The sequence below is a fragment of the Prionailurus viverrinus genome, chromosome C1 (genome assembly GCF_022837055.1).
Source record: "Prionailurus viverrinus isolate Anna chromosome C1, UM_Priviv_1.0, whole genome shotgun sequence".
NCBI classification, from domain to species: Eukaryota; Metazoa; Chordata; class Mammalia; order Carnivora; family Felidae; genus Prionailurus; species Prionailurus viverrinus.
This window is the reverse complement of record NC_062568.1, coordinates 40256331-40328419: the sequence shown is the minus strand read 5'-3', so window position 1 is coordinate 40328419 and position 72089 is coordinate 40256331. Positions and strand designations below refer to the sequence as shown.

General features: G+C 38.4%; 1 protein-coding gene across 1 annotated transcript; it reads right to left on the bottom strand.

The window, feature by feature from the left end:
* Positions 1 to 18764: 18764 nt before the first annotated feature.
* Positions 18765 to 41691, bottom strand: SLC40A1 (solute carrier family 40 member 1). Its single transcript, XM_047871434.1, has 8 exons — positions 41411 to 41691; positions 40852 to 40919; positions 34600 to 34759; positions 32284 to 32399; positions 31125 to 31251; positions 23580 to 23825; positions 22102 to 22758; positions 18765 to 20372 (listed from the first exon to the last, which is right to left on the bottom strand). Exons 1-8 carry the CDS (start codon positions 41451 to 41453, stop codon positions 20059 to 20061), a joined length of 1731 nt encoding a protein of 576 aa, XP_047727390.1. The 5' UTR covers positions 41454 to 41691; the 3' UTR covers positions 18765 to 20058.
* Between the last annotated feature and the right edge of the window lie 30398 nt (positions 41692 to 72089).

The window sequence follows — 72089 nt, the reverse complement described above, 5'->3', positions numbered from 1 at the left end:
TGAGTCTATCTGCCCTGTTTCAGCTTTGACCTGGATAGGTCATAAATCATGTGAAAAGATTGCTCAGTCATTGTGCCGATTTGGTCTTTGCTGAGATTCATACAAGTTGCCTAAAAGCTGAAAAGCAACCTGATTTATCAGATCATTGTTATGAGAGCCATTAATGTCACATTCATTGTGTCAGGCTGCATCTGTGCCCAGGTTGGTTACTCCCTAGGAAAAAGTAGGGGCAAGTCTGGAAGTTGCAGTAACTGAGAAGAAACCGTGACCTGAAAAATGTTCAACGTGACCACAGCTAGAAGTGAATGAAAAAGTATCTGCTGATAGCTGAAATGGAATAGAGTGACATGAAATATTATTCACTCTGATGTCCCCTAAATTATACTGAAACATTGTCAGAACGTCATTATATAAAACTGTCAAACTGTTGGCCAAAGACAAAGTTAGTGGTCTGGTTACTGGAGAGTTATCCCTGCAGGCATGGAAAATGTTACAAATGGCCATAGCCTGTGTCAGCAGTCTGCCCCTCCTCCGCCTCCCTCCACCTCCTGCACCCATCCTTCTCTCTGCACTGAAAGGCTTCCCTCTGGTATATTTAGGCTTTGTCCCCTATTTCTCTCCTGAACTATTATTCACCCAGGAGTTACTCCTCCCTAGTCCTTTGAGATCTGGCATCTGGCATGGCTCATTTTGCAGCTGGGAATCCTCTAGAACTTGCAATCATAGTCCCCTTTGGGGGAAGCTGCCACTCCTTCACATGGGACCAGCAGACAAGACAGGCCATTGTTTTCTCTGCTCAAACCATTTGTTTTCCACAGTATCACTCCAAAAAGCTGTATGATATAAGAGCCTTTACCAAATGGCTGAGGTAACTTGGCCAAAGAACTGGGCCAAGAAAGGAATAATTTAGTTCAGTAGAAATAGTACAGGGGCAAAGCAGCCAACATGTTTAAGCCTGGGCAGCAGTGCCTACCTGCACCACCCTCCCACCAAAACCCTCAGCCCGTTGCCGTCTCCACCTTTCTTGTGGTGATCTCTATCTTCATCTTTAGAAAGCACCGGACAGAGAATTGGAATGAACTAAGGAAATAGGGTAATGTGTCCACAGGCAAGTTGAAAGGAGGGACAGGATCAGTATGGTAAGTGTCACCAGTGATGCACCATATCCTCTTGAATTCAGACAGGTTTGTTTTGATAATGCTATTCTCTGGGTGATTTGTAGTAATCACATACACACATCAATTCTTCAAATTATGGTCACTTGAAAGGTCTGGCTTATTTTTAGGTTGAGAGAAGAAGAGCCTAAATTAGATTATAACAATATTTGGATGGATGGATTTATATCATGTTTTACAAAATCATGTTTTAAATCCAGTAAATGTCAGCGAGAATCTGGGAAGAAAAACTTCGGGCACAGAACAGCTGCTAAAGAGATATATAATGCTGAATTTTCTTAAAGGGTACCCAAAGTAAAGTATCTCTGCCATGGAAGCCACCCACTCAGCAAATTGACTATCAAAAAATATTTCCACTGTACAGAGAGAATCTTGTGCCAAGCCAGGTGCAACCATGACAAACTGTAAATGTCTAAAGTTGTACAAAAAGCCTCTTTATAAAATAGTGGTTGGATATTTTTCCAATAACACTGAATATCAAAAGACAGCACCAACAGTACATTTCCAGAAATCATAATCACTTCCTCCATTAAAAACATCTACTCAGAGCCTTCCCTTGTGACGAGCAACTTCATCTGGCTTTATTTTTATAACACTTCTAATGGTTCAACTGTGCAATGGGCCAGCCGTTGTGAACAAGCCAGTTCTATTATTAGATTGGTTTAGAAGAGTCTATAATCCCAAAGAGTGAAGAAATTTATTCTCCAAAACTGGCTGTTCCCTCACAATATAAACTCTAGTCAAAGAACTTCTGTCTCTGGGAAATGAAGCGGATTTGGAAAATAAGGCGGTTTTAAACTGCTTATGTGAATACATTTTTTAAGAGTTGACTAAGTCACTGTTCTCTCCGTAGTACAAGAGATTTCAGTCTGTACCACTGAGGAAACACATTGTTGGCTTACTTGTTTATGGACCTGTAGTTTACTAGGCCTAGGGTCACTTAAAAAGAAACTTATTATCTCACAGTTCTAGAAGCAAGAAGTTCAACATCAAGTTGTTGACATGGTTAGTTCCTTCCGAAGGCTGTGAAAGAGAATCCATTTCATGTCTCTGTCTTAGCTTCTGGTGGTTTGCTGGCAATTTTTGTCATTCCTTAGGTTCGGCTACATCACCCCAATCTCTGCCTTTATCTTCACATGGTATTCTTCCTCTGTGTATCTGTGTCCCAATCTCCCCTTTTTATAAGGACCCCAGTCATATTGGATTAGGATCCCACTCTATTTCAATGGGACCACATCTTAACTAATTACATCTGCAACAACTCTGTTTCCAAATAAGCTCACATCCTGAGCTACTGGGGTTAAGACTTCAACATATGAATTTCGAGGGGGCACAATTCAACTCATAACAGAACCAAATCCATGTTCAGTATCTATTGGACCAACTTCCAGAAAATCATCCTAAAAGAAAAAGAATTCAGTTGTAAACTAATGCTTTCCTTTCACTTTTCTCTTATATGCCACCTCTCTGCTCTTGGGTTTTGAAGGAGGGATGCATATTTATGAATGATAGGCTCTTATCAGGGTAAAAGCTGTGGAAAGTTTTGATCCATACTTAGACATTAGAATTAAATTTTACCAGAGACTAATTTCCAAGACTGGAAATGAGTAAAGTAATATTGTTAGGCTTTATTTTAAGAGCTAGAAGTAGGGGTGCCTGGGTGGCTCAGTCAGTTAAGCAGCTGACTTTGGCTCAGGACATGATCTCATAGTTTGTGAGTTCGAGCCCTGTGTCAGGCTCTGTGCTGACAGCTTGGAGCCTGCTTCAGATGCTGTGTCTCCCTCTCTCTCTGCCCTTCCCCCACTTGTGTGCGCGCTCTCTCTCAAAAATAAATAAAACATTTAAAAATTTTAAGAGCTAAAAGTAAAATAATGGGAGCATTTTAAGTATGATAGCTAAATTTATTTCTTAAGTTGGAAATCACTTGGCTCGGGGTAGGTTTGTTTTTTGTTTTTGTTTGTTTGTTTGTTTGTTTGTTTTTACAAGAAACCAAGAGAACTTCCCCTCATCACCATGCAAACTTTGCCATTGTTGGCCTTCTTCCTTAAACTATGTTGGCTCTTATGCCTAGCTCTTCATTTTTTATTCTTTTCCTGCCTTATTCTCACTCTTTGCCACTTCAGGGTATCACACGTCGCCTTCCAACTGCTAAATGTAGAATTTCCTCCAAATGATACTCCAATGCTACCCTCTTTCCCTGCTCTATCCTGTGATTGTAGTTACTTCCTGGATCCAATTATCATTTTTAGGCACCTGATTCCTAAGTTGATATTCTATCCTTGACTTCTCTAGCTACAGACTCATATTTCCAGTTGTTTGCACCTGAAACTCAATAAAACTAAAACTGAGAGCATATATCCTCCAATCCCTCTGCTATTTTCTCCTCTCTATTATGTTGTTTCTGTTAATTTATTATTCTTCCACTCCACCAGGCTCAGAACCTTGCAATCATCACATATGTGTTTCTTATTGTTTCCATTATTCAGTCATTCTAGAAATTCTGTTGTCTCTGTCTCTGATATGTATGTGATCTGTCTTTAAGTTGTCTTAGTCCAAAGCCCTCATTATTTTTCACCAGAGTCTAAATTGTTTCCTGTTATCTCAGCCTCTCTCTGCTCCATTCTAAATTATACCCTGCTTCTCCCACTTCCAAGAGTTCAGCTGGAAAACATAACTGATTCTTCATTTTCTTTAAATTTTAAACTGAGACATCAGTTTTAAACTGGCATTTCTGACCTCTATGATATGGATATACTCTTCTGGTTTTCCTTATCTCCTTCCAGTTCTATACAGGTACCCCCTTCTTTGGCCAGAGTAGACTGCTTGCTTTTTTTCTCCCAATGGATTTGAAAGAAATGGATTTTTCCAAATAGTGTATTCTTTAAGGCTAAAGACTTATTTATTCCATGTTCTCCATTAAGTCATTTCTGATAACCAAACAATATCTCTGATGTTTAGCATTTTGTTTGTGTTTCATTCCACTTAACACAAGCCTTAACAGAATGATAGGCCCATGGTATGTGCTCAACAAATGTCTTAACTGACTACCTTTCCCAGAATGCCTTGCTTTAGAGTTACTGACATTCTTGTCTTACCTTGTCTACTAGATTGCAAAGAAAGTAAGGATTCTAGGAAGGATCCCAGAAAGGAAGGATTCTATTTCATTTATCTCTTTATAGCCCCAAATGCTCTTCCAATCATTTTATTCTGGACCTTTGATAGACAACTAATCAAAACTACTGATTTAAGCCAAAAATGATATTAGACAATCAACACGACACACCAAAAAAAATGTTATAAACTTCCCAGCCAATGGACAAGAAGGTCAAAATTATTATTTGATCTAAATATTTTGTTAAATGTACATCATTCACTAGATTATGTAACCTTCTCTTTGAAACATCATAACAACCCTCTTATGAATATCCCATGGGCTGCTAATGGTTGGATACTTGAAGGAGTGGGGTGAGGAACAGCAGGAAACTTCATGCACCCATGAGCACTAGTGAAAGTGATGGTAAAGAAATGACCCCAAATCTTAATCTCAAGAGTGTCCCCATGACAACATTTTCATATGCAGCTCTTCCTATTGTGCTTTAGTGTAAGGTTTCCTGCAAAAGACAGAACTTTAGTTTTGCCTCCTAATTACTTACACTGAACATTCAATAATAATAATAATAATAATAATAATAATAGTTGTTCTTCCCTGTACTTTCTCACAAGCTCACAGTAAACCATCCAAGTCTATTTTTGATTTATCTTGGAGGCTGAGTTCTCCAAAAGAAGAATGAGAGTCTGCTTTCTCCTCTAACACAATAACCTTGGTTTCCCTGAGCTTGTGGATACATATTGAGTGATAGTGATGCTGGAATTTCTGAAAATGCAGAGAAATTTGACACCATGATGAAACAAATGCAGTCTAAAACTACGGGTTTACAGATACGGAAACTATTTGCTATTTTTGTTTATATAAGACAAATACAGATCCCTCTCCACAGAAAGTTAGTCTAGTCCTGAATACCTTAAAATATAATTCAAATTGAAAAATATAGTAGACTTTTTTTTTCAGAAAATTTCTATTAAAGGTTATAGAGAATTTACTATACGTAAATAAATTTTATACAGTCTATTGCATAAAATCAAGTCACTAGAACCACTTAGATGAAATAACTTGTCCAAGTCTTGTGGAGATGGTATTAGCATTCAGGAAAATTGCTGTTTCCAGCAGAGGACAGTGAAAAGCAAGCTAGTCTGAGGTGTTTGGGTGAGGTTAGTGTCTCAGAGGCTGAGCTCCGGAGAAAGATGTCTGGTCTCCATCCTACTGACTGCATCTGTTATGCTATGATTATTATTTACACTAGTCAGTTACTATATCAAATTAAGCTGATAACTTTCTTTCTTTCTCTCTCTCTCTCTCTCTCTCTCTCTCTCTCCCTTCCTTCCTTCCTTCTTTCCTCCCTCCCTCCCTCCCTCCCTCCCTTTTGGCTCTAAGGCATTTGGATATCTATGGCTTTTTAAAAATGGCTTTATTGAGATGTAATTCATATACCATACATTTCACCCATTTAAAGTATACAATAAAATAGGTTTTAGTATAGTCACAGAATGGTGCAACCATCACCATAATCTAATTTTAGGACATTTTTGATCTGTGTTTTTTGCATAATGAATTACCAACTCTTTTTTTTTTTTCATTTGTTGTATTCTAATGGCCTTTTTAGAGTTCTTCCTACAGTCCCTGTACAGGCTATGTTGAATAATAGAAGAAACCACTTTATTAATGGAGGAGGTACACAAATTAAGTTTTTTTAAGTTGGGGAGGGACACAATTTTTAATTAATGTGAGGATAGTACTGGATGAACTCTATTTTCCTGGCTGTCTCACAAAAGGTCTAAGTTCCTAAAATTAGGCTGGTAGGACAGAGGAAAAAAAGCAATGGCCTAATTATTTTTTTCAACAGTGGGATTGGAGGTTGAACTCATGCTCTGAGAATGAAAGGAATTCCCTTATCCAAGTATACATTGTAATTTTTAAGGGTCTGGGGAAGGGGAAAATGCAATCCTATACTTCTAAGTGGTATAGAGAGTAGTAATAAAACGTGATATCATGGGCTGGATAGGTACATTCTGAGGGGGGGGAGAGGAGTATATTGCTTATTTCATCACTTGGCTAAGCCCAGATGGACTAGGACCAGCAATATATGACTGGGCATCTGAAGGACAGGGCCTGTTCAGTGTCAGCTTGAACAGGGCATAGAATGTAAGTACCTGTGCAGGAAATTAAACCCTAACGATGGTATTCCAGAGCCATGGTTCTGAAGTTGAGGTGGGATGGGCTGAAAATGAGGTCAAATAACCAATGAAGAAAAACTGGAACCACTTCACAAACTCACCTTGTCCAGCTGTGTTCAAAACACCCAACACACATCAATCTGCACTGAAATCCCTTGGTTCAGACACACAGATTGGTTTTTGCAAACAAGGCAGTAGGTTCAGAAAAAACCGAGCAAGTCTATTGCTGCCAGTCCCAGAAGTTTCCTGGATTAGTTCAGGCAACAGCTGCATAAATATTTCTTACATTGGCTGCCTGCCTTACTCCACTTCTTTGTAGGAAAGAGCTTTGCAGAAAGATTTTTTTTTTTTTTGGCAGTTCAGTTTACTACTTGTATCTTGTGCAGATTGACTTGAAGAACATTATTTCTAAAACTAGGAGTGTTCCAGGCGTAACTACTGGAAGCTAAACAGACACTACCAATTTTTCTCTTTCTCCATCTGGTTTATTCCTGTTCATCCTTCAAGACTTAGCTTAGAACATTCAGTATCAAGTAATGATAAGGATCAAACAATAAAACTCTAAACCTTTAGTAAGTAACAGAAAGAAACACTCAAATAAATGGGAAGATATATCTATTTAATGGAAAGAAAAATTCAAAATTACGAAGAAATCAATTTTTCCTAATAGTATTTATTCTCTATAATAACAGTCAAAATCTCAATGAGCTTGTTAGGAGTTGACAAAATGACTCTAAAGTTTATCTAGAAAAATTTAAATGCTAGGGGGAGGCTGGGTGGTTCAGTTGCTTAAGTGTCTAACTCTTGATATCAGCGCAGGTCATGATCTCACAGGTTTGTGAGTTAGAGCCCTGCATTGGGCTCTGCACTGTCAGTCCAGAGCCTGCTAGAGATTCTCTCTCTTCTCTCTCTCTGTCTCTGTCTCTATGTTTCTCTCTCTCTCAAAAATAAATAAATAAGCAGTTTTTTTAATGCTAGAAAATTAGGAAAAGTCTGAAAAACAATGAGAGAACTTGTCTACACATGTTATAAAGCTAGAATCTGTACTGACCCATGAACTCCTAGACTCCAGTGAGTGCAACAGAATAGGGCCTATAAATAATCCCACATGATACATGAAATCGGCACTCAATAATAGTTACGATTTTGTGAGCCCTGATAATGTGCCCTGTAATCTTCTAAGCCCTTTACATACAGTCATGTATGCAGTCCTGACAACTCCAAAAGGTAGATATGCATTTCTGTTTTATATGTAAGAAATCAGGTCCAGTGTGTAAGCAGTGGAGCCAGAAGTTGGACCCACACAGCCTACCTCCAAGACCCACTCTCTTAATCACTACTCTATATAGTATTTTAAATCAACAAGGAGAAAATATCACTCCAGATAGGTGGCTCACTGAAACCCTACCTCACTTTTTATATCACAGCTTATTCTGGATGGCTTAAATGTTTAAATATAAAAACAAAACCATAAAAGTAACTGAAGGGGCACCCGGGTGGCTCAGTGGGTTAAGTGTCTGTCTCCTGGATTCAGCTCAGGTCATGATCTCATGGTTCATGGGATCGAGCACTGCATTGGGCTCTGTGCTGACAGTGCGGAGCCTGCTTGGGATTCTCTCTCTCTCCCTCTCTCTCTCTGCCCCTTCCCGACTTATGCATATGCTCTCTCTCTCTCTCTCAAAATAAATAAATAAACTTATAAAATAAATATAACTGAAGAAAATATGGGCTTTTAGAAATCTTGATGTAGAGAGTCATTTTTACAGCCCATACAAAAGTCAAAATCAAAATAGAAAACACTGATAGATCTGACTCGAACATTTTAAAAACATAAAGTCTGGGGCGCCTGGGTGGCGCAGTCGGTTAAGCGTCCGACTTCAGCCAGGTCACGATCTCGCGGTCCGTGAGTTCGAGCCCCGCATCAGGCTCTGGGCTGATGGCTCAGAGCCTGGAGCCTATTTCCGATTCTGTGTCTCCCTCTCTCTCTGACCCTCCCCCGTTCTCTCTCTGTCCCAAAAATAAATAAACGTTGAAAAAAAAATTAACAACAAAAAAAACATAAAGTCAAGCGAATAAGTGAAATAATAATCATAGTACATATGACAGGCAAACATTAACATTCCTAGCATCAAAAGATCTTTTACAAATCAACCAGGTGGTGATAAGCATGCCAATGAATACATACATAAGTAACTCATAAAAATTTTAAAAATAAAAAAACATGTGAAAAGATGCTTAAATTTATTAATTATTAAAGAAATGCACATTAGAATAAAAAGAATTTTAATTTATCAGATTGGAAAAGACTTGATAGATAAAATTCAATGTTGACAAAGGCACAGGAAAACATGGAAACTTGAATTTGTGCAACTTTTCTGGAGAGCAATTCTCATTTGTAAATCAAATTTCTTATGTGTGTAACTTACGGTCTAGCAATTCATCCAGAGACTTATCTGTAAAGATCACTGCCTGAGTATCCACAGATATATATACAATAATATTAAGTATAGAATTATTTAAAATTATTTAAATTTCCCCTATCACTTGATAGGGGAAACAACCTAACTGTAGTTTGATAAGAGACTAGCTAAATAAAGGCCCAAAATATAGGAGGAAACTATATACCTGTGAAAGTGATATAATTTCAAATTTATTGATATGGAATAATCCAGGATATATTGTTGAATGAAGAAAATCAAGATATAGAAGAACACGTGGAGCACAGCCACATTTATATAAAATTATAGCTACACACACACACACACACACACACACACACACACACCCAGAAGATTTACTTAATCTTTTGTCACCAAAATATCAACCTGTGATCATCTCTGGGTGAAGAGAATTGGGGTGAATTTTACTCTCTTGTTTATATTTTCATGTATTTGGAATTTTTAAATAAGCAAATAAATACAACTAAACAAAGAAACATAAGAGATCCAGCTGAAGCATTGCCTTTTCAGGAAGCCTTCCCTAACTCTAGGCTGGTCTAAGTATTGCTCTCTGACCTCCCATAGCACCCTGTGCACATCTCAACCACAGCAAAACCATATTATAATGTAAAGACATCACTTGCCATTAATTCACAAGCTTTGAATACCCTACTATCCTATTTATTTTGTTTTTCCTGTGCGAAGCTCAGAGACAGGCATGTAGCAGGCAGTCCATGACTCAAACTGTCTGGGAACTCAAACAACATCCTATAAAGTGATATATTCTAAGAGACCATAGGTGTCAAGTTTTATGAGATTAGGATGTGATTTTTTTTCAAGAGTTTCAATGAGATAAATAAAACATGGGAAAAGGCAAAGTAATGGCCTTTTTTTATGGCTCTGTCTGCCTTCAAGCAAGATACAGGGTCTCAACGAATTAACATTCTTCAAAATCTTTTGAGTACTACTGTTTAAATCTTGACAATGACGGACACTGTCTTATTACAGGGAACATGTCTACTTTTTCTGGAACTCTCACTTTCTGGATCTGCAGACTGGAAATGGGAATGTTTCACCCAGCAACAGCCATTTAACCTTCAATGACTGGTGATGAGGAATAGCTAAGAGTATTTGCTCTAGGGCCCTGCTTTTGGCATGCTTTATTTCAGCTCCAAATTTTCCAGTGAACTCTGTCTCTATTTTGACATTGAAAACAATGTTTCAGCACTGAGGGACACTCAAAAATGTTTCACAATAAACTCCTCTTATCTGTTTGTTGACTTCATCATGTGAGGTTTGCCTTTAGCCAGATTACAAATTATATTCCAGGGATAGTGCTTTTGAATTATAAAAACAGATACGAATTGCAGGTAGAAATGGTCTCTAAAAGGAGTGCCTGGGTGGCTCAGTCAGTTAAGCGTCCGACCATGACTCAGATCATGATCTCATGGTTCATGGGTTCAAGCCCCATGTCGGGCTCTGTACTGACAGCTCAGAGCCTGGAGCCTGCTTCAGATTCTGTGTCTCCCTCTCCCTCTGTTCACTCCCACTCGTGCTCTCTCTCTCTCAAGAATAAATGAATATTTAAAAAAAATTAAAAATAAGAGAAATGGTCTCTAATTAGTAGCTATTATTAGATAGTCACATGAAATATACAATACATGAAAAGGGGAGTAGGTAACATATCAGATACCCCAAGAGTAAAAAGGAGCCCTCTGAGTGAAATTAGTTAAAAACCTAAAGACCTGTACCTAATATCCAAACTGTTAATGTATGTATAAACATCTGCCCGAAGACAGTGTTGGTTTTGTGATGTTAGTGGTGCTATTACTGCTTAAATTCAAACATGATACAATGGCAGTAAATGAAAAGTTACAGCTTTACCCCTCATTACACCAACTAGAGAGAATGCCTTCTTATTATTCTTGGGTTTTTCAGGTAGTTACTTCATCATTATGCTTGTTTGCCTATGTTTAGGCGGGTGTGATTTTCACACGCTCCTCCAGCCAGTGAAAGCACCAGCCTTTAGTGATCATGTGAAAGCTGTGACTCTTATTTTATAAATATTGACACTGCTAGGTCAGTCAGTGTCTTTCTGAGTGTTTATTTACTTAATCTTTTGTCAGTGAAGTTTAGCATTTCCACAACATGTTACTTTAAGCACGTGTCATCATTTTGAACTTGCCATATTACAGAAGACTGTTTGTAAGACCTGTAATGCATGGCTAAGCATTTGTTTATTTAAAATCAATGGACCAAAATTTTTAAGAAATGTAAAATGTTGGAGTATATGAATGAAATACTACCAGGAAAAAGAAGGATAGAGGAAGAATTAAAGGGTGATTAGAAACTAGAAGAGTGATGGGCACCTGGGTGGCTCAGTCAGTTAAGTCAGCATCTGACTCTTCATTTCAGCTCAGGTCATGAGCTCACCATTTGTGAGGTCAAGCCCCACATCAGGCTCCTTGCTGTCAGAGCCTGCTTGGGATTTTCTCTTTCCCTCTCCTCTGCCCCTCCCCCACTCGTGCTTATTCTTTCCCAAAATAAATTTAAAAACTTAAAAAAAAATTAGAACCAGATGCAAATAACCTACAAGCTGTCATCAAAACAACTGCACATAAATCGTATAGCATAGAACATTATAACATTTTTATATGATAAACACTGTAGTTAACTTAGATACAGTTCTAGGACCACACGGTCTTTTCTTTCCCACTTTACACAAATATAGTATTCACTTTCAAAGTAAGGCAATCTGTTATATATTCAATCAAGTCAATGACCATTTAGACTTCTTTTTTGAAAAAGTCTGTTCATGCCTCCCTAAACTTGAATTTCCAAATAAGCAGGACAAGTAGTTCTTTTGATAATTCAATCATTGGACTCATTAAGAATTGTATTGGAGAAGAATGAACTGTTAATAAATACATAGAATAAAAAGATATAGATAAAAGACTTAGGTACAGAATAAAAATATATAGATAAAAGACTTATGTAACTATTAGAATCTACTAGAGTAGCTCACAGTAAGCCAGCTACATCTAATTTTCAATACTACTGATAACTATTTCTTGATTTAGCAACCTGAGACACTCTCTCAGTGACATACTGTGACAGACACTTCATGTCACATTACATCTTGCTGTCTCCTGCTTTCAAATGATATAATTTATATAATTTCATATAAAATGCTTAAATTCCCTTTATTGTCTCATCATTTTTAGATACTATTAATTCCCTCTCTACAAAATGAGGACATAACAACCCTACATGATCCTTCACCTCTTTTCTATCCCCAACTCCCAGCCTTTGTCAACTACACCAGGACTTTTAATTTATAAGTATTTGTAACATTTACATTTACAGCCATGTTGTCCTTGTCTTATAGCTTTATTTAAAAGCTTCTGATCTTCACTTAGTGGTTAATTTTATTTAATTTTTAATTTTTTTATGAGGCAGAGAGAGACAGACTGCAAGCTGTGGAGGTGCAGAGACAGAGGGAGATACAGACTCTGAAGCAGGCTCCAGGCTCTGAGCTGTCAGCACAGAGCCCAACATGGGGCTTGAACTCACAAACTGTGATATCGTCACCTGAGCCAAAGTGGGGTGCTTCACTGACCGAGTCACCCAGTTGCCTCCACAGTCAACTTTAAAAATTAAAGAAAAATGACATATTATTGTATCTCTGCTCAAAGAAAATGATCTAAGAATCAACATAAAATTAATTCTCTTTTCTTTTACTCAAACAATTCCTCAGAATCAGGCCACAGTTTACTTTGTGTCATATACGGAAATAATTTTCTTGTACAAGTTTTTGTTTTTTTTCTGAAGTTTCTAGTTACCTTTTTTTTTTTCTACTGGACAAGAAACATATTAACACTTCATCATATCATTAGGTAATCCAGCTACTTCTAATTCCCTCCCCATCCATTCATCTCCTCCATCTTTTTGTTTCTTTTTACATGATTTTGTCAATAGAAAGATATTTGACATCCTTTTTTTCAATGATTGATTTATTGATTGATTTTTGAGACAGAAAGTGCAAGTAGGAGAGGGACAGAGAGAGATGGGGACAGAGGATCTAACACAGACTCTACACTGACAGGCTAATGGCAGCAAGCCATGGGGCTCAAACTCACAAACCTCAAGATCATGACCCGAGCCAAAGTTGATATTCAACTGACTAAGCCACCCAGGTGCTCCAGATATTTGACATCCTTGACATCCATCTTTAAGGTCACTTATTTTTCTTTATACATTATTTCTGTCTCTTTGTTCTACTTTTGAATTCATTTTTATTGAATTTGGGGGAGAATCATATTTTTAATTTCCAGTAATTTCCTCCTGTTCTCTTTTGCATAAAACATTAAGTATAACTTACCTGATAGATATCATTCCTTTTTGAAACTCTCTGAGGATATTAACTAGAATTGAAAAAATCTGTTTTCTCCCCTAAATTATCTCTGGATTTTTTGGTTCATACTTTCTTTATTCATCTTAGACCCATTATTTGGAGCTTTTGGTTTTCCCCAGGTTATCTGTTCATATATATGAAAGAAAGCCTAGGTTGATGAATTGCAAGTAGCTTATGTGAATTTCCTCTACTGTTGAGTAGGTTGTTTTTCTCAACAGATGCAACTCCGGGAAGATTTCTGAGTAAGTGGGCAAGTCATGTCAATGGGTAGGCTTCTTTAAGATATGTAGGGAGAGAGCACAAAGACCATCAGGGTTTCACTTCCAGTATCAGAACAGGAGGGCTCCTCTCTGGGGTCCACACCTTCACTAGAAGTACTAACCCTCTCCAGACTAATTGTTCACTCTGCAAGTATCATCATGTCAGTAGTACTGCATACATGCTTTCCTTAGGTGGGAAGAAGCAACTGTTTTCTGTACAAACTGCCCACTTCCCTCACTGGTTCTCTATACCTGTCAACTCAAACTACTGCAGGAAAGGTGGTTCACACCTTTTCTGCTATAGCCTTTTATGCTAGGGCTAATATGTACAAGCCAAAATAACAAGCTGAAGGTTTTAGGTATTCTTTTACTGTTATTTCAGTGGCATCTGAAGAGGAACAGTGGATAAACATATGTACTCTGGGGACTATCTTTTTATTAGAGAGAGAGAGAGAGAGAGAGAGAAGAGGGGAGGGACAGAGAGAGGGAGAGAGAATCCCAAGCAGTCTCCACACTCAGCACAGAATCGGATGTGGGGCTCAGTCTCACAACTGTGAGATCATGAGTGGAAATAAAGAGTCAGACGCTTAACTGACTGAGCCACCCTGGTGCCCCGACTATCCTTGTCTAAAAACTTGCGTTGTGAATTCCCTCCCCCCTCTGCCCAATATCTTACCTTCTTTCCTTTCACCCTTCCTCTCTTCATCCTTCTATTCTTCTGTTCCTCTCTCCTTTTCATTTACAGAGAAGTGCCTAGAAGTTAAGGAAACATTAGAATTAAAAACAGTGATGAGAATTTTCCTTTTTTAAAAAATAGAAGTTCTTTATAATGTCCACAAAAGAAATATCAGCTATTTGTTTTCCAGAGACCTAAAACTAAATGTAAATTCAGTGTACTTTTCTTCTAGACAAATCTGTTTGTAGATTTCTACTGTGAACATGAATATGTATATTTGAAGAAAAAAATGTACAGGTACAATTAATTGGTATATAGTTCATTGAACATGCCACACTAGCATAAGAATAATTCAGATAAAAATTATATTGAAACAAAGAATATCCTTAATTCTTTCTCACATGAATTTAAGAAATACTTTACTGAGTGATATATCAGATATTGGGCTAGAAATGCTAATCCCTATGAGATAGGTATTAATACTCCTATTGTGCAAATAAAAATTCAGGGAAGTTAAACAATTTACCCAGGAACACAGAAGCTAGTAAATGACAAAGCCAAAATTTAAACCCAGATCTCTGTGCTGTTCCTAATCATTTTCCTATTATACCTTAGAGGTATTAAGAAATATACCCTTATATACCTTATTCATATATCCCACAGTATTGTAAATGCTGCCTGAGGACCAACCAAGACATTTAAAATGGGTGTGGCAGCTATGAATTAGAAAAACTTCAGCTCCCTGGAAATGCAATTCGAAATCCTTGTGTTCAATGAGTCAGTTAATTAAGTTACACCCATTTTCACTGTGTAAGTTACAATGTGTTTGCCATAAACAAATAGACCCCTTAAGGATGGTAAGGATTTTCCAACACTTCCCATAGAAAAAGCTCAAGCTAGAGGTGTGTGATGTGGAGAGAAGAACCTTGGGAGTTCTTGGAAGAACAGACAGAAATGGCCTTGGGAGACAGACAGAAATGGTTTTCGATTCTTTTGCCACTTCCTAGCTGCCTAAGTGCATGACATTTATTTCCAAGACTCAGTGCTCTCATCTCTAAAATGGAGATGATAATATCTTCTTCACTGAGTTATGGTGAAGATTAAATGAACAAAGTGCTGGCAAATAATAGATGTTTAAATGGTAGTTCCTTTCCACTGTAGTGTCTTTTATTTAAATACCTTACAATTTACAGGTAAGATATTTGGTCATATACATAGTAGTAAATAAAAACCCTATCATTGAATAAGCATTCTTTCTAGAATATATATGTATATGTTAAGTTCAGATATTCCTTTAGGTATGATTTACTATGTGACTGTATACTGCTTAATAGGATCATTTATTGTAAGGTCTTTGAAAATCAGTTCTTCAAAATATATATTTCTCCTGAAGTGTTTTAATTTAACATATCTATCCTCCTACATCTTCGGTCAATTTAATTAGATTAACATTTGTATTATGGTCACTATAACTAAAGACAACCATTTTCTAAGACACTTGGAACATAACCAGGAACTTTGTGGTGCGCTTTTCTCCCAGTAAAATGCAATAAGGAAAATGTTCACATGGAAAAATATATACCAATTCACATAAAGGCCAGAGTGAAGAACGTGGAAGAAAGCACTTACTTGTACTTTGATCTCTCATTTGTCCATCCTTTAGATAAAATATTTGCTCCCTTTTGGACTTGGAAAATGTAAACAAGTATCCATATAAGGAAAATAGTCACTTAAGTTCTAAAGTGTGACTTACATGTGGCCGGTTCAGACTTGTTTGTGACAAATGTGTACGTGTTGTCAGAAGGTTATTCCAACATTTCAACTCTACTCTTGAATTGCTATGTTGTAAAACAAAAATGTTCTGATAGCAAAGATTATTCTGAAAGGTGGATTAAGAGGAGAAAAAAGGAGACATAAAAGAAGCAGCAATGTTTAACTGAAGTTAATGACGAGTTTCAAGTAAGTATCATTTAGGGATAAAAGGTAAAACTCAGTGGCCTTTTGTCTTGGCTGAAAGGAATCTGAGAGTAAATTTATTTCTCAATCATAATAAATATATTAGACTAGGTATTAGACTACTTCTATGTTATTGAAGTTTTTAATTACTCTGTTCTATGTGTTGAAATTTTTTAATTACTCTATCAACAATCTTAATGCAGACATGACTTTAACTCAGAATTTGGGGGGGAAATATACACTTAAAAATGAACAGATATAGATATCGACATAATCTTGGTGAACAAACCAACTGATGAGATGAAGAGTTATTTTTTAAACTTCATTACAAAGACATTGAAAGGACACACCCTGAATTCTTTTCAGCTGGCACTCTTGAGGATTTACGGAGTGTGATGGGAAAAGAGGACTTTGTCAATATAAAATTCTGTGCTTGCTGTTTCTTTTTCAAAACAGAAGCACACTATATTTATAATTCAGAAAAACTTTAAAAGCTTTTTTTTTTTTTTTAATCATCATTATCCTTTAACCCAACAGTGTAAACAACACATGGAATAAAGAGCTTTGGGGCAGAATGCTCATTGACATTAATATGTCAGGAAATAAATGCATAGATGACTTGACCTTAAATGATCTCCAAAAAAGGAATTCTAAAAGCTTAATATTTTTCATCATAAAAAAGTGTTTGCCCTGTTTTCTTGCTCCCTGTACTCTACATGTTTTTTTATATGCAGCTCCTCTCCTCTTACACTTTATTCAAGCACATTCTCCTGTTTGCAAGCTATCCTCTTAGAGAAAATCTCCCAAAGGGGCTCAGAGGTAGCTTGTAGGTGTATATTGTTTGACTAGAAAGATGTTCTAGCATTTTCAAATTAGTTGCCGGTATTTAAGAATTTGGAGCGTCCACACAAAATTTCAGAATCCCAGCTTCTCTCGAAAGATCAAAAGACATAACACAGGGCCCACATACCTGCATGGCAACGGGATTGCTTCCAGCTGCCCCTCTTGCCCCAGCCCACCACAGCCGGACCACACCATTACTTCCCAATAGTCCTTCCAGGGCCAATGCTCCATTTAGCACGCCTCCTGCACTGTTTTTCTGTCTTATGATAAACAGGAAAAAAATTTCTTATACCTTATCTTTCTTTTTGGGGGGGGTTGTAGGTGGGGAGAAATGAAAGGTATATCAAGCAAGCCACCTGTTTCAAGAAAAAAAAATGGGGAAAGGCATAGTTCTTTAGGGTAATGAAGATGGCTTTCTGCATTTAGTAAGCAAAGAATGCCTATGTTGAAAAAAGGAACTTAAAAACCATGGTAGGAAACCTGCATGGAATAAAGCATGAAAAAAAATGTAATAATTTGTTTTTAACTGGGAGCAAAATAAGTGACTCTTTTAAGAAATGTAATTACAAGCTAAGCAAAGGACAATTCTCCTGTCTCTAATCCACTTCACTCATTGGTATCACCTGATTGTCCCTGTAGATATTTGAGTTTGTCCCCCTATTTAGAAATACACCCAGACACAGGCTCTGTTCATCTGCCTGCCCCTGCCCTACTTCTGTGCCTGGGGCTGTAAACAGCAAAGGCTGCCAGGCCAGCGGTGACACCCCTCCCCTCCCCTCCCCTCCTCTTCCTGCTCTCCACAGCACTCTGCAAAGATAAGCAAGGCGGCTGTAAAAATTCCTTTTGGCTCTCCAACTCCATGCTCCTTCCTCCTACACAGGCCCCTCTCTCTCCAGACCCTCAATTTGTCAAAATGCCCACATGAAGAGCCGCGAACTTCCTTTGCTAATATGGTTCTATTCATCTTACAAGGTCACAGGCCTTCCATTAAGGCTGCCAAACTCAGGGCAGAATTCAGACCACAGCTGACCCCTGTGGGAGGGAGCAGAGGGCCTGTTCAAGACAGCAGCCAAACCTTACGGAGGCATCTGCCGTCTGTCCAAAGGCCACAAGCAGGTCTGGAGCTTCGGGGGTGCAGGCAAAGGTTCTCAAGGCCCCAATTTTAGGGGAAAGAAAAGGAGCCTCTGATTAACCATGTCAGAGTCAATCTGCATCCCAGGAAGAAGCTGTCTGGGGTACAGATCAAGTCTTCATTAACATTTGTCAAGTACAGAATGCGGCTCTTTTTTTTTGGACTACAGCAGGAACCTAGAACTCTGTCGTTAGGCCCAATTCCTAGTACTGATACCACCTCATCTGATAGTCCACAAAGCACTTCCACATGACTTCTCTTATTTGACTTGGTCAGGAAAAGCTGTGAGGTGGGTGGAGTTGGCTTTATAGTATCATCTCCAATTTACAGAAGATGAGATAGAATTCAGAGGGCTTCATGTGACTTCTTCAAGGTCAAGGAATGAGTACTGAGTTCATGTTTACTATATTTGTATCCAAACCACCATAAACTGTACATATGAACAGTGGGATAACACTAAAAATTATGAATTATTATGAAACTGCAGAGGAAGAAAATACCTTATCCAAAACAGATGTTCTATAACAAAACTAATATTAAATAACTGGGGAACTCAACTCAGGAAAAAGGACTCAAGATTTTAAAAATGTTTTTTATATAGAAATATGTTACAAAGATTTTACAACATAGTAAATCATTATGTCATACCATAGAAAGAAGATGAAACCTTAAGAAAAAAGAAGAAAGTGCTCATAGTAACGGATTGCAGTCTCCATGAAAGTGCATAAACGGTTAAGGCAAAGTACCATGTTGGTACTGACATGTTGCAAAATGACTCGGAAAACAGTTTTTTAAAATACATACAAAAGTATTTGTTTTCTTCCATTCTTCTCAAAGACATTTGAACGGGATACATTTATAAACGGTCTTGCTCTACAACTGTGTAAAAATAACTCCTTGGGTACAAAACAGTGAAAGTAAAAATGCTCTAGCTGAGCGCATTCAGAAGCCAATCTGATGATTTTAAAACAAAACCTTTCCAAGTGTGAGCTTGCTTTCTACATTTAATCTACCAGGCTAAAAGCGTGCTCCCTCCTGTTCCAAGACAGAGATAGATCATTAACGATAGCGGAGTTGAATTCAGATCTTGCTCTCCTGGGTGACTTTGAGCTTCTAGTTTCTATGGCCAAACTATCAGCGTATTTGAAGTCCTTATGCATTTACTGTTATAAATCTACAGCTTTGTTTCTATCTGCAGCTTACAGGAGAGCCATTTTCTGAAGTGTTATATATGCTTACTACAGTATTTCACCATGATAATAAAGATACAAAGGTGCTCTCTAAAGTTATACCGTAAATCCTATTTGAGAATTCTAGGTAAGTATTTCATTTTCCACATATATGTAAATCCCTTATGATCGACAGGATCAATAAGAATAACACTGGTTATCAAACTCTCCTCTTCATACTTGAAGCAGAATTTGTTTTTTTTATAATGTGAAGAACATGCTAAAAGAAAATAAATTAGCTAGACTTGGACAAGAATGAGTTTTAAGAAAAAATGACATACCTGAATTCTTGCACAGATAATAAATATCTCCCAAAGAATAACTTAAGTCACGTGACTAACTGCTCTTCGTGTAAAATTTTATCTACTCCTGAGAAATAGGGAAAAATCAGTGTTACCTTTCTCCACATTTAAACTGAGTTTTTCTTTTCCTTTTTTGATTTTTTTCCCCATCCTTAAGTGTAAGGGAAATTAACCAGTTCATTTCCTCTGACTTAAGTCTTGTAAATAGCTTCTAGCCCTCAGGGTACAACTGGGGTAAAACCAGAGAGAAACACCTAGCTGTTTATTGGAATTCTGAAGTACAAAATAAGCATATGTGCTCTGTGTAATCTAGTAACAGGGATAGCAACAGTTAAATGGTCTCACACAACAGATATATTAGTTTGATTTTCATTCGTAACTTCTTTTTCCTCAGGACAACAGGCAAACATCTTGCTGCCCAGAGTTTTCTGGGCAAATCGAAAATACATGATGTGGCCCATTGCCACAAAGGAGACTGAAATCAGTACAAGCAAGCCAAAAGCTTCAGGATTCGGAGCCAGGATAACCATGATGAAATGCAGAAGATCAAGAAGATAGTTCATGGAGTTCTGAACACCATTTATAATGCCTCTTTCAGATTCAATTACATTTTCTTGCAGCAACTGTGTCACAGTTAAATCAAAGGACCAAAGACCTATTAATAGAAGATATCTGTTAAACACTGAATTTTAATTTACAGCTTTACATTTCACATTTACATTTTAAAAATCTGTTGACGTGTACAAAATATATATTCATCCCTATTATCTTGAAGTCACCATGCATATATTCATCAGAGCCTTGCCTTTCAGAATTCTTTTTCATTAATAAATACTTGGTGTTGTATATAAGTGTTGAATCAATAAATTCTAGACCTCAAACTAATATTACACTGCATGTTAATTAACTGGAATTTAAATAAAAACTTGAAAAATAAAAATACAATAAATAAAATAAAATAAAATAAAATAAAATAAAATAAAATAAAATAAATAAAATACTGGGTTGCTAGTGGCTTCAAGAAATGATTTTTTATAGCCACCATACTAAAGTAAGTCTAATCTACAAACTTCTTAATTCTATTTTTTGTGATTATTTATACTACAAAAGCAAAACTCCGAAATCAGAGACAATAAATCTTACTGTAAGTACTAGTGTTTTTAAAGCCTACAGTGAATGTACTAATATACTGTTGTGGTTAAAGTTTAAGGACTTTAAGTGATTATTACATTTACTGCTTGGTTTCTAAAGCCCCTGTAATAAAGCTGTCTTGCTTGAATATTAATTGTCTTTGATAAATTAATGAATTGCTTTGTATCACAAGATAAATATGGTTTCATTTAAAGAAAAAAATTCAGGCAGAGATAATTCATCAGTACTCTATTAATAATTACTTAAATTTTACTTTGTAAGAAGTCATTACATTGTGGTTCCTTCCAGAGCTATAAAATCCACTTGTTTGGCAAAGTATACTATAAATACACATAAGCTAGAGAGGACTTTTGAAGGATTTTTTTTTTTTTTAAAACAAAAACACTACCTTTTTTACCTTGTCCTATACAAATATTTTCTAACTTATAGTCCTTTTAGTAGAGTTATAGCAATATAAAGACACTAAATTACTAAATGGCATCATTATAACTAATATATTTTCAAAAAATAAGTTGCATCAGGGTGCCTGGGTGGCTCAGTCAGTTGAGCATCTGACTTCGGCTCAGGTCATGATCTCATGGATTGAGTTTGAGCCCCGCATTGGGCTCTGTGCTGACAACTTGGACCCTGGAGCCTGTTTTGGATTCTGTGTCTCCCTCTCTCTCTCTCTGCCCCTCGCCTGCCTGTGCTTTGTCTCTCAAAAATAAATAACTGTTAAAAATTTAAAAAAATAAATTAACTAAAAAAAATAATAAATTGCATCAAGAGTAATACTTAAGATACTAATTTATTAAAAAGTTTCAGGGGCCCCTGGGTGGCTTGGTTGGTTAAGCGTCCAACTTCGGCTCAGGTCATGATCTCACAATCCGTGAGTTCGAGCCCCGCGTCGGGCTCTGTGCTGACAGCTCAGAGCCTGGAGCCTGTTTCAGATTCTGTGTCTCCCTCTCTCTCTGCCCCTCCCCTGTTCATGCTCTGTCTCTCTCTGTCTCAAAAATAAATAAACGTTAAAAAGAATTTTTTTAAGTTTCAAGCCCTAATCATATTTTAAGCATATGTACATATACACAAACTGTATTTTAAACTATAAAATAAAAATTTCATATGTATGTAAGGATACAGAGTGGGTTTTGCTTAAATTAAGGGAAGATTTCAGATCATTTATCATTGAATCTTCTGAACCCACACTGCAAAAAAGACACTTTAGCTCATTAACATTCAGAGAGATGACTTACCAATTCTAGCAGCAATGACGCCTGCAAACAGCAGACTGACAGACACTATGGGCACAGATTTAGGACTCATCTCTGGGACAATAGTAGCAGGGTCAGACACATTTGACATGTGCATTTCAGGTGTAAAAATGATTTCAGGTATATCTGTAGGTCTAATTGTGGACAGCGGCTCTCCTTGAATCAACCTAGAATGGATATCTTCAAAAGGAGAAACAGACAAGTCCAAGGGGCTTCCAGGCATGAACACGGAGATCACACACAAGATCAAACAGGAAAGCTGTGCAAATCCTGAGATCAGACCAGTCCGAACCAGGCCACATTTTCTACGTAGCCAAGTAAAAGCCATGGTTCCCATTATTCCAGTTATGGCTGATGCTCCCATCAGAATACTGAGGATGGACCCGCTCAGCCCCTGAGTGTAGGCGTACCCTGTGGTGATACAGTCAAAGCCCAGGACAGTCATATAGAGGAAAGCAAGACCCATGCCCGCCAGAAACACTGGCTGGTTGTAATAGGAGACCCATCCATCTCGGAAGGTGCGGAAGGGCTCAGCCATCTGGGAGGCACAGCTTGGCTCTTGCTCATGTTCAAGCTCATGGATGTTAGGGTCTTTCTCACCCATTAGATGAGTTCCCTCCAAGGATTTTGGCTCAGTTTCTGTTAATAAAAGACATTATTATATGTATCAGTATAATATGTATTTTCTTTTACTAACCTAAGAATTTCAGCTAAGAAACAATCTCCAAGTAGCATTTATGTTAAACAAAATACTATGGATATCGCTGTCTCTCACATGGTCTGTCTCCCTCTCTCCATTGCCCCCCTTAGAAATTATACTCCAGAAATGAAGGAAGGAAGGAAGGAAGGAAGGAAGGAAGAAAGAAAGAAAGAAAGAAAGAAAGAAAGAAAGAAAGAAAGAAAGAAAATTATACTCCCACCAAAGTAAAACTAAATAACAGGAAAACTCATCAAGTAAAAATATAATAATTGTCTGGAAAAACATAGCATCTTCTTTTCTGGGGCCCTGTTAGGATTCCATTAGCCCAAAAGCCCAACTTGCTCTCTCTTCTTGGGAAATGCCCACCTTCAGTCCTCATTCCCTTCTACTGTTGTACAAATGGCTATGTAACTCTTCTCTCTTCATAGACTCAGGAATTCTCTTATTCTTTTTTTTCCCCCCTTGTTTTTCCCATTCTTATGGCTCAATTTTTCCCAGCCATCCCTCAGTTGATTTCCCCTCCATGTCTGCTGCTCACGTTAAGGAAAAGGGCCCGAGGCCTCATTCCAGCTCCCTGAGGTCCAATCCCAAGTTGTTCCTCAGGCTGTCAAAAGCCTGGGTATTGACTCATCCATACCAAAGTGACATATTTAACCTCATGCACGCCTTCAGCAGTAATAAACTGGATGAACTTTTGTCTTCACCAACTTTTAAGGTCTGAACATCAGAATAAAAGGATTGATCACTGTATTGAGCTTACCTTTATGTAAATTCAGCTGTTTCAATTCAGCTTCCTCTACTTTAGGAGGAGCTTTCACAGCCAGAGCAGGTGTTTTTTGGTAAACCTTCCAGAGCAGAAAGTACTCCACACACATGGACACGAAATTCCACCCCGAAATGAAACCACAGCCAATGACTGCAGAGCCAAACGTCATAATCTGACCAACAGCCATAGGGGCCAAGATGTTGGTTAACTGGTCAATCCTTCGTACTGTAGCATTCATATCTATAGAGGTAGGTAAAGGAGGAAGATAAGTGTGCAAATCTATCAAAGAGAGACTGCCCACTTACATAATACAAACTCATAATCCAAGAGTATAGATTCCTAGAATGTAAATTTCTAAAAGCACTCTGTGAACAAACCATTTTGTTAGGAAATAATTTGTCATTTGGAACAAGTCATATTAAATTTGCCTCAAAAATCATGATTCCCTGGGGTTGTATAAATAAGTCTAATATTAGCTTTTAAGATGAATACAATAGTGAGTGACCCTACAAACATGTTTTCAACAAAAATTTATTAAATGCCTATTATGGGCTAGGCATTATTCTATCACTATAAAAAAAAATAAAGAATATCGTGCCCTGTCTTCAGGGAGTTTACCTTCCCATGGGAAAAGAAAGAGTAAATCAATAAGTATATATATGTATATGTATATGTGTATATATATATACACACACACACAGAATGTCATATGTTAATTAAATATTACAGTGAAAAATAAAGCAGAAAAAGGGTGCAGGGAAAAGAGAAATTTCAGTTTTCTTTTTTTTTTTTATGTTTGTTTATTTTTGAAAGAGAGCACAAGCAGGGGAGGGGCAGAGAGAGAGGGAGACACAGAATCCCAAGCAGGATCCAGGCTCTGAGCTGTCAGCACAGAGCCCGACACGGGGCTTGAACCCACAAACCGTGAGATCACGACCTGAGCTGAAGTCAGACGCTTAACTGACTGAGCCACCCAGGTGCCCCAAAAGATTTCAGTTTTCAATATGGCAAGGTCAGGAAAGGACTCCCTGGAAAAAAAAAAAAAGAGAGAGAGAGAGAGAGAAAGGAGTAGGAGGAAAAAGAGTCAGTCCTGTAGATATCAGTGAAAAGAGAATTCCAGACCAAGGGATGTAAAAATGTCCTGGGGCAGGAGGAGCACACCTACAGTGTTAGAGGAACAACAAGGAGGCTGGCAGGGCTAGAGCAGAGGGAGGAAGGGAAGAGGTCAGAGAGGGAGGGTAGACTGGTCTAATCACCTAGGGTCTTGTGAACATTATATGGATGCCAACTTTGTCAATGAATGGGTGAGGAAGCCTTTTGGAGCTTTTGAACAGAGAGGTGACACAGTCTAACTTATGTTTTTAAAGGTTCATTTTGGCTGCTGTGTTGTGAAGACTGTAGCATGAGGGTGAGGGAGTTGGTAGATAAGAGCAGAGGCAAGAAGACAGGTAGCAGATGATGTAGCATAAACCAGAACAGTAATAATGGAAATGGGGAAACAGATGTTGGATACACTTCAAAGGTAGAATCAGAAAGATTTGCAAATAGATTAGATATGGGGTGTGAGAGAAAGAGAAGAATTAAGGAGGACTCTGAAGTTCACTGTTGCTGTTTTCTAAGCAACTATTAGAAGGAAAGAGTGGCCATTTACTGAGAAAGGAAAGAATTCAAAAGAATCAGATTTGCAGCAAAAGAACGAGTATTTAGTTTAGAGATGCTGATTTTGATAGGCTACTGACAAGCACAAGGGTGTATCAAGTGGACAGTTAAATATGCCTGCAGTTTAGGAAAGAAGTCTGTGCCAGATTTGGTAGTCATCAGCCAGTTGAGTTTTAAAGCAGTGAGACTGGATGAGGTCAACCAAGGGACTGAGTGTAGATCCAGAAGAGGCGAGATCTGAGGACCCAGTCCTGGGCATGTCAATGTTTAGAGGTCAGGAAGATGAAGAAGAACTAGTGAAAGAGGAGAAAACCCAGAGGAGTGTGGCATCCTAGAAGCCATGGGGCAACACTGTTTCTAAGAGGAGGGGTAATCAACTGGCAAGTGCTGCTGATAGGTCAAGGAAGATGAGTACTAAGAGGAGGCTCTAGATTGGTCACACGGAAGGTATTGGGGGCTTCAAAGAGAGTAGTTCTGGTAGACCAGAAAGGGCAAATGCCTGACTGAAGCTGGTTTAAGAGATTGGCGTCAACTCCAGGAGATATACCATTTATATTATATTTTTAAGTGAGTGGCACTCTCTGGATTCACAATGTAAATGTTGCCCCCCTGGCATCATGAAAAGCAAAGCCCTGACCAGGGACAGGAACTAGAAGCAGCATAGACATCTTTTTTTTAAGATTTTCTTTTTTTTTTTTTTTTTAATTTTTTTTTCAACGTTTTTTATTTATTTTTGGGACAGAGAGAGACAGAGCATGAACGGGCGAGGGGCAGAGAGAGAGGGAGACACAGAATCGGAAACAGGCTCCAGGCTCCGAGCCATCAGCCCAGAGCCTGACACGGGGCTCGAACTCACGGACCGCGAGATCGTGACCTGGCTGAAGTCAGACGCTTAACCGACTGCGCCACCCAGGCGCCCCTTTTTTTAAGATTTTCTGAAAACAGAAACAAAGAAATGAGGTGGTAGAAGGGTAAAAAGAGGTAAAAATGTTTGAGAGAAATATTATTGCACATTTATATGCTGTTGGGGATGACACCATAGATGAGAAGGGATGGAATCTGAACCAACACACAAATGGGAGAGCTACTCTTAGACGGGAGCAAAACCATCAACATGCACAAGAATGCAGACCACATACGCAGCTGCAGGTGGATGTAATGGGGACAGCATGTGTAACTTCTCATTTCTTCTACTCTCTCAGTAAAGCACAAAGCAAGGTCATCAGTGAAAGTGAGGATGGGAGAGGAGGTATGGAATGTATGAGGAGAAAGGAGAACGTGAAACCTACTCCTCTAAGGAAACAGGAAGGAGGAAAGGGCCACAGAAATTAATATGATCACCTGGCAGCACAAAAGGGCGAACATGAACCCAATGGTCACGAACTGTAAAACAGTGAAAACAGAGAGCAAAACTGTGCATTTTTCTCCAGCCATGTTCTACTGGAGAGTGACAGAAGGAGAGGAGGCCAAGTGAGCTGAGAGTATAAGCTAGGAGGTGATCATATGTGATCAGAACGTCTGACCTAGAATTTCAGCTGAGTAAGGAAGGGAGACAAGAGTGGTCACAGACAGTGAAAATGGCCTGTAGGTGACAACCAGACTGGAAGACTGTTGTGGCTAGGGTATGAGAAGGAATGAGCTGGGAAGACAGGAGGTGCCAATTCAAGACATGAATGCCTAAGATTAAGATTATGGAAGGGGAGGATTTAGCGGTGATGACCAAGTCTAGGACATGACCATGGGAACATAGCAAAATCAGAGCAGAGGACAACATGAATAAAAGAGAGGAAGTCAAGAAAATGACCAATTTTCTTATTCTCTATCTCACAGAGTAGAGTGGAACCAATGAGACAAATCCTTATCAATCATGTGGGGCACCTTAAGAGAAAAGCAATAGGTGACTAATAAGTGCATTAGCAGAAAATTGCCTTTATTCCTTCTCTAATTCTTCCTGGTCCTCAACTGCCTTCCAATTAGTCCCATGAGTGTATAATGCTTACATGATAACAGGAGAACTTTGACTCGTTTCACCTTTCACTTGAGAGGCAAAGGCAGTTTTCATTGATCTCACACATGACCCTTTTTTGCAGAGGCTTCGCTAACTTTCATCCCACCCTCAAAAAGTTTCCAACTCAGGTGCTAACAGAGAAGTATAGAATAGATTCAAGTAACTCAATATTTTGATTCCCAAAATTGAGTAAGAGTGAAAATATACACATGTTCTGAAAGCCCCACAACAAGAGAAAAATTAATTTAGTTAAAATGATTTGTTGTATTTTCACTTCCTCGGTTTTTAAGTGCTCCTGAAGCCTCCGAATGCCATCAATTTCAATCTTTATCATACTTAGGAAGCTAATAATGTTTGTGCGTGATACAGTATCAGTAACCAGCTTTTATGTTTTGGAAGCAGAATGAACTATATAATGATTTGGGGAATAGACCTCATCATTTCACTGGTAACAGGCTAGAGAAGAATCTGTCCTCTGAATATGCAAACCCATCCTCTTCACAAATTTCTATTTATTCTTATGTAAACACACATATATGTGCTCATTGAATTCCAATTTAACTATTTTCCGCTGCAGCTGAGGCACAGACCATGACATTAAATAAAGACTTGCTATTATAAAGGGTATATTAAATCTCATAGGATAATAATAATAAGCAGACCTGCTGAGCAAATAGCAGGCAGCAGGTCTGTCTACCTTAAATATGAAATCAATTTTTAGTCAATAGAGTTCAAATAAGAAATTTATCGGTCATCTTGATCACGGTAACCAGCAGATGTGTCTTTAGGAAGGAGGATCAAAACAAAACAAAACAAAACACCTCAGAAACTATAAATAGACTGGTTAACAAAGAAAATAGGGAAGGAAATAAAACAGAAGGGATAAAAAGTCTGGGAAAAGGAAGTGAGCTTCAAACAGGTTTGACAGGCTAAGGGTCATAGCCCAACAGACTGCTTTAATAAAACACTAAACCAAGTACCTAGGCAAATTAGCCGACAGATTAATTACCAGTATTTATGTAGAAAAACAATTCCTTTTCTGGTGATCTCCAAACTAGATGCTAACAGCTGTATTTTGGTCTGATGCCACTGAAATTCTAAAATTTTTTAACCTTCCAGGGAAAATGTCTCTATTTTTTTACCCTCAGTGATACAACTTCCAGTTTTTAAACCTATTCTGAAATCAAGAAACACTGCATTAAGGGAAGGGGAGCAATTAGCATCTGGCTCACCACCTCTCCTCCCAGTGCACACAGCTTTTGCCCTTCACAGGCACACACACACAAGGCGCACACAGGTTCAGCATCCCTGTCCAGTCCCCTGCTCGGGTTTCTAACAGTTTTCGCTGGGTTTCTAAAGTTTTCGTTTCGATTTCAAAACGCACCCTGCACAAACACACACAATTCCTGACTGGAGGACGTGCGTCTGTGTGCAGAGACTCAACCTCAGAGGTGACTAAGGTGTACTTCTTGACATACACTTCTCCAATTTTCCTCTCTCCTCCTCTCTACCTGTTCTATAATTCTGCCTTATAGCAGAAATAGCACCAAAAAATCAATGGTTAGATAGACCCCTGCTGACCTTCTGAACTAAGAAAGTTTCTATCCTATTTTGAAGCATGGTTTTAGTTAATCTTTTAACAAATGGTGAAGAAAGACAACACGGAGGTTTTCCCTCACTAGGCTACTAACCTGTAATACTAGTTGAATGCAGAAAAGCACCACTTGCTAAAAGCTAATTCACAGTGGATGAAACTTCAATAAGCAGCTTGCTTCCTTTCCTAAACTTGAGAAATTCGACTTCACTTGCTAAAAAGCACCACTTGCTAAAAGCTAATTCACAGTGGATGAAACTTCAATAGGCAGCTTACTTCCTTTCCTAAACTTGAGAAATTCCAGAAACTTAGAAAATAGACTGCAATTATTCCTCTGCAATTATTCCTGATAATAAAGAAAGGCAGCTGAGAAACAGTCATTCATATTCTTCTTGTTGTTCTGGGACGTCAAAAAGCCCACAAAGTTACATGGAATCTTTGGTTTTTCTTATTTATTTATATTTGTATTTAGAATAAATGATAAATTCTGAGGAATTTTCACTTTGCACAGGGCTTTTTTCCCCCCAGACTGTATAGACTTCACAAGAGTCAAAATGAGTTTAAAATTCATATTAAGAGGGGCGCCTTGGTGGCTCAGTCGGTTAAGCGTCCAACTTCAGCTCAGGTCATGATCTCGCGGTTCATGAGTTCGAGCCCCGCGAAGGCTCTGTGCTGACAGCTCAGAGCCTGGGGCCTGTTTCAGATTCTGTGTCTCCCTCTCTCTCTCTGACCCTCCCCCGTTCATGCTCTGTCTCTCTCTGTCTCAAAAATAAATAAACGTTAAAAAAATAAAATAAAATAAAATAAAATAAAATAAAATAAAATAAAATAAAATAAAATTCATATTAAGAGAAAGAAAATCATTTTAAAAGACAACTTTCCCCCCAAATATATTCTACCAGATACATATGTGCTCTATTTTCAAGACAGGTCTTTTTGTACCTTTTGAATTTTAAAACATGGACATGTATTACATACTTAAAATAGCATATTAAAAAGAGAAAGTAAATAAGGAAAAAACATACAAAAAAGGAAAAAGCCTAATCATATAGTTCAATGTGACAAGAAGAGACATGGAATTATTTCCTATTGGTAAATGATTACAGGAAGAAAAAAATCAACGAGAATCACTACTTTACCTCTAGAAAGAATATCCTGTGGTATATTCACATGTGCTATAAATTCATCCTATATGGACACCATTCTCTAAAATCACTGTGGTATTTGTCTCAATTATAAATAACACTGCTACAACAAAGTGATGATTTAAGCAAATTCTTCTCTTTCTTCCTTTAGACCTTTCACACATTTTCTTTCTCTCACCACCTCCTTTCCTTTTTTTAGCCACATGGCCCAAACAAAGTTGCCTGCTATCCCCAACACTAATCTTGCCTTCTGTGAACTAGAATAAGCCATTTAAATCATCAGCAATAGTTTTCTGGTCTGTCAGGATGGTTGGGCAATAGGTTTGTGATACCCATTATCTCAATGACCAGCACAACTGATTGACCTGATCTAATCAGTGGATAGGTGTACCCTTCCTCCTTAACCCTGTGTAGCTATGAATCTGATGTGTGTCTGTGTCAGGGGGCAGGTAGAGAATATTGAGTGAGGTGAGTTATTCTGAGTACAAGTGATGCTGATGTAATAGGACATGTTGCTTTGTAAGCATTCTTTAGTCTGTCTCTGGCCTCTTATATATGTTTCCAATGGACAACTAAGATGATAAGCTTCTTGAAAACCATATTCTGTCCTCAATTTCTCTAGTATTTGTAACAGCAATTCTATTGCATTGCAGATAATATAATAAAAGTTATAGATTATAACTTTAAACTTGAAGGAATTAACTACTAGAGTCCCTTTTGGAAATAAAGTGTTTCCACTTGGTTTGGAGAAAAATAAAAAGCAGTAAATACTAGTCATACTACCATGGTATGAATGAATCAATCTCATGTCAGATTTTCACTGCTCTAAGTATTAAGTAAACATACAGAGACCATGAACAGAATTTAAAAGAAAGAGTTCAAAAGAAATGTTCTTCCATTTGCCAGGTTTGCATACAATAAAAGTTCACTATTCTATAAATTAATTTCATAACAGTGAGAGAAATCATTGCACTGAAACTGACAATGTGATAAGACAAAGACTATATTTTCAATTTATGGAAAATAATTTTCAATTAAATACCCAGAAGAAAAGGTTTAACCCTCATTTACTACCTCTGACATAAAGTGAATCCTCATGTAACCCCTTACATTAAAAGAGAAAGCCAAATTACCTGCTAATTTGCTTCTGTCTCCTCCTGCAACAACGACAATCCAGTCCCTTTGGATCGTGATTGCAGTAGCAGTACTGGCCAAATTTGCGATATTTGCAATAGTGATGATCAAGATGTAACAGGAAGTCTAAGGAATTATAGGAAAAAGTTGAGTTAAAAATGTCAGTTTTACCTCACAGGACCTATACCTCACTGTACAGTGTAGTTTGAAATGGTCTTTGGTGGCATAATAATAAAATTTTAAGTTCATTTCATAAAATCATAAGAAATAATTTTACTTTGTAGACATGAAACCATAAATACCAGTAGTCAAGTTAAAGGGCATAATATCTTCCTAATCCACATCATCTGCAATACACATAGTACAAAAATTATAAAAATCATGTGCACATTTATGTGACATAGTTATCATAAAGTGTTAACATAGCAGTAGTTTTTAATTTCTTCCCAAAATACCTCTTTTGGAAAAAACAATAAAGGGGAAGTGAGAAGACCTGCATTTAAGTCAGAATTATGATACTTCCTAGTTGCACGACAATGGTCAATCAGATAACATCACTTTGTCTAATTTTTTCATTAACAAAATAAAGGGAATATACTAGAAGATTTCTAATGTTCTCCCTGGCTTTGAAACCCTACAGTATCTGTCTAAATATATAAAAAGATACAATAGTTACATCAAATCCATTATTTGCCACCACCCCATCTTTCCCCTTTTCCATCAAGCTGTCATGAGACCATAGTGTGAGAAGTTATGTAGTCCATGACCCCATACATACCAATTACTATTGGAGGAATACAATTATGACAAATTAATAAATATATGGGTTACATTTCTTATGTAATGTGAACAAATTACAGGTTAGTAGCTGAAAACTAATTGACAATTGAATTATACAATAAACTTTTAGAAATACCACTAAAAACAAATAAGGAAAAAAATAGGACAAAATTAAAATTCAAACAATATTTAATGAGTGCCCACTATGGGCAAACAAGCAAAAACAAAATATAATACAAACGGTAGAGGATATTAAATGGACACAGAGGGTCAACAGTGTCTTTGTGAAAAGATACCCCCTAGTCTCAAAGGGTTTTCATTTTTTACCACTACCAGATGTTCTATTTTCTGCCATCAAGAATACCACTGAGAACTTACAAGAACCCATCCATGATACATGGTCAGAAGCTCGTTTTTATGTAAGAAAACCATCATCAGGATGATTCCACACAAGATGACTGAAACATTCTGTACCACCAGCGAAGTCTGAGCCACTGTACAGAGGGAGAAACAAAGTGTTCACTACACCAAAATATCACAATGGCCCCATTTTTGTCCACACATTAATGCATATGCAAATTACTATATGAAAAAAAAATTCCTTAAGTAAATCCTGAATCAACTATTTCCAGTAGGACCCACCAGATAACACCAGACCAGTAAAACTTACAGGAAGAGTGAAGTATTCACCATTTTCCTATTAATTAAAGCCATTCATAATGACCACATTTTCATTTAGTTTATTCTTTTGAAAGTTTACTGTCATAAACAGAACTATATTACATAGACAAGATCCATCTTTCAGCTCTTTGTTGCTGAAGCTAAAATCATAACATGCAGGAAGTTAGAGAAGAGGTTAAGAAGTCATGGAATCCATAAGCCCCTACGGAATAGGCTGAATCTGATAAGATAGTATGAATACATAGGAAAGATATGTAAAATTCACCAAGAATAAAGCAGCAGTGTATTCCACTGGGCATTCTAATGCTGTATGCTGCTGCTATGAAATTCTAAGTAACACCTTCCCTCACAGAAAATGCCAGTTTCCTTGGAGTCCGGCACCCATGTAGGTAATGTATTGGAGTAAGGACTAAGTACACCAAGTAAGGACACCCACAGTCTCATTTGTAATCTTTTCCCTGCCACTCACCAGGGTAGGTGATCTAGGACAGGATACGTAATGTCTCTTATGTCTGTGTCTATAAGGTGAGGATGATGATACATATGTGCCTTCTTTACAAGGTCAGTATGATGCTCAAATAAAATACTCATGAAAAGTACCCTGAAAAATACAGGGAGTTGTATGCGTAAGGCATAATTATAGCCCTGGTCTTTAAGGGCAGTAAAGCTCGTTCTGGCTTCGAAGGTCATATAAAAGCCTCAAACAAACTGCTTTCTGAAATTAGGTTGTAGTAAAATCCCAACATATAACTCATTCTTCTATTGCACAAGGATTAAATACCAACTGCATGAAGTTTCTAACTTTTAGAACCCCACCGACCAGAGGAAGGAAAGATATGGGAACAGATAATTGTAAGAGTACAAGTACAATAGCAGAGGTGTTGACAAAGACTCCTGACAGCCGAGGAAGAAATGATTAAATCAGCCCAGAGACATCGGACATTTTCACAGAAAGTGACATGTGAGCTGATTTCATGGGTTAAATGGGAGATTGCTATCCTACCACACACTTTTTCATCTAACTCAACATTCTTTCCCAACCTAGGATTCCAATGCTCAACAATCATAAGGTTAAAAGGTCTCCGAGATATATAATATCCCTGTGTTCCTATAAATAACGATGTGAACAACCAGGAATGTTTTTTGTTTTCTTGTATACAAAACTTAGTTCTATATGTGTTCTGGTATATCCATTCTCAAAACAGACAAATGTCCACCTTGACCATTTCACTAATAGAATCAAGTCCTAGAATTTGATAATCCAAATTGCTCTCTATCCAGGGGCAGTCATCCTTCACTGAAAGAAACATATTTCAATCTTTCTCCAATGTCTAAAACAGACTTGGCCAGGTCTTGGCATCATCAACTGCACAACCCAGGAAAATTGTGACCTGGCTTATTATCTGGATTGCGCTTATATTCTGCATAGCTGAACTGTTCCATCACTTTCTCTCTTTCCTACACATAAAACTGCAATGATTTCAGTACTAATGCTCTAGAATAAATGTCAATATATTACCATTTCTTCTTTTCCCCTCAAAAATTTCTAATTCAGCTCTCCATGATCCTGACTCAGATATTCTCTCTTCAATCTATAGTTTTCAATTACCCTACACCTGCCTCTATAGAAAACACAGTAACCCAGAGGACAGATGTTAAAGCTGTCCCAGGAACATCACACTGACTGACTCCAGTGCGACTCATGGTTAGAAAGAATGCCAGAGTTAAGCAAACTTTTAATGTTTAACATGGCTCCCAGAAAAGAACTATGGTGTTAATTATTAACATCTGGAATTTATGACTAGCCAAAGATCCAAAAAAATCTATAAGCTTAATATCTTGGCATTCCAATTTTGTGCAGAAGCCCCAGGACCTTCCATGTAGAAGTGCTGACGCTGATCATCCCATTGCTCAAGTATGGCAAGCAGACACACAGTGGGTCAGTCACAGTGGTTTCTCTTTAGCTCAAGCCTAGGTCCCATGAATACAAAGCCTTAGTTTACCACTTCTCACCTTTAAGTCTGGAATTCTTATCCACCCAATCACCAATGATGGCTCCTAGGACCAGAACAGACCCTGCCACCACCAGCCCGTAGACTGCAGTCAAGAGGAGGCTGTTTCCATAGAGCTCTACCAAAAACACAGACACTGCAAAGTGCCACATCCGATCTCCCTTGAATAAGAAAAGAGAAAATGTTTTGATGAAATTATTTTTATTTCCCAGGCAATTACACTCAGGAAGTTGCTCCCTTATCAAAATGTACTTTCTGGCTACACCATGAGATTTTTCCAAGTCAACAATTACTCTTTGAATTGAATATTTATTGGTCAAGTGTTAAAATCATCCATCCTGGTCCAATGGAAAATATTCTGGGCCATTTACTAAGTAAACCCAAAAAAAGCATGATATTAATGAAACACACATACTCCTTATCATTCTAGAAAAAAAAAATGTAGTTTCAATACCAAAGAAGGTTTTTTGAGACAAAACTTCTTCCCTTTGTGTCAGGTTTCTACCTGGGCCTGGAATTTACCTATTGTGATTTGAGAGGCACAAAGTAGTGTGCTACTGAACCAGAATGAAACTACAGTATAGTTTACAAACATTCATATGCTTTGAATGTCAAGAAAAAGCCAGTTTCCCAATTTGTAAATTGATAAGAATGAACTATATGATCTTTAAAGTTTCTTTCACCTAAACATTCTAAAATATATGCTCTATTTCACCAATAAATTTCAAAGTCAAAAAAAGGCAGGCTCAGAAAAATGAAATTAATATGGGGAAAAAATTAATATGGGCAAATTCTGGTACCACATTTACAAAAATGTCAGAAATAAATGCATAAGCAGCTTTTTATTTGAACATTTTAATACGGATGGGTTTGGAAAGGGTGAAAAGACTATTTTTTCACTGTGGAGTATACAGGAAACGAATTCATTATGGCAAAATGTAGAATAATGAAAATTTTTAAATGAGTCAGGTAAATTAATGCATAAGAAATCTATAATGGACCTTATCATGAGATTTTTGGCTCCATCCCTGACCTCTGACCTCTGAGTTAACATAAAACAGGACAACAATGTTTTATCATAACCTATCCCTAGAAATCACTCCAGGAAACTAAATTCACAGTCTAGGCTCCTTATGCATTTGACACTATCTGGAAGTACTAGAGTCCTAATTCTTTCCAAAGTTTCTTAACACCTGCTTGATAAATTCAACGTATTAGGACCAAAGTATTATCCTGGTATATCAAATGATTTTTTTTTAATTTCATAAAGCCAAGACAACAATTCTATGCATTCAAAATTTTAAATTGAGTCAGGGCGCTTGGGTGGCTCAGTTGGTTGAGCGGTCGACTTCGGCTCAGGTCATGATCTCGCGGTCCGTGAGTTCGAGCCCCGCGTCGGGCTCTGTGCTGACAGCTCAGAGCCTGGAGCCTGTTTCAGATTCTGTGTCTCCCTCCCTCTGACCCTCCCCCGTTCATGCTCTGTCTCTCTCTGTCTCAAAAATAAATAAACGTTAAAAAAAAAATTTTAAAAAACAAAACAAAATTTTAAATTGATGCACATACACAATAGCAATCCTTTACAATAAACTTCATGTAGACCAGTATTTCTCTGCAGGAATGATTTTATCCTCCAGGGATCACCTGGCAGTGTCTGGAACTGTTTTGGATTGCCACAACTCTGGGGCAGGGGTAGGAGTACTACTGGCATCTACAATGCATAGCGCCGTCCCCTACAACAAAGTATCCAGCCCAAGATGGCAACAGTGCCAAGTTAAGAGAAACCTCTACCACGGAGTAGAGGATTGTGAACATAATTTAGGAAGGCAATTCAAAACTAACATAAGATTAGGGCCTTGTCGAATGGGGTGGATATGGTCAAGTAAATCTTAAAACAAACAGTGGAAGCACTATGTCTGCAAGACTGATCCTAACCTGATGGTCTGGAATGTGAGCTCTAGAGCATTCTGTGTTCTCAAACCTCAGCCCACTGCATGGCCCAGGTTACATACACAACAAATAACTATGGAATCAACAAAGGAGTGGATCTGCAGTGAATCCCAGTTGTGAATGAGTCAATATAGAATAAGTGGCAAAAACCTACACTGATTTATCAATAACATTGTTCTGGTACATTAGATTTGTTCCGTGACTGTTCAAAAGTTTGAGGATTAATCAGTACCATAATTCACACGTCTGACACAGCTTTTGTTTGCATTGATAATAGAAAGTTTTTCCACTTAAATTAAGTAGGAATTAAGTTTCAAATACCAATGTACTAAATGATTAAAACTGTATGATACACATACAATTTGCTTGAAACCCATAAAAAGACAAATTTATATTAAGATAAAGAGATCAATAAGAATAAAAAACTGCTTCCTTAATCTTTAACAGAAGAAGCAAGTGTAGATGGGATTAGCATACAATGGGAGGGGGTGAGGAGAGGCACTTTATCTTCCTCTCCATCCCTCTGAATAGCTCCCAAGGAAAAGACAAGAAACACATAAATGCCCTAAATGATAGGTGGCCTCCAGGAGTGAATTTCCTTTTTCTTACCATAAGGAATAAAAAATAATACTCCATGACTGTGGCTTCTTTCTTTCCTTTTTTTTTTTTTAAACTCCTACTTTTTACCCAAAAGAATTTTAGACTCTTCTACAGCAGGCCATCAAAACAAGTGCTACCAAATGAAAATTTTCTTTCTTGCTTATCCTTATATCCATGACGCCTCCTTGATGGAGAGGAATAAAACTGCTCCGATTATCCCAATTTCTAAAGGCTTTAAGCTTTAAGAGGCAACAGATTCCACACTCATGAAGCCCAAAGTAGTACAATCTTGAGCCCACCCATTCCTTCCTTACATTCATTTCCTGCCCTCCCATGTGCTCTCACTGTACTTTGATGATTTGTTTACATGTCCATCTACCCCCAATGGGCTGAGAGCTGAGGGACAACTGAGTATCTGTGAATGAATGATCACAGTCATTAATCCACTTACTACTTATTGGGAAGCTACTATAAACCCAATCCTACGGCAGGCACTAGAAACTCCACGGTACACAAAAATCAAAGTCCATACTTTCCCACAGCTTGCATCTCAGTGAGCAGAGACCAAACACAAACCTAGAACAGGTCAAATGGTATAAATGCTACAAGGAAAAATGAAGCAGCATGAGCAGGAAGGTGGCTTTTTGCATTAAGTAGTCAGAGACCTCTCTGAGCAGAGACCTAAAGGAAGTAAGGGCTGGAGTCATACACACATCTGGGATATGAATGAAGACAATCCAGAGAATAATGACACAAGATACAAGCAACTGGCCACCCTTTTCCACTGTTGGTTATCTTTTTGTGACTAGACACATTTTTTAAAGCCCATACTAAATCAAATTCTAAGCTTCTTGACAACAAGACCCATTTCTTACAGTACTTTGCATTCTGATAGCATAGAGTAAAATGTACTGATCTACTGGCAGATAGAAATAAAGCCAGAAATAAAAAGCATCCAACCCCACACAGATATAACCTTCTACCCTAATACTTCTATTTTCAGTGTACAGGAAACCATGATTTGGCAGAGTTTTCAGGGGAATGGATAGATGTGTGCGTGTGTGTGTGTGTACATATATATAAATGTATACACACACACAAACACATTTATTTTGTTCTAATAAAATTAGGCAGTGTCAAACAGGAGACAAAACTCAAAGGCAGACTTATCTAGAGTTACTGAGCATTCCTCTTTTGTACTCTTTTGCAATAAGGAGTAAAACTCCACTAAACCTTATATGGTTGTAGATCCTGGTTTGGGGGGATTTTTTTTTTTTTGTTTTGTTTTAATTCAACTTTCCACAAGAACTCCCTTAGCTCAACTTACTGGGGTAAGTGTCTACCACTTTTCATATGGGACTTTTAATTAACATGACAAAAAAAATCCTCCTGGAACAACTACAGTTACACCCTTTTGGCAAATCTGACCTCACAACCTAACAACAAAAGGTCACATAAACATTAAAGGTAATGAGTATTTAGAAGTGAGATACCTCATTCTCCTACGAGATAGGTCCAGACCACAGGATGGGAATATCAGATGCTACCTCTATTCCTTGTTATTGGTTTTTAAAATACTTAAAAGTCGGGGCACCTGGGTGGCTCAGTCGGTTCAGTGTCCGGCTTCTGCTCAGGTCATGATCTCACAGCTGGTGAGTTCGAGCCCCGCGTTGGGTTCTGTGCTGACAGCTCAGAGCCTGGAGCCTGCCTCCTATCTGTGTCTCCCTCTCTCTCTGCCCCTAACCCACTCGCATTCTGTCTCTCTCCTCTCAAAAATGAAAACATTAAAAAAAAATTTTAAATACTTAAAAGTATTTTTAAAAAGTACTGAATTAAATGGAAGGGAAACTATAGGTTTAGGTATAATTAAGAGTAGTTTCACTAGATTTTTACTTAGAATCATCAGCTATTGAAAACAAACTCACACCAATTCAACTTTGTTTACATGTATTTGCAGAGTCATCCTTGTCTAAGCCTCTGGGAAGATAGGAGCTGGCCTTTCTAAAAAGCCATCTTTGAACTGCTATTTCTTAAAGAGCTGATAACCTAGCTTAATCATTTCCCAAGGGCATGGGTCCAGATTTCCTCTTACAATAGTTTGCATTCATGTCTTAAGGATGATCCAACAGAAGTTTCCAATTTAAAAAGAAAATACTATTCATAAAATTTACCTTAAAAATTCTCTCTCCTTTTGATTTTTTAAAATTAAAAATCATAGGACGCATACATAGAATTTACTCAAATACTGCTTTTAAACAGTAAGAAGATTGTTTAATTCGAAAGATTCTAATCATTAATCAAACACACACATACAGCATCCTTTTGGGATTATTCTTTTTGGGGATGTTGATGAAGCTAGCCAGGCCAACAGAAACACTGGCCGTCTTCTAGGACCGCATAGGAATTTGGAGAGAGAATTATGAATCATTTGCTGATTTTCAATGGATGATGGTTTTGGGTTTTTTTTGTTTTTTTTTAAATTTTTTTTTTCAACGTTTATTTATTTTTGGGACAGAGAGAGACAGAGCATGAACGGGGGAGGGGCAGAGAGAGAGGGAGACACAGAATCAGAAACAGGCTCCAGGCTCTGAGCCATCAGCCCAGAGCCTGACGCAGGGCTCGAACTCACGGACCGCGAGATCGTGACCTGGCTGAAGTCGGACGCTTAACCGACTGCGCCACCCAGACGCCCCAATGGATGATGGTTTTTAAGACAGCCTGAGATGCTCAACAAATATCTACCAACAGATAACATTTAAAAAAATTTTTTTAACGTTTATTCATTTTTGAGAGACAAGGAGAGACAGAGCATGAGCAGGGAAGGGGCAGAGAGAGGGAGACACAGAATCCAAAACAGGCTCCAGGCTCTGAGCTGTCAGCACAGAGCCCAACAAACTGCGAGATCCTGACCTGAGCTCAACCAACTTAGCCACCCGGGCACCCCAGATAACATTTTTTTAAAGTTTATTTATTTTTGAGAGACAGAGAGAGGGAGTGCACACACAAGAGTGAGGGAGGGAGGGGCAGAGAGAGAGGAAGACAGAGGATCTGAAGCAAGTTCTATGCTGACAGCAGAAAGTCCCATGGGAGGCTTGAACTTACTAACCCTGAGATCCCGACCTGAGCCGAAACTGGACACTTAACCAACTGAGCCACCCAGGTACCCCCAGCAGAGAACATTTTAAAGCCAAGAATTTTTATCACCCAGATATTTGTTTTGGATGCCAATTTATATTTAAATTAATCACAGAATGCTATTTTTAGCCTGAATCAGTCACTCCATTATTCTGTATTTTCATAGTGCAGTATGCTGGAATTTATCATTTTAACAAAAGAGGAAAAGGGAGAAATAGCCTAAATGTGAAATAGAAGATACATGAGACATTCATCCATTTTTAGTAGCAAATATTACCATAAGCCTAGTAGCACAAAATACAACTTATAAACAGTGCAAATATTCCTGTCCTTCTATCTTTGGATAGTTGTTCATCTACATAAAGTATGATAATTAAATAACATTTACTAACACCTATGGGAAAATATCTTGGGTGAAAATAACTTTTTGGTTAGAACATGTGTGTTTGGATGATTTATTTATTTAGCTGCACAGAAAACCTGGAAGGTGACTTAGTAAAATTGGTCCAAATGAAAGGAAGCAAGAAATTATGCAAGTATGTCGTAAGAGTTACTGTACATTGTCACTTACCCAAGTAGACAGAGAATGACCAAGGTAGAGAAGGAATTTTGCCGAGGTCAGGTAGTTTGCTAAGGATCCTGCAAAGACACACAGGAGGGGCGGTGGATAAAAAGCGTATTTAGGTCACTTAAGTGAGCTGAGTTTGGAATACTTGCCCGTTTTCTCCTAATAAACACGATCATTAAAACCTAATTTGTGGGACAAACCACATACATTTTATCAAGTCACCGAGAAATCGATGTGTCCAGTTTGCTTAATAGCACTCGCTTCAAGTCATCACGACCTATTGGTCAATAACTGCAAAACCTCACCTACGGTTAAGAAAGCTCTTGTTTCAACATTCTTTAACTCCGCCTTTTTTTTTTTTTTAAACAAGACAATCCAAACTTCCAGGTCTACTCCTCCTTGCCGGCGTGTAAGCCCTTTCCCCGCATCTTGCAATTCCCTTCTTCCTCGACCCTCACCAAAAGGAGTCCGAGCACTCCGATCAATAGCTGAGCCACATTCCTCCAAAACTGCGCGGAGCTGCTGGCCTCCACCGCCCACCACCCGCGTTAGGTCAACTCACCGCAGCATCCTCCCTGGTGGTTTTGCTCTCTTGCCTTGGTCATGACCCCAGGCGCCCCCCGCTTGCTCTTCTGCTGCTGCAGCTGCCCTCGATGAGGTGCTTGTTAACAGGAGTGCAAGGAACCGAGGAGAGCACCGCTAAAAACACCACAGCCTTACGCAAAAAGACCCCGACGTCTACTAGGGCAAAGAACAAAAGAGAAACGGCCCCGGGGTCTTCTTTTAGTCTTCTTTCCAAACTTAGCTAACACTGTAGCTGAAGTTGGAAAGGCAAAGCCTTATGCAAGGCGGGTGGGAGGCTTCACAGGCCGTGCGAGCCGGATCCGGCACCCCGCGCCGCCGCCGCCGCCGCCGCCGCCACAGCCCGCGCGGCGCAGCCCTGCACACTTATACGGGGCCGGGGCGGAGCTCCCTTCGGCCGCAGGCTCGGGGCCGCCCCCTCTCGCTCAGGGCCAGCCGGGCGTCCCCGCGGCGCGGCGCGGAGCCAGGCGCCCGCCGCCTTCACGCGCCGTGCCGCCCTCCACGCCCTTCCCAGGAGGAGTCGCCAGCCCTGGGCGCGAGTGGCCACCTGGCCACAAACAACCCGCGCGGCCTGCGAGGACCCTCGCCCCGCGAACTGCTCGGGCCGGGGTGTCCGCCGTCCGGGAGGCCGCGGGAGGGGGTCGGGAAGGCCGCAGGGCGGCGGGGAAGGGGAAGAGGAGCGTGGACCCCGCGGGGCCGACGGAGAGAGGCCCAGCGCCAAGCGAGCCGGCCGGTGCCGGAGGAAAGCACCCGGTGCCTGCAGTTTGGGGGAGAGGGAAGCCGCCGGACCTTCCCTGTGCAAAGCCCCAACCCGGGCTTGGGAGTGGGGGGCTATTACTTTTTAAAAAGAAAATCATTTTTAATATAGGAACTAAATAAACATAATTCATACCACGGAGGCCACTTTCCTGGCCTTTCCATTCCAGCCCACCTGTGGCAAAGAGTACCTTTTCTTCCCGGGACTACGGAACCGGGCTTCTCTCAAAGAACAAGAATCAAAAGGCAGGAAAGGGCACAAAGACCAGAGGTGAGCCCTCTCCAGAGGAGTAAGGGGAGGCTTGTAAAGGTCAAGACCCGCAGCGTGTTAGGGACCCACCCCCAGCCCAGAACTTAGGTCTCCAAATCCTTCCTGGAGATGCAGCAAGGAGGAACCAGCCCAACCGTTTCCCTTCACCATCCTTCCTTCTTCTTTATCACCACTTCCCAACCCCCACTCCAACCCCCGCCCTCCCGCCCCGTCCCTTCCCCACCTCTCCTCCAAATGCCCCAGTATCTGACAAGCAGTTACCAGGAATACCGGTTATCCCAGTTGTGTCCCTGGGTCTGTACCTGTCCAGATAAAGCCATTCGGTGGCCTCCTGAAGTAGCAGATGAATGACTCTAGAGAACACCAGGCTTCCATGAATTTTACACTTTTTTCCCCTTCTGGGCTGAAGCCCCGGTGCATACCAACCCCTACTGCCAGAGAGTTACCTTACGTTTCTCAATCTTGCCAAAACCCCGGGAGTGGATCCTACACACTGAAACTCCAACCAAATTCCACACCCTGAGCACAGGCCAGACTGACACCCAGCAGTGAAGGGAGACTCGGATAAATATATGCCCTGTATCTGGACTATCAATCAGGAGCCTCACAAGTCTACTGGCGGGTGGGGCACAGCTGGATTCGTTGGGATGTGGTCTGGAGGGCAGAGATAGGGGATTTGCAGTTTAGCTACTGCTAACTGCTTTTTTCCCCTTTTCAAGCCCCTTTCCCACAGTACTTTCAAGTCCTTTGACTTAACTTCAAGAGAAGTTTTCGTTTGTCTTCTTAAGTTGGAGTGTAAGTTCATGTAGACACACAATATGAGGGACCTGAAGAAGAAGGGGACTCGCCAATTAAACCCTCCAAGTTGTGGAGAGCTCTTAACTGGAGATGAATTTTGTTGATAGATCCTCAAGCAAGGAAAAGAAAAGATAATGATACTTTGCACATTTTGCCACAGTGTTTCTCAACAACGAGGACCTCCAAGTGCATTATGTTAATTTTTACATGCCATGAGAAGTGCTGTGCTGTCCTCAACTTCCAGGTGGCTTAAAGGAGGTTCAGTTGCTTTTATTGTTTTTAAACATTGTTTCTGTTCTTTTTTATGTTTACTTATTTTTGAGAGAGAGTGAGAGACAGAATCCGAAGCAGGCTCCAGGCTCTGAGCTGTCAGCACAGAGCCCCACACGGGACTGGAACTCAGGAACCGGGAGATCATGGCCTGAGCCGAAGTTGGCACTCAGCCCCGGTTCAGTTGCTTTTAAAAAAATTACTTCCGGTTGACACTGCCTGAAAAATGTTTGTGGGAACAGTAGGTAAGTCAGTGTAGAGCTCAAAATGTGACATGGAGACTGTTTTCCATTGTCATCAACGAGTCCCCAGAAGCCAAAACTGAGAGAACAAAACAAAACAAAACAAAACAAAACAAAACAAAACAAAACAAAAAGGTGGGAGACTACAGTGAAGCACATAGGAAAGATCCTCTGGAAAGAAAACAAGAAAGATCCATAACATCAAGACCAGTGAGGTGTTTGAGCTTTGGCAGGGGAATCCTAATGGATTATTAGGAAATTATTAATGGAAATAGTCAAGATATATTAGTTGGAGCTCGTGAAATGAAAAGGAATTGAAAATAAAAATGGAAGGAAAATCCTCAAAATGTGTGCAAACTGCAACTAATAGTGATCTCCTGACATTGACATTGGAGTTTATAAAGCACAGCTTAAATCACAAGACCCAACTGGCTATTCTTCCTTCCAAGGAATTATTTGACTGGCTGAAAATTAAGATTTCTTTTAAAAATAGGCTTTTTTTTCCCAGAACGCAGAAAACATAACTTCTTTATAAATGTAATCATAACTAAGAAAGTCATGCGAATTTTAAATCAGTTTACAAAACAAAAGATGCCCTAAGAACGATTTTCTAGTTCATTTTCAAAGTTTTTAAGTTTATGAATAGGTTAACTAACTTTTAATCAATTCCAGCCAGAATAAAAAGTATATTTTAATTTAAAATTGATAAGTATTTATTTTGGGGAAATAAAGGAGTTTAATTATTTTTAAGTTGCTTTTTCACTTACCGCCAGCATCCTGTTTCCTCTGCTGTATCTGATGTGCTTCCCAAGACAAATGCAGGATAAAGAATGGTCACCACTACACTGCTCTAAAGAAAAGTAATAGGTTTATCATCAACTATTACAGGAAGAACTCAGATCCAGAACAGAGCTTCTGATGGGTGTGAAACTTTTTAGCCTAACTTAGGAGCTTTAAGGCCACATTGCCATTCAAAAGGCTTTTTCAATGTTACAGACATATTTCAAGAACTGTGACGTTTCTATAACCTATAACTGTCTGAACCCTTGGGAAATTTAAGTTTAGACACCTAATTTAAGTTACAGACATCTAGATGAAAAATAAGTATCCTCCCAGGTTTTCACTTTGTTCAGTTATTTTAAATAGACTTGACCTTGCAAAACTTCTCGTGAATGTTGACTCTTGTTCCTCTCTCTCTCTGTCTCTCTCACTCTCACTCACATACACACACATACATACACTCTGTAGTCTACAGTTTCTAGTTGGAAAAGTGAATGCAGAATTCAGAAGATCCCAAAAGAAATACATTACTAACGCAAATCCATAGAGACAGAAAGCATGTTAGATGTTGTCAGGGGCTGGGACTGGGAGGAGGGAAGGATGGGTAAGGACTGCTTACTGTTACAGGGTTTCCTTTGGGGGTGATGAAAATGTTCTGAAACAAGACAATGATCATGGTTGTGCAGCATTGTGAATTTACTAAAAGTCACTGAAATGTATACTTTAAAATGCTTAAAATGGTGAAATGTACGTTATGTGAAGTTTACCTCAAAAAAAAAAAAATCTGTTCTTGGGCATCTAGGTGGCTCAGTTGTTAAGCATCTGATTTCGGCTCAGGACGTGATCTCAAGGTTTGTGAGTTTGAGCCCCACCTCGGGTGAGCTCGTGCCCACTGCTGCTGAGCTTGTGCCCTGCATCAGGTGAGCAAGGACCCCACTTTGGGTGAGGTCAAGCCCCACATCAGGTGAGCCCTGCTGCTGTTGCCCTCTCTCTCTCTCTCTTCCTCCCCTCTCTCTCTGCCCCTCACTCACTTGCTCTCTCTCTCTGTCTCTCTCTCACAAAATCTGTTCTAATATGGGAATTTTGCCATTTTTCAGTCATAGTGTCCATTGGTATAAATGTAAGCCAGATTTTGTCTTAAGAGATCTTAAAAAAGAATTTGGAAGGAGGAAAAGGGACACCTTGCCCATCATACTGGAAATAAAACATGGAACTGAGTTAACTGCTTAGTTTTCTCCATGTGCAGCCAGAAAACACATACAAATTTCATTTAATAAGTGTTTCAATCACTCAACTTTGGCCACAGGTAGTTTCTTTTGCTGCCTAACCTAACTCTCTCATGTTACAAGGTAACATACACTCTCTTGTATTCTAAAGTAACAGAAGACGGTCACAGCATCATCACAATATTCACATTCTCAACAGCTTGCTCAGCCTTACCTTCCACAGGCTACATGAATAGGAATGGCTTTCTCAGCATTCAGTTATTTTAGTTGGTCTTCTTGGCACCCTTTTTTCCAGTAGCACCGTTGCCTGCAAGCCCCTCACAGAAGACAGCACAGAGGGCCTCACCCATCTAAGCAAAGAGCTCCTGTGTTAGACATTCTGATAGCCTCAATCTTCTGTCTCAAACACCCCACACGGAATACCTGTTTCTAAGCAGCATCTTGAAGCTGAGTCCCACCAAGTTGGACATGCACTTATGCATGAAGTTTGCATTCTGGGCTCTTGGCAAAACTTTCAGAATTCCTTAATGTTCCCTTTGGGACACAGTTCACATGTCCAGTGCAAGAGTCCCTGTTTTCCAGTTCCCTCTGACCCCAACATCTTAGTGATGTGGTCATTGTGTCTGCTCTTTTATTTTGTTTGTTTTTAGAAATATTATTTCCATACTGCTGATTTGTCCCTCATATCTTATAAAATGCCTAATTAACATGTCAGTTACAAGTGCAGCAGAGTGGAAGATAATTGTGTCTCACAGCCATAAAATCCTGATTAGATGATATTCTTCATCCTGGGTCCCTGAATTGGCACTCACACAGACTAACAGTGTAATAAGGAAGATCCTAATACAATAAAGAAGACCCCTCATCATGTTTCCTGGACAAAGCCTTCCTCTCTGATGCAGTTATAAAGTATTGACTAGAGTGATTATTTCAACATTTAAGGATAGTTAAAAACACAGTAAGAAGGTCCCTCCCAAGGCTGTCTGTCAGATACGTTTTGTTACACTGTTATCTGCATTGAGCCATGTATGTAACAAATGGCACTATATATTTGGAGCACAATATAAGTGGCAGATGTTACACAAGGTGCTTGTAAGATATTATCTCATTTCATCTTCACAACACCTCTGTGAAATAATACTGTTACTATGCCTATTGTACATATAAAAAGACTGAGACTTGGTATTTGATAACTGCAAATTCTCTTCAAAAACATGGATCCCTAAGGGGCACCTGGGTGGTTCAGTCAGTTAAGTGGCCAACTCTTGATTTCGGCTCAGGTCATGATCGCATGGTTTGTGAGATCAAGCCCCATGTAGGGCTGTGCATAGACAGTGCAAAGCCTGCCAGAGATTCTCTCTCTCCCTCTCTCTCTCTGTCCCGCCCCCACAAATAAGCTTAAAAAAAAACATGGATCCCTAAAATACTAAGTAAACTAAACTTTTTAAAAATTTGAGTTGCAATAATAGTTTTGAAAGAAATCTCAATAAACATTTCTACTACATATATGGGTTTTATTTCCTTTAAGAGGAGAATGGGTGATTGTGTTCTATACTTGATTTTGCCCTTGAATTGATTCCATTATTACCCCTCTAAGGAATTTTGAGTTATTCTTTAAGGCAACATAGAATCCTGGCTTATTTTTAGACTGTCTACTGGATCCAAATATTCATAACCTGAAAAAATAGTATCAACAAATAAAGGACATTGGTTTGCTAACTATTTTGGTGCTTCTATACTTAAATAATTGTTTGAATTGAATTGTTTAGTCCATCTGTTATCCGAAATGTAACAAAAGATATTTGAAGCTTTGCTTCCTGAAGAACACTGCCTTTTTACGTGTGAGATTGATTTTTAATACATTTCTATAGAGTTTCCAAAGATACATAAACTATGATGCTAGAACTGATTGGCAAAAGTATTTTCAAGGCTATCAGTCTCAGAGAATGTGTCCTTCAACTTCTAGGTTTCATTTGATTTGGGAAGCCCAGATTAGGCTGCCTTCGGGTTGCTTACTTAGGTTTACCTGACGTTTGCCTCACCCTCCATCTGTACTGGCTGTGAGTCTTTCCTTGCCCATCCCCACCCTTTCCTTCTGCTAGAGTACTAACCAATTACTGTGCTGTAGCAAGCACAGCCTCCTGTTTCTTGTGGTCACAAGGTGTGTACTTTTTGTATAATCTACTTTGTGTTCTCGTCAGCATTAAGATGGCTCCATCCTTTGAAAAAAATAATAATCCATCCTTAGGAAGTCACATTAGAAAACATAAATGTTTTGACTAATTTAAAACTGCAAATGAAAAACACCTCGACTACAATTATCAGTTTATGTGGATGTAGGGTATCATTAAATGAGTTTGGTTGCTTCTTCTTAGTACCAATTATTTTAGACAGGTCTATTTTGTTTTTCTTTATATATGCAATCAGTTGCCCTTTAAGGTAAAGTGGACTGATGCAGAATAATGATTGTGTGTCAGCTCTTCATAGGGTGAGCCTTCGAAGCCAATGCTGAATGCTGATGATAAAATGGTTTAGGAAAGATTCATATTTGTGTCACAAGAATCTCTTCTGTCTACTAAAAAAGCCTTATTTTTAAAGCAGTCGACCAGCTCAAACAACACTGTAAAAAAAAATATAGAAAATGTAGAAAAAATCATATAGAAAAAATAACTTCCAGTTGTTTTGATATTTCCAGTTCAAACTGCTTTCAGTTCTCTGTCAAACATGTCTGTAAAGACAATTAAGCTCACACAACTAAACCTAAAAGTCCATCCATGTATATAAACTGTTGGCTCAACCAACAGAGGAGTCGATATGCATTTCTGAGGTGTTTAGAAGGCTACTGGTAAAAATATCTTTCTGATATATATCCAGGTTAACTCTGGAGGTAAATACTGTGTAAATATTACTCAAATTATCCACGTATAACAATTGCCTTTTCAAGGGAAAGAAAATTTATCTACTGGAATCCTTTTTATAATTAAAAAGTGGAAGAATATCCTCCTGCAATTTAGTCTAGATTCTCTAAACTTAAATTTTATTTGCTGGCTCTGCTGTTAAGAAGTTAGTCTCTTGTAGTAACAAGAGACAACAAAGGACACAATATAATCATGAAGAAGACAATTCAACAAGAAGATCTAACAATTGTAAGTATTTATGCATCCAATATGGCAATACCTATATACACAAAACAGTTAATAACCAATATTAAGGAAATAATATAGTAATACAATAATAGTAGGGAACTTTAACACCTCACTTACACGAATGGACAGATAATCTAAACAGAAAAATCAACAAGGAAAGAGTAGCTTTGAATGACACACTAAACAGATGGATTTAACAGATATATTCAGAACATTCCAACCTAAAACAGCATAATGCACATTCTTTTCAAGTGCATACGTAACATTCTCCAGAACAGATCACATATTAGGTCACAAAACAAGTCTCAACAAATTAAAAAAGATCAAAATCATATCATGCATCTTTTCAGACCATAACACTATGAAACTAGAAATCAACCACAAGAAAAAAACCTGGAAGGAGCACAAATACATGGAGGTTAAATAACATGCTACTACATGATGAATGGGGCAACCAATAAATCAAAGAAGAAATCAAAAAATGCATGGAGACAAATGAAAATGAAAACACAGTGGTCCAAAATCTTTGAGAGGCAGCAAAGATTGTAAGAGGGAAGTTTATAGCAATACAGGCATATCAAAAGAAGCAAGAAAAAAAATCTCAAATAAACAACCTAACCTTACACCTATCAGAACTAGAAAACCCGTAACAAACAAAACACAAACCAGCAGAAGGAAAGAAATAATAAATATTAGAGCATAAATAAATGATATAGAAACAAAAAAAACAAAACAATAGAATGGATCAATGAAACCAGGAGCTGGTTCTCTGAAAAAGTTAACAAAATTGATAAACTTCTAGGCATATTCATGAAACAAAAAGGAGAGATGACTCAAATAAACAAAATAAGAAATGAAAGAGGATAAATAACAATTGACATCACAGAAATGCAAAGGATTGTCAGAGAATATCATGAAAAGCTATATGCCAACAAAGTGGACAACCTAGAAGAAATGGATAAATTCTTAGAAACATATAAAATAGCAAAACTGAAGCAGGAAGAAATAGGAAAATTTGAACAGCATTTACCAGCAATGAAATTGAATCAATAACCAAAAAACTCTCAACAAACAAAAGTCCAGGACCAGATGGCTTCATAGGTGAATTCTATCACTTAAAGAAGACATTTTTTTTATGTTTATTTATTTTGGGGAGAGAGAGACAAAGTGTGAGCAGGGGAGGGGCAGAGACAGAGAGAGAGAGGGAGACACAGAATCCAAAGCAGGCTCCAGGCTCTGAGCTGTCAGCACAGAGCCTGACACAGGGCTCAGGCTCACAAGCCATGAGACCATGACCTGAGCCGAAGTCAGATGCTTAACTGACTGACACTTAGCCCAGACGCCCCTACTTAAAGAAGACATTTAAAGAAGAGTTAATATCCATTCTTCTCAAACTTTTCCAAAAAATAGAAGAGGGAGGAAAAGTTCCAAATTCATTCTGTAAGGCCAGCATTGCCTTGATACCAAAACCAGATAAAGATACAACAACAACAAAAAAAAGGAGAACTACAAGCCAATATCTCTGAAAATCATAAATGCAAAATCCTCAACAAAATACTAGCAAACTGAATCCAACAATATATATAAAAAAAAATTCACCACGAATGGGTTTTATTCCCATGATGCAAGTGTGCTTTAATGCTCATAAATCAATCATCGTGATACATCACATCAATAAGAGAAAAGGTAACAACTGCATGATCATTTGGATGCAGAAAAAGCATTTGACAAAGGACAACATCCATTCATGATAAAAATCCTTCAACAAAGTATGTTTACAGGGAACATACCTCTAAATAATAAAGGCCTTATATGAAAAACCCACAGCTAACATCATATTCAATGATGAAAAACTGAGTTTTTTTTTTTTTACCTAAGATCAGGAATAAGATAAGGATGCCCATTCTCACCACTTTTATTCAACATAGTACAGGAAGTCTGGGCCACAGCAATCAGACAACAAAAAGGAATAAAAGGCCTACTAATTGTTAAGGAAGAAGTAAAATTTTCACTATTTGTAGATGACATGATACTATATAGAGAAAACCCTAAAGACTACACACACACACACACACACACACACACACACATACACACGCACACACACACCTACTAGAAAATGATACATGAATTCAGTAAGTCGCAGGATACAAAATCAATGTACAGAAGTCCATTGCATTTCTATACACTAATAATGAAGTGGCTGAAAGAGAAATTAAGAAAACAATACCATCTACAAATGCACTAAAAATAATTAAATACCTAGGAATAAACTTTACCAAGAAGGTGAAAGACCTGTACTCTGAAAACTATAAAACATTGATGAAATAAATTGAAGATGACACAAAGAAATGGAAAAACATTCCATGCTAATGGATTAGAAGGACAAATATTGTTAAAATGTTTATAACATCCAAAGAAATCTATAGATTTAATGCAATCCATGTCAAAATACCAACAGCATTTCTCACAGTACTAGAACCAGCAATCCTAAAATTTGTATGGAACCACAAAAGACCCCAGATAGCCAAAGCAATCTTGAAAAAATAAACAAAACCAGAGGCATCACAATTCCAGGCTTCAAGTTATATTACAAAGCTGCAATAATCAAAACAGTAAGGCGCTAACACAAAAATAGACACACAGATCAATAGAACAGAATAGAAAGCCCACAATAAATAAAATAAATAAACCCATAATTATATGGTCAATTAATCTTCCAGAAAGGAGGCAAAAATATGCAATGGGAAAAAGTCTCGTCAACAAATGGTGTTGGGAAAACTGGGCAGCCACATGCAAAAGAATGAAACTGGACCACTTTCTCTCACCATACACAAAAATACACTCAAAATGGATTAAGGACATATATATGAGACCTGAAACCATACAAAATCCTAGAAGAGAGCACAGACAGTAATTTCCTTGACATTGGCAATAGCAACATCTTTCTAGATATGTTCCCCAAGTCAAGGGAAACAAAAGAAAAAATAAACTATTGGGACTACATCAAAATAAAAACTTTCTGCACAGCAAAGGAAACAATAAACAAAACTAAAAGACAAAATACTGAATGAGAGAAGATATTTGGAAGCAACATATCCAATAAAAGGTTAGTATCCAAAATCTATAATGAACATATATAACTTGACACCAAAAAAACAAATAATACAATTAAAAATGGGTAGAAGACACGAACAGACAATTCTCCAAAGAAGACATACAGATGGTCAACAGGCACATGAAAAGATTTTCAACATTATTCATCATCAGGGCAATGTAAATCAAATCCACAATGAGATACTGCCTCATATCTGTCAGATGGCTAAAATAAAAAACACAAGAAAGAAGTGTTGGTGATGACGTGGAGAAAAAGGAACCCTCTTGTACTGTTGGTGGGAATGCAAACCAGTACAGCCACTGTGGAAGACACTATGGAGGTTCCTCAAAAAATTAAAAATAGAATTAACCTGTGATCCAGTAATTGCACTACTAGGTATTTACCCAAAAAATATGAAAACATTAATTCAAAGGGATATATCCACCCCTATGTTTATTGCAGCATTATTTACAATAACCAAATTATGGAAGTAGCCCAAGTGTCCATCAATAAATGAATGGGGGCACCTGGGTGGCTCAGTTGATTAAGCATCCAACTTTGGCTCAGGTCATGATCTCACAGTTTGTGAGTTTGAGCCCCTCATCAGGCTCTCTGCTGGCAGCACAGAGCTTGCTTTGGATCCTCTGCTTGCCTATCTTTCTGCCCCTCCCCCACTCATTCTCTCTCCCTCTCTCCCTCTCTCAAAAATAAATAAATATTAAAAAATAAATAAATGAACAAAGTGGCATATATATATATATATATATGGAAATATTATTCAGCCATAACAAGGAATGAAATCTTGCCATTTGCAACAACATGGATGGATCTAGAGAGTAGAATCTAAGGGAAATAGGCCAGAGAAAATCATTCCATATGATTTCACTCATTCGTGGAATCTAAGAAACAAAAGAAATAAAGGAAAAAAAGAAACAGACAAATTAAAACAGACTATAAAAAACAAACTGGTGGTTACCAGAGGAGGGGAGGATTACGAGGTGGGAGACGGATGAAATAAGTGAAAGGGATTAAGATTTCACTTGTCTTGATGAGCACTGAGTAATATATGGAACTGTTGAATCACTATATTGTATATCCTAAAGTAATATAACAATGTATGTTAACTACATTGGCATTAAAATATTTATTAAAAAAAGAAGTCTCTTGGACATTTCCAGGTTTCAAGATCATTGCAGGAGTCCCACACACCATGTCCTTCTGTAACCATATTCAAAGACAGAAATAGCTAGCGGTACAGGGCCAAGAGCTCTTAGTACCCTGTCTCTTATCAGAAAGGAAAATATTCCCTAGGATATCCAAAGAGGATTTCCTCTTACACTTCATTGGTCAGAACTGGGTCACATGCTTGCTCTTAGGCCAAAAACTGGAGCCACTTTCCCTGAGATCATAATATCTCCAATGAATATCTAAATAGGAATTCTGTTAGCAAGGAAGAAGGAACAGGATAAGAATGGTTTTTGCTACCCTCAAACTTATTATGTTATTAGAATAACATGGAAGCTTGCTAAAAGTCAGTGTTCTGTTGATACTCCTTGGCTATAACTAGACACAACATTGGTACTCTTAGGTACCACTGCTAAGGTTGAATGTTTAATTAAAATGGTGTGTGCCTGGGTAGCTCAGTTGGTTAAGCATCAAACTCTTGATTTCAGCCCAGGTCATGATCTCGTGGTTCATGAGACTGAGTCCTAGGTCAGACTCGTGGAACCTGCTTGGGATTCTCTCTCTCTCTGCCCATTTTTCTCTCTCTCTATCAAAGTAAATAAACTTCTAAAAAATGTGGTGTATAATTCAAGGAAAAGAACTAATTACCCTTCTAAATTTTTGTTAGCACCTGTGATTTTGCCAGCATTTCTGAAGAACTGTATTTGAATGAAGTTTTACCCTCAAAAAGAGAATAAAATCCATTAAAACAAATAGAAATAGATTATGATCTGGAATGTTTTTGAAAACATGTATTTTATTGTGGCTATAAGTATATTTTGAGTTTGGGGAACCTGGGTTCTCAGGGTTCATGGGTTCGAGCTCCGCATCAGGCTCTTTGCTGTCAGCGCGGAGCCAACTTCGGATCCTCTGTCTCCCTCTCTTCTCTGCGCCGCCTCCACTCACTTTCTCTCTCTCTCTCTCTCTCTCTCTCTCTCTGTCCCTCTCTCAAAAATAAATAAACATTAAAATGAAAGAATACTTTGAGTTTGTGTTTGTCCTATTACTCACAAGAACAAAATGAATCAAAAAGTGAAAAATTCAAACTGCTTTCAAGTATCATTGAAGTCATAGATACTACATCACAGAAGCCCTCCAAAAAGTTGAAACCAAACTTCTGAAATTTAATTTAGGTAAACTACTTGTTTATGAAAACACAAGCTTGGTCTCAAAATACTGTTTTCAGTTTAAATGAGGAAGTACAGGTTTTAGGAAGTAGTTGTTCGTGTGGTGGCTATGAGTTAATAAGGTATCACTGCTTTGGGAAATTCTCCAGACTGTTATTATTAGTAAGAATAACTTTGCACAGTTTTTAGATATACTCTTTTAGGTGATAGTCACCAAACATCAAGAATACTAAAAATTGTCCACATCATAGTAAGATATCTCCTCCAAAAAAAAAAAGCATCCATTTCCAGTAATTTTTAAATGATTATTAAAGACTATAATTTGGATAAAAAGATAAAAACACAATTTTTCCATTTCCCATTATAAATGAACTTCCAAACATATCTGTACTTATATTTTACTAAAGACAAGACCTGTCAGAGTAAACCTGGCTATCAAACCAAAACACTTATCTCATCTCTACCTTTTAAAAAATAGCCAATACATTAAAATGAAAGGTTTACTTTTAGGGGTGCCTCGGTGGCTCAGTCAGTTGAATATCTGACTTTTGATTTCAGGTCAGATCATGATCCCAGGATCATGGGATCAAGCCCTGTGCCCAGTGCAAACCCTGCTTAAGATCCTCTCTCTCTTTCTCTCTCTAAAAAAATAAAAATAAGGGGCGCCTGGGTGGCGCAGTCGGTTAAGCATCCGACTTCAGCCAGGTCACGATCTCACGGTCCGTGAGTTCGAGCCCCGCGTCGGGCTCTGGGCTGATGGCTCAGAGCCTGGAGCCTGTTTCCGATTCTGTGTCTCCCTCTCTCTCTGCCCCTCCCCTGTTCATGCTCTGTCTCTCTCTGCCCCAAAAATAAATAAAAACGTTGAAAAAATAAAAATAAAAGTCATTTCCTTTTAAATGTTGTATCCTGTAAAAGGTAACTGCTAAAAATATCTTCAGTTATCCATGGATAGGTTTTCCACACTTTTAACAGCATGTGCCAAGCAAAAATGAGATGGTAATGTGATAAGTCATCATCAACCAATAACTTGTTTTATCACTCTAGTAAATAATAAGCATTAGATATGAAAGTGAAGTTAATGAGGTATAAGATTTTCTTGGTGAGATTGGAACATTCCACAGAATGCAGGAGGGGTGGCAGCCTTACGGTTTCCTAGTAAGTAGATTATATATAAAATCTGAAGATTTCCAAGTTTGATATTTTCTATTTTATCTGTTTACTTTTTATTTTTCTTTTTTAGAATTTATTTTCCACATTATAATTTATTGTGTGTTAGATTCTTGTGAGGATGTAAGAGAACATCATTTCTGAATGGGTGCTTATGAAATGAAGCCTATCTTGATCAACTGGTCAACTGAGCAATGAAATCTCTGGCCAGCAGTGAGTTGTTGGCTGGGGGAGGTTCATTTGTTTGTTTTTGTTTTGTAATATTTTATTTATATATATTTTAAGTAAGATACAAGCCCAAGGGATAGGTCCCATGGCTCATGAGCATTTAAAAATAGGATTTGAGGATTATAATTACTATAGGCTGAATTGTGTCCCCCTGCCCTAAAAATCATATGTTGAATCCTAACCCCCAGGACCACAGAACTGACCTTATTTGCAATAGGATCCTTACAGGTGTAATTAATTAATTAATTAATTAAGATGAGGTAATGTTGGAGCAGGGTAGGCCTTTATTTCAATATGACTGGTAAAGGTAAGTATGGACATGGACACACACCCAAGAAGAATGCCATGTGAAGATGAAAGTAGAGATCCTGTAAGTCAAGGACCACCAAATATTGCTGACAAAACACCGGAACCTAGGAGAAAAACCTGGAACAAACTCGACCTTACAGCCTTCAGAAGGAACCAACCTGGTCAACACTGATTTCAGACTTTGAGCATCCAGAACCGTGGGACAATGAATTGCTGTTGTTCTAAGCCACCCAGTTTGTGGTATTTTGTTACTGCAGTCCTAACAAACTAATAATTAATCATCGTTTAGCTTCTTTCATCAGAAAATAATAACATTTGACCCCTCCCAGGCATTGATTTTTTTCAGGATCAAACAATCAAAGTGGTTGTGATGGCTAAAGCAAACCAAACTTCTAATTTCCACTACTGTCCTTATAGGCAATACTTTATAATAAAAATTCTTTGGAAACTGATTAAATTTTGGTTATCCGGTATATATACTTAATGTCAGATATAGCAGAAGCAGAGCATTATGTGACACTGATACAGAGTGTACGTAAGGAAAAGTTTATAACATCCAAAAATGTAAATACATTTCAGCATTACAATTAGAGAGTTAAACATTTTCATATGCAAAAACATTAAAGACTTATATTTAAGATGAAAAAGGTATGATTCAACTTCAATAATAAAAAAAAAAGAAGTGGTTGAAAAGTAATTTACGTATTTTTCTTTCCCTTTTCATGAAGTCATTAAGGGCAAATTTCACACTTTCTTTTCTGCCCTCTGAGTTAAAGATTTGGATATAATATGGAACAATATGTGGTCATTTGGCAGGTAACTAGAGGACCCAAAGTAGTGATATTCTAAAATCTAGACCCAGAGCCAAGAAATATCTGTGGCTGTCTTAAGGTATGTTAAGTCTCTCTAGCAAGATTAAACCTTGGAAAAAGGTGGTTCCTATTGAGGAGGGAGGAATCAGGGGAGGAAGGGAGAGGGAAACAGAGACAGAGAGAAAGTTGTCAATACCATCCAAGGAAAACAGAACTACCTGACAGGTAGCCCTAGAAAACTCATAGTAAACAGAAGGATCATTTATTTGGCTTTGCCATACTTACTTAAAACTCCTTTAAAGCCATCTAATTCACTTTCTTCCATTTAATTTCCACCAGGTAATCTGGTATTTATTCATTTAGTTTTGCAGGCCACATGGTGCTGGACAGAGGGAGTGTTAGGGAGTATTTTTTCCCTAGAAAGGAATATGCCCCTCTGCAAATTAAAATAGTAGTATAAATCAGATCCTTACTTTTAGCAAATATAATCTAGCTGTAACAGCTAAAAGAAAAATAATGGCTAACACTTATGGAGTATTTGCTATGTGCCTGACATATCTTTTTTTAATTTTTTTTAAAGTTTATTTATTTTTGAGACACAGAGAGAGAGTGAGGGAGGGGCAGAGAGGGAGACACAGAATGCAAAACAGGCTCCAGGCTCTGAGCTGTCAGCACAGACCCCAATGTGGGGCTTGAACCCATGAACGGCGAGATCATGACCTGAGCCAAAGTCAGACACTCAACCGACTAAGCCACCCAGGCACCCCTGTGCCTCACATAGCTTTAAGCACTTTACTTGTTCATTTAATTCTCACAGAAAACCCTTGAAGTAAGTGTAATTATTAAGCCCATTTTACAGACAAAGAAATTAAGGATTAGACCTCTGGGGAAGTGTTTTACTGAGTCTCTACATCTGAGAATTAAGAAACAAAAACCTCGACCAGTAGTAATCCCTTAATGTACTCTACCTTCTTATACCCAGCTTAAGGTAGACAGCTTCATCAATCATGTTACCATACAAGGTAGTACCTGCACTATCTCAGCAACTCTGTACATAGCTCAGTTCCCTCTTGAGAATGAAGATAGCAGTAAAGAATTCCAAACAAATCTATTGTATCTTCTCAGATCAATCATGGCTGAGTGATTCTCCAAGTTGTAGAGATAGTATGAAACAGCTTGAATATTTTGGGTGTACAGATTAGCTGCAATTTTGTGTGGACACTATTACATTGCTGGTCTAGAAGTAGTACTGTAAACCCATTTGGCAGTTTTGTAAGGGTGAATTTCTTTTGCAAGTACTAGATGTTCAGACTGCAAGTAATGAAACCAAACCCACACCATGTAGTAAGAGACTTCATGCATTCCTTGGAACCACTATAATCCTTAAAAATGTATGGCCAAAACTTCAGTTTGAGTTGTCTGCTTTTCTTTAATAATTCTCCAGATCTTCAATTGATGAACTGAAATAAACACCAATAAAGTATAGGCACAGGCGATTCCCTACGGTTACCTTTTACCTTGGACCAACAAGACATTTAAATTTTCTTATTCTGCTGAGAATAAGACTTTTTAGGAGTTAAGACTATGGAATTGGGCCTCAAGTATTCAGTTATATTATCAATATTAAAGAAATGAACATATATTAATCAAATTAGAGAGCAACGAAAGAAGAGGTAAACAGAGGGAAAACATGAGGTATGGCTTATCAATCTCTGTAAAAAGAGCAATTCTCTCCTGCCCCCCATTAACTAACTTCAAGATTACCAGAGAGGCTGGGAGAAGAGAGGAGAGAAAGTGGTGCTTACCCCAAGGGGGTATGGAGAGAAGTGCCTTTCAGCCTCAGCAGAGCTGGAAGAGGGCACATCCTTGCTGCCTCTAGACACTCCTACGAGGTGGCAGGCACTCACCAAAAAAGCAGAAACACGCAAGTGAACAGAACAGACAAGATGTCTACCCCGTGAGGCTCACATCCACTTTGACAAACTCATGGTTGGGCATATTACTCCTTTATACTACAGGAGAAGAAAAGCTGTGGAGGGGTGGATAGAGAACTGACATCTACTGAGTGCTCACTTTGTACAAGGCCCTGGACCTTCTTGTACCCTGCTGACTTGTGGATCTAACACATAAGACTTGAAGAGCTGCTGAAAAATCCTGTTGTCCTCCCTGCTTCAGATCCTAAATAGACCAGGCTACATTATGGACTACATAATCAGTGGTCTATAAAAATAGCAATCATAGAAATACTTAGAATCCGCAAATTGGGACAGTGTGGGCACGTGGAAGACACTTAATAAATATTTTTAGAATGAACGCATGATTAATAATTTTTAAAACTGTCAAAAATCAGTTTCATTATTTAAGAATTTATTGTTTTTTTGAGTTTACTTATTTATTTTTGAAAAAGAGAAAGAGAGAGAGTGAGTGTTGGGGGATGGGAAGGGGCAGATACAGAGGGAGAGAGAGAATCACAAGCAGGCTCCATTCTGTCCGCACAGAGCCTGGATGCGGGGCTCAATCTCATGAACTGGGAGAGCATGACCTGAGTGAAAATCAAGAGTCAGAGGCTTAACCGACTGAGCTATCCAGGCTCCCCAAGAATTTATTGCATGACCTGAAGTTATTTGACACCATAAAAGTGTTTGTCTTAACCTCTTAAAGGGAACATTGCCTAAATAAATAGCCTGAACATTGCCTAAATAAAGAAAATGCTTAGAGAATTTAAGATAGGATGAAGAGCTATTTTAGGCAAGTACTCCAACTTCTTATATCCATGAGAATTCTTTATAAACAAGCCAACAACTTCAAGTCACAAAAGGTCCTCCACCTGAGCAGCACCATATTATTATAGCATGCATTCCAGGGGAGGCTGGCTGACTCATCTTCAAAACGAATGATGTTGAGAACCCAAAAAGTAAACAATGCAGATTGTTCTCCTTTCCGAACTCATAGGACATACACTTTGAGGAGCAGAAAAAAAGGGGAAACATTTAGTTTGCTTAGTGAAAACAAGAGAAATCGTCCAGTGGATTTGCATTCTGAACAGATTAAGTATGCCATTTGTTGATTGGCTAATTTCATTGGAAGAAATTCAATATTGAGGGAAAGAAATGCAATTGCAGGGGCCCCTGGGTGGCTCAGTCAGTTAAACGTCTGACTTCATTCAGCTCAGGTCATGATCTCACAGTTCGTGAGTTCAAGCCCCATGTCAGGCTCTGTGTTGACAGCTCAGAGCCTGGAGCCTGCTTCAGATTCTGTGTCCCTCTCTCTCTGCCCTTCCCCACCTCTCAAAAATGAATAAACAATAAAAAATATTTTTAAAAAATGTAATTGCATAATTCTCTGTCAAATATGAAGAATACTCAAATATTACATTAATTTTTGGCAAGTTAAAGAATATGAATAAATGTACGTTCCTATTATCAATAGCAGTACAGTATCTTACAATATTGTCTTCCCAGGGGCGCCTGGGTGGCGCAGTCGGTTAAGCGTCCGACTTCAGCCAGGTCACGATCTCGGGTCCGTGAGTTCGAGCCCCGCGTCGGGCTCTGGGCTGATGGCTCAGAGCCTGGAGCCTGTTTCCGATTCTGTGTCTCCCTCTCTCTCTGCCCCTCCCCCGTTCATGCTCTGTCTCTCTGTCCCAAAAATAAATAAATGTTGAAAAAAAAAATTAAAAAAAAAAAAAAAAAAACAATATTGTCTTCCTGCTTAACTGTTTCCTTAACAGTCCACTTAGAGCCTAGCAAGAGCTGAGGGGGAAAAGATTTTATTACTTCTATTTAGAGTAAAAAAAAAATTAATGCTTACCTCTTTATTTTATTTTTTTAAAGTTTATTCACTTATTTTGAGCAAATGAGCAAGGGGAAGGGCAGAGAGAGAGGGAGAGAGAGAGTCCCAAGTGGGCTCCATGCCATCAGTGCAGAGCCTGATGCCAGGCTTGAACCCACAACTGTGTGATCATGACCCAAGCCAAAACCAGGAGTTAGACGCTTAACCGACAGAACCACCCAGGCGCCCCTAGAGTAAAAATTTTAATTAACCTTCCTAACAAACATGGAAGGGAAAAACCAATATCAAGTCATCTGGGTGAGAGTGGAGGAAATCCTCTCTGCTTAGGCTAATGTTTTTGTAAACCAAGTGAAGATGCTCGTTAACTCCCAACGTGAGGTAGAGAGCAAAGAGATAAGCAAACCCAGGAGATGGAAAGTTGGGCAGCTTCTGTCTTTTAGAGCCTCAGCTTTGTGGTAAAGCTTCATTGTTTTAGCAGAATTATTGGAAATTTCTAGCATGACACACCCACATTAAGATATCTGCGCTCGTTCCTGAGACACATGCAACCATACAATCGTCTCTTAATTATCCCTGCTAAAAGGGAACAGTGGTGAGGTTGAGCATCCAACTTCGGCTCAGGTCACGATCTCACAGTTCATGAGTTCAATCCCCATGTCAGGCTCTGTGCTGACAGCTCAGAACCTGGAGCCTGCTTCGGATTCTGTGTCTCCCTCTCTCTCTGCCCCTCCCCCGCTCGTGCTCTGTCTCTCTCTCTCTCTCTCTCTCTCTCTGTCAAAAATAAATAAACATTAAAAAAAATGGAACAGTGGTAAAAATAACCCCAAATATCTGGGGGGGGGGGTTGGACACCTTTTCATTTCACATTTAAATTTTTTTATTGAGGTATAGTTTACATACCTTAGTTTTAGGCATACAACATAATGCTTTGATATTTATATATATTGTGAAATGATCACCACCATAAGTCTAGTTAAAACCTGTCACCAAACACAGTTACTGAATTTATCTTTCTTGTGATGAGAACTTTTAACATCTACTTTCTTAGCAACTTTCAAATATGCAATACAGTATTATTAACTATAGTCACTATGCTGTATATTACATCTCTGTGACTTACTTATTTTATAACTGGAAGTTTGTACCTTTTGACTCCTCTCATCAACTTTGCCCACTGCCCAAGCCCCACCTCTGGCAACCACCAGTCTGTTCCCAATATCTTTTTAAAAACCATTTAACTGGGCTATGGATATACTATAGTATCAACATGTATTATGAAAAGTTGATGAACATTAAGAATTACTTAATTCTTGTTGGTAGCCATTGTTGTTGGTAGCAGATTGTTGTTGGTAGCCATTTCATTCTTTCAAGGAGTTTATGCCCAGTGTTGATGGAAACTGAAGAGTCATAATGCATCTCCAGGAATAAATTAGGGCCTGAAGGAATATGAAAGTTGAGAAGTACCCATTTATATGTCTCTTCTTATCTAACATTTAGGAATCTGTGTCTGGAAGACAGGGAAGTTAACAGATGATCACTGGATTACTTATCACATAGAAAAGAGAAGAAGAGTTTTCTAAGAAACTTTGATCTTCAAAGTCAGAAATGAACATAAAATAAATTTATGACAGGAAACCAACGTGGGGAGCATACCAGGTGGCAAGAACCAACTGGCTTAGAACCAACTGGTCCAAGAGCAGAGTAACATTTATTGTTTCATTGAAAAGAAGAAAATAATTTTATTTATTTATTTTTGAGAGAGAGAGAAAAAGAGCATGAGCAGGGGAGGGGCAGAGAGAGAGGGAGACAGAGAATCTGAAGCAGGCTTCAGGCTCTGAGCTGTCAGTACAGAGCCCGATGTGGGGCTCGAACCCACAAACCGTGAGATTACGACCTGAGTCTAACTCAGATGCTTAACCAACTGAGCCACCCGGCACCTCAAGAAGAAAATAACTTTAAAAGGACAGTGATATAATATTTTATTTGCTAATAATTTAATATTTGAAAATTTCCAAAAAGGACATTTGTACACATTCACATCAAAAAAGCCATGTTCCCACCCCAACTATCCATGTACATTGTATTTTTAGTGTATGATACAAAACAGCTTAAGCAACTCTACTTTTAAAACATATTTCTCATATTTATTTCATGACAAATACCCAGGCTGGAGGCAGGGTAAAACCCAAGAAGCTACTGCCCCTTCCAGAATAACCATGTGGGAAGCCTCAGGATGATTAGGTGAACATAGAATGGCTATGAGCTTCTGGTAAGCAGAACTAGGTATTATTCATCTTTAGACATGGCACTTATTACAGTGCTTGGTACATAGTCACTATTGGATAAATGTTGATTAATAAGTGTGCACCTCATAGGTTTAAACCATAGGTAGCTACCTGGATTGGGAAGAAGTCACAGACTGAAATTCAAATTATGTTGGTAACTTGTCCTATGAACTTTTATGAGTCAGTTCCTGTCTATTTGGTCATTTAGGAAAGAGGCTGTCTGGTGGAATGTTTAATGTATCTTATGTGCATTGAACTCCTCATATAAAAGTGCCAAGTAATTACCATTATTATTAACTAAAGAGCTCATCCTTTATATTTACCGAAGTGCCTTTCATCCAAATACTTGAAAGCACTTCCAATTATGGCAAATTACTCCTAATACTTTTCTAAAACCTTAACACATTTTAAGGACTGAAAACATATCTATAGCTTTCATTTATAATTATTATTTTTACTCAGTCCCAGATGGCTTCAGTGTTATGACAGTTTTTAAAGGCTTTCTTTGGTCTTTCAAATTTTTCAGAATTAATGACATATTTACATTGAAAGGGCTACCAGCTAAAAAGAAATAATTTAGTAGGCCCTTAGACTCACTATTTAGTTCAAGGGCAATATGACTTTAACTCTGTTCACTGTGGACAGATTCAGATAAATCTGAAGAAATCTTTTGCCATTATCCAGAGACCCACAATCTCTGAATCATCACCAGCGCTGGAGGCATAAGTCAACTCTGGGATTTAGGTAGCCCAGAGTCACCAAGGAGCAGCCACGTTCCATGAAAGGAACATGAGTCCTCGGGAATCACTGACACTCATTAAGTTCTTCTAGTGCCAAAGAAGGCAGGGGTGCCTACCAACAGGGCACCTCAAGGACCCCTTGCATTTCTGCTGCTTAAATCCAGGACAGGCTTGGCTACTAGGACCTCAGGCATTTGTAGACATCCTTCTGAGGGCCATTTGTGACTATAGTGCACTGTGGTCCAGTTCTACAACTGGTGCAAACCTACCTATCTCCACTGCCAAAAAGAGAAAAAAATGCTAAGACAAAAACAATGAAGGCAGGAGCCAATGATAGTTTTAAGAAATGGTTGTGTCGGGGCGCCTGGGTGGCGCGGTCGGTTAAGCGTCCTACTTCAGCCAGGTCACGATCTCGCGGTCCGGGAGTTCGAGCCCCGTGTCAGGCTCTGGGCTGATGGCTCAGAGCCTGGAGCCTGTTTCCGATTCTGTGTCTCCCTCTCTCTCTGCTCCTCCCCCGTTCATGCTCTGTCTCTCTCTGTCCCAAAAATAAATAAACGTTGAAAAAAAAAATTAACAACAACAAAAAAAAGAAATGGTTGTGTCTAACAAGTCCATTTACATAGAAGCATATTAGTATTGTTTTCCAGTGTCTGTATTTAACATAAAACAATGATCATTTTGAAACTAAAACACTTATATTTAAAGCATATAACATGAAGACTTGCGTTGGAAAAGTTGGAAGGGACTTTTGTTGGAAATTTGAAAAAGGCTAAATATAGATCTTCATTTCATAACAGCTGTAAAATGTAGAAAATTGTATAATTGACAAAATTATAAATCAACCTCTTTCTCTCATCTTACACAATAGAATTAACAAAGCCCCCCAAAGGATAAATCATTCCAAAATACAGACCATTTGTAATTTTTTATTTACAAATGAAGTGCATATTTTCTTATACTGCTCATTATTAATGGATTAAAATGCACTTTGCTGAATTAAAATATTTTACTTTTGTTACACATACATTTTTCAGAAAAAAAAAAAGACATGGATGCTTCATCCCCTCTTATGATTGCTTCTTTTTTCCCGGCTTCCCAAAGGAGGGAAGCAGTAAGGAGAAAGTTAGCAAGATCAGATAGAGCTGCCATCTTGAAATCAAATGGGAAAGAACAAGAGAATCACAATGATGCTGGTCCTGATAACACTAAGCTGCTGACATATATGAGCTACCTCCTCCCAGATTTTGTGTCATGTGAAAAAAAGTTAAACTTTATCTTTTTAAGCCACTGTCAGAGTCTCTGTTGCTTAAAACTGAAAAGCCTTTGTAACTGACAAAGAATTAATAAAAACATTTTTAAATGTTTTTACTGTTTATTTATTTATTTTTAGAGACAGCAAGTGAGGGAGGGAGAGGAAGAGAGAATTCCAAGCAGACTCCATGCTGTCAGTGCAGAGCCTGATGTGGGGCTCAATTTCACAAACCATGAGATCATGCTCTGACACAAAATCAAGAGCCAAATGCTTAACCAACTGACTCTAAAAGTATTTTTTTTTATTTTTTTTTTCAACGTTTATTTATTTTTGGGACAGAGAGACAGAGCATGAACGGGGGAGGGGCAGAGAGAGAGGGAGACACAGAATCGGAAACAGGCTCCAGGCTCTGAGCCATCAGCCCAGAGCCTGACACGGGGCTCGAACTCACGGACCGTGAGATCGTGACCTGGCTGAAGTCGGACGCTTAACCGACTGCGCCACCCAGGCGCCCCTAAAAGTATTTTTTAAGTACACAACCAATGGGGTCCAAAGAAGGAAATTACATGAAGTAGAAAGAATTAGGAAAGGCCCTGAGGAAGATATGTCATCTGTGATGGTCATGAAAGGTTGGGATACGGAAGTAGAGTGAATTTTAGGTATAATTATGCTACCAGGAAAATCTCTGAGAAAAATGTACAAATTATTGTTACTTTTATTAAGCCATCTGTTCACAAAGTCATTTTGCTTACAGTTTCATTTAAGGCAAATATCTGATTTATATATTTATTACTACCAAATAATAACACATTTCCAATAATACATGTGATACAATAAATGATACAACAAATACAACAAACGATTTTGCTATTTTGGGGAAAATTCCCCCAAAAGGTATAAATAATGAAGCATTTTGCAATTTTAAACTCCACACAAAATTGTATTTTAAATGTTGTTTGAGTAACTTATATTTATTAAAGTTTATTTTATCTTTATTTTGTTTTTCTTTCTTTACTGTTTTTTTAAACAATGAAAACAAAAACATCCAATCCCATTTAATCATGATAAATTATTATTTACTAATAAATGAAACTAGTGGTAGCCAGTGATTCATTGCAACCTTCATAAACCTGATTATTATATATATTCTAAAAATAAATACAATAATGAGCTCTTAGCTTCTGCATATATATGGGCATCATAATTATAGGATTGTGCAGTCTTAAGGTCAAAGCAGTAGGTCAGATCTCTGATCTTAACCAGCCCAGGACGAAGCTGCTGATTAAAACATGAAACTAAATACCCACACACAAAAGAATCCTATCCCATTGCAGGGGAATGCATTGTAACCAACTGTTTATTAGATTCAAATATTTTTGCTCAGCATAAGCAAGTTCATTAAAAGATGCTAATGAAAGCCAGATATTCTTGTAAAAAATGAGAACTCTCCAAATTTAATTTAAGGGTGAGGGTGATTAACCTAGTTATTTATTTAGAGTAAGAACACTAGATAATTGGTGTTAGAGGGAGCTTTAGTTTTATTCTCTCAAACAATGCCTAAACAGATAATTTTGGAATTTTTTCAATCATACATTGTCAGTTTTCTGAAAGTATGCTTAATTCTGCAGTCATAATAACTATGGGTACTTTGTGCCAAAGTATTAAGACCAAAAAATCTATTATGTATCTCAGTTTTCCCAAGCAAATTAAATAGTTTTAAGTTATTTTAGTATGGACTTAATGCTAAGGTAAGTTATGCAAGAAAAATAAACTGATGCATAAAGGCCTCTACTATATGTATTTTTAATACTCTGAATAGTTCAAAACAGGAATGACAGATTAAACATTTTAACATAAATTCCTTGGGCAGAGTAGACTTACAAAATGATACGTAAAAAGTTTTTTTGAGAGAGAGCATGCACATGTGTGCATGTGCGCACGCAGGTGTGGAGGAAGCAGAGGAAGAGAGAGAGAAAATCTAAAGCAGGCTCCACGCCCAGCACAGAGCCTGATGTGGGGCTCCATCTCACGACTGGGGATCATGACCTGAGCTGAAATCAAGAGTTGGACACTTAACCGACTGAGCCACGCAAGAACCCCAGTGATATGTGAAGTTATTTTATTTTATTTTTTTTTAATATATGAAATTTATTGTCAAATTGGTTTCCATACAACACCCAGTGCTCATCCCAAAAGGTGCCCTCCTCAATACCCATCACCCACCCTCCCCTCCCTCCCACCCCCCATCAACCCTCAGTTTGTTCTCAGTTTTTAACAGTCTCTTATGCTTTGGCTCTCTCCCTTTCTAACCTCTTTTTTTTTTTTTTTTCCTTCCCCTCCCCCATGGGTTCCTGTTAAGTTTCTCAGGATCCACATAAGAGTGAGACCATATGGTATCTGTCTTTCTCTGTATGGCTTATTTCACTTAGCATCACACTCTCCAGTTCCATCCACGTTGCTACAAAAGGCCATATTTCATTTTTTTCTCATTGCCACGTAGTATTCCATTGTGTATATAAACCACAATTTCTTTATCCATTCATCAGTTGATGGACATTTAGGCTCTTTCCATAATTTGGCTATTGTTGAGAGTGCTGCTATGAACATTGGGGTACAAGTGGCCCTATGCATCAGTACTCCTGTATCCCTTGGATAAATTCCTAGCAGTGCTATTGCTGGGTCATAGGGTAGGTCTATTTTTAATTTTCTGAGGAACCTCCACACTGCTTTCCAGAGCGGCTGCACCAATTTGCATCCCCACCAACAGTGCAAGAGGGTTCCCGTTTCTCCACACCTCGCCAGCATCTATAGTCTCCTGATTTGTTCATTTTGGCCACTCTGACTGGCGTGAGGTGATATCTGAGTGTGGTTTTGATTTGTATTTCCCTGATAAGGAGCGACGCTGAACATCTTTTCATGTGCCTGTTGGCCATCCGGATGTCTTCTTTAGAGTGAAGTTATTTTTAATAAACAAAACTATCTCTCTAAAGGAGTACCTGCTTGAAAGATGTTTACTATGTTAGCTAATGGAAATCTAAAACAAAATCAAATATGCATTTGATTTTGTCATTTTTAACTAGTATTTATTTAAAATACTTAACTCAGGGGCGCCTGGGTGGCGCAGTCGGTTAAGCGTCCGACTTCAGCCAGGTCACGATCTTGCGGTCCGTGGGTTCGAGCCCCGAGTCGGGCTCTGGGCTGATGGCTCAGAGCCTGGAGCCTGTTTCCGATTCTGTGTCTCCCTCTCTCTCTGCCCCTCCCCCGTTCATGCTCTGTCTCTCTCTGTCCCAAAAATAAATAAAAAAACGTTGAAAAAAAAATAAAAATAAAAATAAAATAAAATACTTAACTCATAGAATGTGTATATATACAAATGTAACATGTAAATATGTATATATGGAACATAGATAGATATATATGTGTATACACACACAAAACACACACACACTTATTGATTCTATTGTCCCTTCACAGCTTTTTAAGAAGCTGATCTACTTATGGCTAAAACACACTAGTGCTCTGGAGTTCTGTAAGTATTCGTGGCTCTCCTGGGGTGAAAAACTAACTTATTTTACTTGTTAAAATATCTTTAAGCTTCCAAAGATTATCAGTATTATTTTGTGTGTTCCATGTTGAATCCTATTCAGCAAACTCTGCACCCCTGAGAACAAGGGTCTGTCCCATACATACATATCATTCTCAAGCCTCCCTGACTCCCAACCTTAACCACCACCACACACACATATTTTTACAAAACCAAGAAATCATAGCTTGTTGTTTTCAAACTTTCTTTGCAAACAAAAACAAACGGCCTACATTCTGGAGTAAAGCTGGCACACCTCTTGACAAGTTAGCCAATGGCAGAGTCTTCTGCCTGCATGATAGAAGTAGTGGCTTTTCTCCCCACCCCTGGCTGATAGGTATGTGTGAGGCCAGGCAGAAATAGTCAAAAGTAGGATCTGAAATATCCATGCATGCACACACCCATGTATACACATCCCCCTCTCTTTCTTTTGGGTGGCCATCTGGCTCTAACAATTTGGTCCATGAATTAAACTGATCTCTGTGTAAATGAAAGAGAACTTAATTCATGGATTAAACTTTGATACCTAAAGAGTTTAGCCAAACATTTCTAAGGTTTTCCTAGTCAATTGGAATCATTACCTTTCTGTTTACGTTCATACACTATACCAGTTTTTTGGTTTTTTTGTTTTGTTTTGTTTTGTTTTTGGCATTTTCATCATTACTGTCTCCTTAGTGAAAAGTTCACATTCTTAAGTCCAGGCTTATTTTCTTTCTTTCTTTTTTAAATAGACTACTTTTTAGAGCAGTTTTAGGTTCACAGCAAAATTGAGCAGAAGATAGAGATTTTCCATATACCCTTTGCACCACACATGCTAGTCTCTGCCATTATCAATATCCTCCACCTGAGTAGTACATGTGCATTTTAGGTTGTGTTGTTTTCACATGGTTTTCTTTTCTTTCTTTCTTTCTTTCTCTCTTTCTTTCTTTCTTTCTCTCTCTCTTTATCCTTCACACCCCTTTTCTTTCTTTCTCTTTCTTTTCTCTTTCTCTTCCTTCCTCCCTTATTCCCCTTTTCTTTCTTTCTTTCTTTTCTTTTCTTTCTTTTTCTTTCTTTCTCCCTTTCTTCCTTCCTCCCTCCCTCCCTCTCCTTTTCTTTCTTTCTTTCTTTCTTTCTTTCTTTCTTTTTCTTTCTTTCTTTCTGTTTTTAAAATGTTTTCTTTTTTCTTGCTTTCTATCACTTCAACCCAGTGGATCCTCAGTGACCTGTCCTGTGATTATGTTACCCAGGAGAGGCCACGTAAACAGGGACAAGAGTTTCCTGAGATCCAGAGGACTTACAGGATAGAGAAGAGTTGCTGTGATTGACAGGAAGTTTTAAAATGAGTCATTTGGGGGGGACTCTAAAGAGTTCTCCCTAACCCCATGCCAGTGCATTTTCACGGTGGAAATTACCAGAGGTTACAGGTTAGGAATTCATGTGAATCACACATGGGGCAGATCTCCCAAGATGACGTAAAGAAAGACATCTTTTTTCTGATCTGAGATAGAGATTCTAACTCACACCTTCATGGATCAAAAGGAGAAAAATACTAAATCTCCATAAGCTAGAATAAAGTGCTTCACACAGCCTAACAGAAAACAGACTAACGGAAAAAAAAAAAACAAATAAGCAACAACAAAATAAACAAAAACAAAGAATTTAACATGTGTAACACCTAGAAGGCAGCATAGTCCAGGAAGAGCTACAGATGGGGAAGCAGGAGGAGGGGTTCTAACTGCTAGTGACCCATGAGGTCTCAGACAAGTCACTTGACTCTCTGTGGCCCAATATGTAAAGCAATCAGTGAGAATCATGACTTTCTTACTGTTTTAACACTTTGTGGCACTAATACTAGAATAGTTGAATTAAACATCCTATGTGTGTCACGTGTCTACTGTTGTGTATAACAAATTACCACACAGCAGTTTAAAACAACACACACTTATTATCTCATAGTTTTCACAGGTCAGGAGTTCTGCAAGGCTCTGCAAGGCTACAATCAAGGTGTTGACCAGTATTTTGTTCTTATCTTGAAAGCTGGCTGGTGATCCACTTCCAATCTCATGAGGTTGTTGGCAGCATTCAGTTCCTGTGGATGAAGAACTGAGGGCGCAGGCTTCTTGCTAGCTCTCACTGTCAGCTATTAGAAGCCACCCACAACTCTTTGTCACGTGGTCCTCTCCATGGGCCCCCTGATAATATGGCAGCTTGCTTTTTCAAAGCTAGAACAGAGAAAGAAAGAGCCTGGCAGCAAAATGGAGTCTTACATAAGATAATCACAAATGAAACAACATCCCATTACCTTTGCCATGTTCTGTTCCTTAGAAGTTATCTGCAGGTCCCACCCGTGCCCAAGGGCGGGAGGGGGATTACACAGGACACGAACACCAGGAGGCAGTGGGTTATGGGGGCCATTTAAAAGCCTGTCTGCCACATTTGCATATTTTTTTCCTATACTCAGTCCTTTAGCAGACACCATCAGCTACCCTTTAAGATATACTCCAGGGGCGCCTGGGTGGCGCAGTCGGTTAAGCGTCCGACTTCAGCCAGGTCACGATCTCGCGGTCCACGAGTTCGAGCCCCACGTCGGGCTCTGGGCTGATGGCTCAGAGCCTGGAGCTTGCTTCCGATTCTGTGTCTCCCTCTCTCTCTGCCCCTCCCCCGTTCATGCTCTGTCTCTCTCTGTTCCAAAAATAAATAAACGTTAAAAAAATTAAAAAAAAAAAAAGATATACTCCAGATCTGCCACTTTTCATCACCTCCATTTCCACCCCAGACTCCCTAGTCTGCCATTATTGTCTCTCATTTACACTACTCCAATAATCTCTTAACTTGTCTCCCTCTGTCTACTCTTGCTCTATTAGCTTACCACCTTACTCACATGACCTGGCTCCTGACCTCTTCTGTGATCTCATTTCCTACTGTTCTTCCCCTTTATCACTCTACTTCTGCTATCACCAAGCCCACTCCTACCTCAGGACCTTTGCATGCATTCTTTCTTCTGACAGAAATGTTCTTCCCTCAGATCTTTACCTGTTGGTTCCATCTCCTCATCTGTTCCCTGCTCAAATGCCACCTCCTCAAAGACCTTCTCTAATCACTCTACCTTATTCAGCTAACTGTTGCACCACTCCAGGCATTCTCTGTCTTGCTACTCAGTTTTATTTTCTTCATGGAACTTAATGATGTGTAAAATGTGTGTTTTATTATTTAAAGTCTGTGTTCTCCACTAGAATGTAACATTATGAGGACAAATCACTGTATATCTAATAGTGCCTAATGTCATAAATATAAAATGAAGAAAAAATTTTAAAAGCCAAACTTAAATTTTTAGAAGTAGAATAAAGTTGGCTATCTGATAATTTCACTGTATTTTCCTTAATTCTTTATTGTCCTTAATTTCTAATTGCCATGGATGAAGGATAGCTTTATCAATAATTGTCACCTATTCATACCCAGCTTTTTGGAGACCACTATCTTATTTGATCAACTCAACAGCAATTGTTTCCATTGAGGGAGCCCCTGCTCTGAGTCTAAATATCTGGTGAGGCAAAGATATTTAAGAAGAACTCATA

Bases quoted from the DNA above. Each gene is read 5' to 3' on its own strand.
- SLC40A1 (XM_047871434.1), bottom strand. From the start codon at position 41,453: ATGACCAAGGCAAGAGAGCAAAACCACCAGGGAGGATGCTGCG. The intron at 34,760-40,851 runs GTAAGTGACAAT...TTCTTATTCAAG, and splicing joins GTCATTCTCTGTCTACTTGG to GGAGATCGGATGTGGCACTT. The intron at 23,826-31,124 runs GTAATTTGGCTT...CTACCTCTATAG, and splicing joins AGACAGAAGCAAATTAGCAG to ATATGAATGCTACAGTACGA.